This window comes from Lissotriton helveticus, chromosome 3_1, assembly GCF_964261635.1.
Source record: "Lissotriton helveticus chromosome 3_1, aLisHel1.1, whole genome shotgun sequence".
Taxonomy (NCBI): Eukaryota; Metazoa; Chordata; class Amphibia; order Caudata; family Salamandridae; genus Lissotriton; species Lissotriton helveticus.
Window position 1 is genome coordinate 1,018,657,576 of NC_136061.1, and position 72,089 is coordinate 1,018,729,664.

The 72,089-nt window shown below is 46.1% G+C and overlaps 1 protein-coding gene across 1 annotated transcript; it reads left to right on the forward strand.

Moving 5' to 3' along the window:
• The first annotated feature begins 29,997 nt into the window (after nucleotides 1–29,997).
• ATP5MC3 (ATP synthase membrane subunit c locus 3) lies at nucleotides 29,998–46,229 on the forward strand. Its single transcript, XM_078681530.1, has 5 exons — nucleotides 29,998–30,111; nucleotides 30,265–30,357; nucleotides 31,453–31,530; nucleotides 31,929–32,116; nucleotides 45,972–46,229. The coding sequence occupies exons 2-5, from the start codon at nucleotides 30,319–30,321 to the stop codon at nucleotides 46,084–46,086; spliced, it is 420 nt and encodes a 139-aa protein (XP_078537656.1). The 5' UTR covers nucleotides 29,998–30,111; nucleotides 30,265–30,318; the 3' UTR covers nucleotides 46,087–46,229.
• Nucleotides 46,230–72,089: the final 25,860 nt, after the last annotated feature.

Consider the following 72,089-nt stretch of genomic DNA (forward strand, 5'->3'; position numbering starts at 1 on the left):
AAGCACAATCCTCGCCTCCATGTCCTTAATAGAATTGAAAATTCTTGTCACAAATGTTTGTACATTTTTAATTCTCCTGCACAGGCCTATACACTAACACATAGTACAAACACTCAAAATTACTCTGTTGTGCATTTGTTTGAGGGGCCTACTAAGAGGGTGTTTCTGCAGCAATCAGTGTATACAGGGGAGAGGATGTGGCCTTAAAGCTAGAGCGGTCGACCTCTAAATGGGGAACCGGGTTCAATTCTTGGCAAGGACGCTCAACATCCTGTGATTCCGGGCAAATCACTTAATCTCCCCGTGCCTAAAAAAATGAATGTGTCCTCAGTAAGGAAATTGGTGCTCATGTGAAGCGCTCTTATACCTGATGTCTCGGGTCTAGTTTGCGCTATATAAAACTCTATAAAGAAATACAGGATCCTTAAGTTTACGGAATACCTGCACTTGTTGAGCACACATAGGTTGCCTGTGCATGATCTGTGGGCACTACTGCTTCAGCTTTAACCCCACACCTTACAATGGCTGAAGAAAAAGTTATAGTACAATAGAGGAAGAACATTTCTGCATCCAAGAATCAAGTGGTAGACATAAATAAAGAATAAATATAAAACATTGGAGGGATTCTTAAACCTCTAAAAGACTTCAATATAGAAAGAAAATCTTGAACAGAGTAGTGAACTGGTCATTTTGCTGTTTGAGTTAAAAGTCGACTACTGCGGCGACCTGTGTGTAGCAAGCAGATTTGTTTAAATCATAACAACCACACCTCAAATGTTCAGCATTGTGGAAAACTGGACTGCACAGTTGAATTAGGAACATCTAACATTATGAGGTAAGTACATTGACCTAGACCCTACCAACTGCAGAAAACAGTGCTGAAACCTTTCAGACAAATAAGTAGCCAGGGAATGAGACATGAAGTGAGCATGATCCATACAATGTTTGGAAACCATCCAGCATGCTTGCAGAGATTCAGAGATTGTGAAGTGGATTATGAAGCCAAGGGACAAGAAATATATATGTTAACACTTCTGATTTAGGGAGAAGACTCACGCTTTTGAAAGCTACACGTAAAACAATGTTGGCTTTGTTTAGGTAAAACTTCTTTTAATCCTAGGATTGAACAAACTAACTCTTACCCCATCCTACTCCACCAGGAGTATCTTTACATGTGCAGCACATTTCCATGTAGATGTGATTGATTTAGTTGCCTGCATTCTCTAGAGGTGAGAACGCCATCCTATGTGAAGTATGTTTACCCAGCCCTACCCACGACAAAATGCATCTGTAATGGGTAGCCTGAACTCATTTAAGAGATTGAGCAGAGCAAGAGAGAAAGGAAATCAATGATGACAACACAGAAATGGATGGAAAAAGAATGTGCAAGAATGAGATACGGTCAAAGCAAGCATAGGGTAGTAAAAGACAAAGGTAATGACAATCCTGATATTCAGCAAAGGGACTCTAAGAAAAGATTTTAGGGCTCGCATTTATATTTTTAAAAATTACGCACTCCGAACCACAAAAATAGTTATCACCTCCCCATTAGCAGCAGACATCTCTGATGTTCTTATTGTTGGCATTACTATATCTAACCCACCCCATACATTTCAATGTAAGAGTATCAGATCCACATCAAAATAAGTGTAAGATGCCCAGTGTCCAAGGATGAAAAGGAAATGGTGATAAAGGTAAATCTCAAGAAAAGGACACATGCAGTTACAATACCAACCAGCACTTTCAATAAAATGTTGGCCTTTGCAGGGAAATATTGCTAGTTTGCATAGCCAAACTACCCAAGTGTGGAGATGTAGGAACAGTGAGAGATACCACAAACAACGACCAGTAATCAGAATCTACATTAGACTACACTTGCTAATAGGAACTTTGCACACCCTTGAAATGTTACGCTGCCAACATAGTGTACTGAAGAAGGCCTATTTGTTTATATTAATGCTGAGCTGTGGGCTTGCCGTTTCACTGTAGCCTCATTCAGAGGGGATCAGCCCTATATAAGCTCACATGATCTTTTATCTTACCTTTCATCTTAAAAATAGCATAACTCTGAATTACATCAGCCTGACAGATCTAAGAGCATTTTAACTTGCAGGCTACCCTATATTATTGTGTAATGATACTGTGCATGGCAAACTCAGCAGCATCACTGCAGTAGGGAGGCGTGAGAATGGCATAGAATAAGACAAGCAATACCCTAGTAGGGTAACAACTTGGAATTTCTGTAGCAATAAAAAACAAATTGTCTTTCTTTCAAGGAAAACAGTTCATCAACATTTATTGATTGGACCTGCTAAACAGAGAACATAATTTCAAAAGCTTGGAAATCTTTTTTGTTGTAGTGTGACAGATTTAGATACTTCTGCACAAAACTTAAATATTTGGTTAATGGAGGAGCAAGCAGTATTATGCCAGACGGTCTTTATTTAAGGGGTAAAATGTAAATCTGCAGAATCAATGAGACAAGAAATGAGCACACAATTTCTACAAGTTCGCAAATAAATATGCATCAATCTATGGTACTGGCCCAATGTGAAACGATTGGTTGAAGTTGATAAGTGTAACATACATACATCAGTCAATAGAGCTTCATAAACACACAGCAATAGGAGCAAACTGAACAGGGGCTTAGCTTTGAGAGATAGGCAGATATCTATTTTGAGTAATTTAATAGATTATAACGGTGTTCCGTGTATAACAAGAATCTATGCCATATATATAGTGCACATAACAATTGACTTGAATGTGGCTTCTGCCTGTCACCCATGGTGCAACCTCAAGCACCATGAATGAAAGACATAGCATTAACATTTGATGTAAAACAGGAGAAATAAAGAGATACCCATTAAGTGGCTGAACTGAACAAAGTGAAAGCAAAAAACCTAGGATCAATCTTGGCTTCCTCACTTGACCATATGCTTATGAGACACTTGTTCCATGTTTTACTTGCCAAATATTTCCAATGATTGGATCATGCACAGGCTCTTAGAGCCAAGTCAGGCCCTTTGCTTAGCTCTGGTTCTCCCTGTTATTTTGTTGGCTCAGCCATATCTATGTGCAACAAATGTTGATCTTCGTTCTTCCTGGTGCGCTACATTCTGGGATAATCACAGGGTGGACATTTTTCAATGTTCTTCCTGCTGATTTCTTCCAAATTTCTGGAACTGGCCATGGTGGCAAGATTCACAGGGCTGAGTCAAGGCAGACTTGAAACTGTTTTCTATACTTGCTACTGCCCTGTGTGTGATCCTTACAGCAGTGATGGAATTGGAAACATTTTACTACGGGACAAGCTGTGTCAATGAAAAGGGGGTGGTGCCATGAACACTAGTCTAACTGTTAAATTAAACATTTCTGTTTTTTTTAAACTCTGCGAGATACAAATTGGCAACAAGGAAAAATGTGACAATAAATCTGTTCTGACTTAATTGGTTGCAAAGGCTGCATTTCAAATTATCTTATGGCAATAAGGCACCTGCAGAAGAGATCTTTGTGTGCCCAGTAAATTTCAGGGAATAATAACAGTAAAATAAATATAGTGGTTAATGCATTTTCTACAAAGATCTTTGTTTTGTAGAGTCAGAATTTTGACTCAAAGTAGCACAAAGGGTTACTTTGTCTCCAGGGAAGCATGTCATGTAACATGTAGATGACAGATTTTAATTTAAGTAGCTGGGTATGTGTGCTACTGCTTTTAACATAGAGAGAGGCTTTTGTTACTTGCCGTTCATAAATTATTATCTTTACAATCTAGCACAGTGAGCTATGAAGGACAATGTGTGACTCCTACTCCTTCTAATCCTCTTTAAGGGCCACTGGAATTATGTAATTGTGCAGCTGCTGCTTATTTTGCATAATTGTGACTTTACCACTTTTTGCCAAAAATCCATCATCTGTAATATTTGTGACACCCATGGTAGGCTCTCTGGATATACTATAAATTGGTCTAAATCTGTTATGTATATTCTCAAGGGCCCACGGCCGACTCTCTTAACGGACTGTCCGCTGCTGATTGCAGGCGACTCATTCAAATACTTAGGGATACATATCACTGCATCAACAACAGATTTCTTTTCCAAAAATGTAGCCCCCCCGCTAGATAGACTTAAGCGAGACGTGAAACACTGGCCGTCACTACCCCTCACACTTCCCGGAAGGGCAGCACTGTATAAAATGAAAGCTCTCCCCCGTTTTCTATACGTCTTAGAAAACGCGCCCGAAATGGTCCCACCCCGATATTTCAAGCAGGTGGCAGCGCTGGTCTCGATCCTTCTCTGGGGCAACCGCCCGGCGCGCATAGCCTAAACAAAATTGTATGGCAGCTGGTACGATGGCGGGATAGCACTCCCAAACCTCCAACTGTATTACTGGGCCGCGCAACTCAAAGTTATAAATCACTGGATTCACGCACCCCATGACGATCCAGCATACAGCGCAGACAGGGCCCAACTAGGAACTAATAATATATTAGCGGCGCTCTACAACAAAGGCATGGTGGCAAACTTAGTGGGTCCTAGCGAACACACGGCACTGATATGGCATGCAGCACACGCTAGGCTGGGATGGAAAGGAGTGAAAACAAAAATGACTCCACTCTGGGACGCAAAAAAACTGGGACAACTGCGAAGGTGTAAGGGCTTTACAAACTGGGACAATATAGGAATCTCCACAGTGGGGGATATGTGGGACAAGGTAGAGGTGGTCCCCTTTCTGCAGCTGCAACAACAATACGAGCTGGGTCAGACTGAAAAGTTTAGATATATGCAAATAAGACACGCATTACTAGCGGTGATTCCAGCGAACACTGAAATACCGGAGGCCTCCCCATTGGAGGACAGACTCCTGACGGACCACATGACACAAAAAGCCACCTCTCTCACGTACCGGAAGCTCCTCAATAACTTACCAGATCCTATGAGTAACGTGAAGGGGAAATGGATAGAGGAGGTGGGGGACATAGATGAGCCAGAATGGAGAGAAGCCCTAGCCTCCCCTAAGGAGGTGGGAATCTCAGCACGGCTGCGATTGGTACAGCTTAAAATTCTACATAGAATATACTATACTAGGGTAACACTACACAAAATACAGAGGGCACCACACTCGTACTGCCTGAGGGGCTGCGGGGAAGAGGGAACTTTTTTCCATACCATATGGGACTGCCCGATTATAAGGACCTATTGGAGACAGGTATTAAGCACCATTTCACAGACAACAGAAATTTCGCTAGTGCCGGAACCACGACGATGTCTGCTAAACATATGGGAGCCCAATGACCTCACACGAAACAGACTGATATGGGTCACACTAGGGCTATTAATTGCTAAAAGAGACATTGCACAGAAATGGGGGGCCGTAGAAGCGCCGACACTATCAGCCTGGTGCAGAAACATGGACCTAACAATGATTACGGAACGTACTGTGTATACCATAAGGAAATGCCCTCGAAAATGGAAAAAATATGGGCTCCCTGGAATGCCTTCAGGGGGGACATCTGCGAACCACTGGAGGAAGCGGACGGTGATAACTCAGATGAAGAGGCTGAGGAGATATAGATTGGGAACTGCGAGAAGGGCTTATAGACATAAAATGAAGTTACGTAACATATAATAATCCGATCATTTACAGATGGAATGTACTCGAAGCAATAATGTACTATGAGTGATTTCTGTAATTACTGCCAAGTTTACTGAAATTGCAATAAAAAAAATTTTTAAAAACAAATCCATCATCTGCTGCTTAATCTGCAGACTTCAACAAAAAATGTTTCTAGCTCAAACAGATCAAAAGTTACTTAAAGTACAGTGACACTGCCCTTTGCAAAGGTCGACTGTAACCTTTTGGTTGCTTATTTCTCTATTTAGGTGTCAAAGCGGTTGCTTATTTCTCAATTTGGGTGTCAAAGTGGTACTACTCAGGTGAACCCTATGCAAAGATAGCGCTAGCATGTGTAAAAATGCCAAAATAATGAAGTAATACTAACACTAAATATGCAGCATAGTTTGTCTTTTTTGCCTCATTATTTAGTCAACCTTGCTGCATAATTTGGTCCGGCCTAGTGCATAATTCCAGTGGCTCTGCCCTCGCTGATCTATGTAACACACCCTGTACATTGATTTCCACACTTGTATCATTTATTGTCAATGTATACTGTGTGCTTGTGATGTAAAGCACACTGACACCTTACAATGGGAAACGTAGCGCCATAAAAGTATTAGATTTTAAATAGCATGGTATTTAAATTGATGTTTGTATAAATAATCATACAGACTGATACATCTGACATTCTTACAATGCATGGATATCTCTTTTATACAGAAATTGAACAAAGTCAAAACTTGCTTCCAAATTGCAGTTTCTCCTAAGTACTTGTAAAGTGTTATCAAGCTGTGTGCCTTTGTTCCCCCTTCATTCCACTGGCATCTGGATGTGAAGCTCAAGATGGCTCCCAGGAAGGATGCTCTTCAACAAAAGGAGGGCTGATAGCCCCCAAAACCTGGCGTTTGTTTTGGGCCCACTCAAATTTAAAACACAAAAGCCCCCTCCACACCTGCGCATTAGCTGCTCACTCAGGAAAGCAGATAAAGTGCAGAATGTGTCCCGGTGTCGAAATATTACAGTGGGACAAGTTCAACATATTTCACTGGGGCTTAAGTTCGAGATAGAGGGGACGGCGTCCACCCTGTGAAAATAGTGGATGTATGCCGTCCACCTGCGTGTACCCCCGACTTGTGCCCTCCCCTATCCCCTCCTCGATACATACTACAGGACTAAAAACGAAAGGGAAAACATGACATATGAAATGATCTCTATACACCTTTGTGATTTGCTCCTTGTATGATTTGCCTCATGTGATTTGCTGCCATGTTATTTGCTCAATTGTTTTTTTACATCATGTGATTTCCTAAATTAATATTTTGCTTTGGCATGTTATTTGTTCCTTGTGATTTTCTCCATAGTGATTTTACTTCATGCGATTTGCTGCTCCATGTGACTTGCTACATTGCATTTTTCTCCATTGTGCTTTTGCTTTTCTACGTGGTTTACTTCATGTGATTTGCTGCACTGTATGATGTGCTCCACTGTAATTTACTCTATTATGATTTGCCCCCGTGGAGATTTGCTCCTTCATGCTATTTGACCCATTGCTATTTTCTCCTCCATTTCTGAATAAGACATTTTTGGCTTTAAAAATAGGGAGTTTCCCACCTGAATTGGTTCTGTTGGCATGTGTGACATTAATCCCCTATTGTATTTTATGATGTATTAAATCTGTAACTAAATCACACACTGAACTCTCCAGCAGGTGTAGTGACCACTACAGTTATCTCACTGTTATCGTGTCGTAGGAATTGCTAGGTATTGCTTGTTTGTGACCAATTAAGTAAGCCAGAACAGTTTACTGTTGTGTTTGTTCTGGCTGCTAATTTCTTTGAAGCAGAGTTTGAATAAAAAACTATGGGGGTCATTACGAAGGCGGACAGATTTGAGTCCGTCCGCCATCGTCATGGGAATTGTGACCGTCCGCCTATATGGCGGCAGTCCCGACCATGGAATTACAATGCGACCGCCACGGTGGCGGTCGCATTGGGCATGTTTACCATTGCGGCAGGTGCTGCAGGCTGCAGCACCTGCCGCAATGGTAAACATGAAGGTCTTGCATTTCCCTGCACTATGTTGCAGGCACCATGCGGTGCCTGCCACTTAGTGCATGAAAACCCAGTGCACCCACACCTCCCCGCAATACAAGGGAGGCCTGCAACGGACCCCCAAAGTCAATCTCTGCCAGCCTGTGAATGGAGGTTGGACCACCATCCACAGCTGGCGGAGATGAAACATCCTAATATGGCGGACGGTGCTTGCTAGGCACCGCCACCATTCTGGGAATGCTTTCCGGGTCCGCCAGGCAATCGGAACAATTGGCTGTGGCGGACCCATGGCAGATGGGATTACCTTCCACCAGCAAACCGCCTGCCATCATAATATGGCAGGCGGAGAATGGCTGCAATTTGGCAGTGAATCCGCCACTGGCAGGCTTCCGGTGGTGGATTCACTGCTATCGTAATGAGCCCCTATATTAGGTGATGGTACGATTCCTTTTCCCGTGACTCTACACCAGGGCACAAGTCAGGGCTGCATGCAAGTAAATGGCTTCTACCCACTATTTGCACAGGATGGACGCTGTCCACCCAGCTAAGACGTTGAGCCCCAGTGAAGTAAGCTGAATTTGTCCCAGCATAATTTTCTGACACTAGGACATATATTTAGCAGCGCCTTAACTGTTGATTGCTTTCCGCCCGAGCAACAACTTGCAGGCGGTGGGAAGCATTTTTTTATTTCCCCTCCAGCTTGACCCAAGACAAAGGGCAGATCAAAAGGCCATCAGCTCGCCTTTTGTGCAAGTAAGTCCTGTCAGGAAGCTAAGCAGTGGAGGAGAAACAAAGCCAAACAGATTATCACTTCATAAGCGATGTCACATGCAATGATGTTACTTGCATACTGTCTAACTTATTCACCCCACTTCTTTTTTTAGGGATTGTGCCCTGATGTACACCCTTTATGCTACCACATCTTGACCTGCTATTCACTTGTGGGATCCTGATGTGTTTTTCCCATTTCTACTACTCACAGACCTGCCAAGTGCCAACACCTGGCAAGACCATCTGCCTCCTGTTGTTACCGCCCCGCATCATGCCCCACAGCCCCATCGGCTGGCATCTGACTCTACCACTACTTCAGGGCGAGAGCCAAAGATAACTCGGCCATTCCAGGCATCCACGTGGGCTAGCCTCCACTTGAGTTCATCTTTGATCTCCTCCGAGAGGGCAACCTGGTCCGAATACAAAAGCCCCTTCTGCAGGTGCTGAATCTTTAGACGCTGAAGGGCACGGAAGTGTAAAGGGCCCGGAAAGATTGTTTGTATAGATGACGCCAGAAGCCCTACCAGGCAAGCAATAGCTCTCAAAGACATGACCTGCCTGGTCAATGTCGACCTCAACTCCTTCTTCAGTTCTCTCAGTTTGGATTTGAGCAACTAAAGTTGAGCTGTCTGAGAATTGATCACAAAACCCAAGAACTCTATCGATTTTGTCAGACACAGGAACGATTTGCTGTATTGATCACAAGATCTAGACTCTTCAAAAGATGCACCGTCATCTGAAGGTGTTGGATGCCAGGGAAAAGGTTGAGGCCATTATGGGTATGTCTTGATCAAATGGGAGAGGGAGAAATAATTTGGACTAGTTCACTTACCCTAGAAAATATGGTAAGTATCAATGGGAACTAGCTTATTTGTGGAAGCTATCCGTCCATGTCTGAAAGAAAAACCTTTAGTTTTTTACGGATTGATTGGCAATTGATTGGCATGCTTCATCATCGGGTCCTACCCAAGGAGCCAAGTGCACCTTGGGTGTGCTACGACGCCTGATTACAGCGGAGCCGGTTTTGTGTAGTGGGAGTGAAGTGATTTGAACGAGTGAGAATTAAAAACTGCATGTTGTGATTTAAGATTTATTTGACATCTGACAGCGATCTTCTGACCTGCAGTTTCACTCCTGCGTACGTACACGGATGGCCATACCCTCACCCCCTTCTTGAGAGCTCTGTTGAGCCTCATTTCCACACGATTGCCCAGCCCATAGAAACACGCTGGATGCCGAATTAGGTGCTCTCTACTTCCTTAGTCCTGATGAAGACCCCACCCTAAGGCTGGACTCACCTAGTTAAATATATAGGGGTCGAAACGTTGACTACAACCAGATCACAAGCCAGGACAACTGTAATTCATTGACAGTGTTCATGTACTGCTATGTCACAATTTTGGAACAACTGCCTTTGTTAAGGCCGGATCAGTATCATCATGTGAATGTGATGGAAATATGTCACACTACCCTGTCCTTGTCAACTACCCTCACGTCTCCACGTTTATCACAATCACTCCTCATTTCCCGTTTCCCAACCCTGAGCACCCATTATTGTAAATATTTTCATTATTAGAAGAGGATTGAGCAACTGTGTTGCCACAACTAAAATTCATAACTTGATTGTAAATAAATTGCATTACTTGCAAATTTGATGTTACGAGTTGGTACTGTGGATGCGACTTATTGTTTGTCTTTTCAATAAGTATTGTGTGCAACTTGACCATTTCTTTGCTGTAATGCAGGATGTTAGCAAGCAAATACAGGGAGAAACTGTCCCTTTCCAATTTCATCAGGTGTGAGGTGAGACAGGTGTCCTTATCCTAGGGCTGGAACTACACTATGTGACTGAGAAAGTCTGGTGGGGGAAGGAAGCTCCACTCTTGTCCTTTGCCTGTACACAGAAAGTTGCCTGAATACAAAATGCCTTTGAGAGGGAGTTGACCAGTGTGTAGCCCTATTATTTTAACATTCGTTTTCCATATTAAGCATTGACATTTAAAAAGACCTGCTTTGTGATCTGTTTAGCTTTATCACAGTGGTGATGGACCAGATGTTACGTCCTTGAAAAGGGGAACAGGGATTCCAGCTTGTTTTTGGTTTTCGAGATTACCATGTTTTGACTATGAAGGACTGTTTTAGTTTAACTGTCCCCTTAAATTTAACTGAAATATGTTCCTGGCATTACAGGTTCATTAAACTATAGCAATGGCCCTAAACATTAACTTATTGGTTATCAAAGTGCCACATATGTGTATAAGGTGATCCTGGCAGGAAACTGACCTTGCAAAACTACTTTAGGAGCATTGGGCAGTGTTTTAGGTCTCGTCTATGCAGCGCGCATACGCTGCTTAGGAGGAGACCTCATGTAATCGGTACAGTTTTTACCCTAAAAACGCGCACACGTAGCATTGCTTTGAATGGCAACGCGTGCACGTTTGGCGATTCCCTTGTGGGAGCGAGCGGCGCCATATGGTAGCAATTATTGCGCTCGCTCCCGCAAGGGTGAGCGGGGTGTCCCTGCTCTTTGCCGCACTACCCCCACTTGTTTTTTTGGTATTGGAGACTCTGGTTTGTTTAGGACTTGTGCCCAGGTCACAGCAGCTTGATTTTGCTTGCGAGAAAGTCACTCATTGATAGTGGTTGAAATGTCACTCATAAGTACACCGAAATTCTGAAATTGGCGCACATAAGCAGTCTGATGCCTTGGCCGCCATGTTCCGTTGCTTCAGCTTTCTGAGGAAAAACGGACACCGTGATATTGCAAAACAGAGCCAGGTCTTTAAATGTTTTTTTTAGAAATCCATGGACTTGAATGTGTGCGTGCCGAGCTTGCATTCGCTGGCCTCCACCCTGCTGACAGAAAGCATCTACCGGTACCCACTAATTCACCCCGACCCGCGGCACCAGGCATTTCTGTGAAAGGAGGAAACTTGCAAAAAACGAAATCTGAATGTCACCTTGAAGTGGAATCAAGTGGCAGAGTGTTGAGACTCAGCTGCATTTCAGTTGCCAGCTGCATTACTTCCAGACCCTGGCCTACCACAGAGAGTTGGTGAGAAATTCACCTTGCTGTGACTCTTCCCGGAAGTAGCGCCATTATTAAAAGTGTTATTTCAGAGAACCGTGACACGGCCGGAGCCCGCCAATGCCTGAATAATAGTGTCATGGAACTATAACATGCAGGGCCTCGCTGATATGGCAAGTGCATTTATCAACATTATATCCTGCTGGTTCAATCATGTAAATGATGTGAGCCCTCAGTACGCTTAACAATTTGTATTCCTTAATAAAGACAAAGCTTATTATACGGTGACGCACAGTAACACCTTTATTTAACAAGCTTCAGAGGATATTGTTTTCTGCCGCTGCCCATATTTTATTGTTATGTGCGCATGTGGCTTAGCGGCTAGATTGACTGATTTTGAAATAGGGGAACCAGGTTCGAGTCTGGGGGAGGCCCAAACATCTTGAGGTTCTGGGCAAATTACTTTATCTCCCCCTGCCTAAAAACAATGATACAAGTATACGTCAGACTGTATTGCAACTGGTGCTCATGTAAAGCGCTTTAATACCTTGTGGTCGAGTTTGTGCTATATAAAACTGCAAAAAAAGTTCAATGGCCATCTTTAAAAATTGAGGAATTATCGAAATTAGCACAAATCCCCTGCCAAAATGACCTGCTACTATGGATCCGTGTTCTTGTGCCTAAGAGATAGCACTCCTTTAAGGAAAGGGCACTAAGGCGGAGTGAAGATAGGAAAGATTAGAACCTGCAGAAATTCACTGGGGAGAATTTTACAGTTTTTGATGTAGTATAAGCATTTTTGTCATGCACTCACTATCCACCAAGTATTGATCTATTTTCCACATTTACATTTTTCTTTACGAGACCTAGTAGTTTAATAAGCATGTCATTATTTTTCATTTACATCTTATTGCTAAACAATATCCTAGCTCTTACCAGAAGAGCACACTGATATGTGCAAAAAGCTGTCCTTTACAGCCCACCTTAGAGCGCCATACCCTATGCAGTCAGGCTATGCTGCAATTGAAACATGATATGCTAGAGATAAGCAGCTAACGCGGAGCTTTTTAAAACGGAATTATAGCAACTTGATATATTTTAAAGTCACTTGCACTTTGCTGGGGTTACAGGGAGTGGTCACAGGCAGCTGCCTGAGCAGAGATACGCTTTGGGGGCATTTTAAATTGTGTTTCACAGTATACTTACCTGCCTTTTCGCTGCATCCCTGTCACTTCTCCCCGGTCCACGACAGCTTGAGGTGCTGTTTGTGTGGAGGGAGCGCAGAGTGACGGGTGCGGTCAGCTCTACTTCCGGTGGCACAGCCCACACCGCCATTTTTGTTTGCGCTCTAGTTCTGCCGCGGCTGCGATAAAAAGAGCAGATGGAGCCGACGCGCAGCCGATGCGCGCAGTGCGCGAGCCCGTCTGCGCCCGTCCGTGACCGGCCGGGTCCAGGGGCCAGAACCCCTGCTCAAGCATTAAGGAATGCACCTGAGACTTTATGGGCACTCAAGCCTGATAACTGTGGGCTTGAGGAGAATGTACGCTCAGTTCTCCAAGCGGAATCCCTGCTGGTGAACAGTCACTTGGAGAGGGAGGGGGAGGGGGTCCGGGGGACATTAAGGCAGCCCAAAGCCCCTTTAGGGAACGGTCTGAAGATAGCGGTCCTTAACACGCGCTCCTTGCAGAAACATCACCTTGAAGTGTTCTCCCTTCTACAAGAAGGTAACATCGATATCTTGGCTCTTACTGAGACGTGGTTGGGAGACACCTATACGCCGGATATGGTGGCAGCCTTGCCTGCTGACTGTGACGCGATCTGGCAAAATAGGCCTGGCGACTTCAGGGGAGGGGGAGTAGCAGTCTTGTTTTAAAAGAGTCTCACAGTGACCAAAATACTTGCGGATAACTGTGACAGCGCTGACATTTTGGCGGTAAAAATATTTTTGAAATCGTCTTGCTTTTTACTAACAGTAGCATATCGTCCCCCCCAGATACACCCCGGACTTTAATGAGGGCTTTCTGGAACTCTTGTCTGATGTATGCTCCAGATATAAACACCTCCTAGTAGTGAGGGACTTTAACTATCACTGGGAAAGGCCGCTAAAAGAACCGGCGGAATCTGTATTTGAGTCAAACATGAACTCTATGGAAATGGCGGAGTTAGTAAAGGGACCCACCCATATTAAAGGGCATACGTTAGACCTAATCTGGTCCTCTAAACCCTTGGCACGGATAACTGACATCAGTCCTTGTGCCTGGTCGGACCATTCACTGTTGAGATGCTGGGTCCCCATGGTCAGTCCACTTCTGCGACCACCACGTCTGTGGAGGAAAGTTAGACTATGGAAGAATGTCGAGGCAGATTCCTTAGTCACCTTACTCCACTCTATTCCCGTCCCTGTGCTAAGTGAGGATAATCTGGACCATAAATATGCAGCCTTATTCTCCCGATTAGTACAGGCCTTTGATTCCTTAGCACCTGAACGGAAAGAAAGGGTTAGAGATAAAGGGAAAGGAGCACCTTGGTATGACGAGTCCTTAAGGGGAAAAAACAAACCCTTTGTGAAGCCGAGAGGAGGTGGAGACTTAGGTATGATCCTTTAGATCTAATAAATTATAAAACCATCCTTGGCGCATATAAATCAGCTATCCTAGAGAAGAAGGCAGCATACTACGAAACTAGAATTACTTTGGCGGAAAACAAACAAAAAGAGATTTTTGCAATACTGAAAGAACTGAGCCAATTAGGAGACAGAAACGCCACAGGAGACTTGGCAACCTGCGATAGCTTTCAGGAGTTTTTCCTTCAGAAGGTTCGGGATATAGTCTCAGAAATCACTGCAAACCCCGTAGATCAGAGTCTCCTGGACCAGTATGCCCCACCACGCCCTCCCTGCCTGAGTAGCCAGTTGTCCAGCTTTCCAAAACTTGACCAGGTCACCTTGACCACCGTGGCAAAACAGATTAAATCAGGCTTGAGAATGGATCCCTGCCCGCCGGGCCTTTTTCAAATGGCCCTGCCGGGAGTGGAAAGGCAGGCCCTGGAACTACTTAATGAGTCCTTAGATCTGGGCTATTTACCAGTAATGCTGAAAGAAGCAAGGGTCACTCCCCTGTTGAAAAAACCCAGGGCGGATGCGTCAGCCTTAAAAAACTACAGACCCATCTCACAGCTCCCTTTCCTAGCCAAAATATTGGAACAACATGTCCTGAAATCCCTTTCAAAATATCTAATGACCACCATCTTCTCCACTCTAGACAAGCGGGTTTCAGGACACATCATAGCACTGAGCTGGTGATGGTGTCGGTTCTGGATGAGCTTAGATGCAGGGCCGACAACAAACATCTGAGTGCCCTGATTTTATTAGATCTGTCAGCGGCATTCGACACGGTCAGCTATGACATCTTGCTGTGCCAGTTGTCGAATCTGGGCATAAAAGGACAAGCACTCCAGTGGCTAAGATCCTTCCTGACCAATCGTACCCAGAGAGTCCAAATGGGGGATCAGGTGTAGACTGCGGGCTCCCTGACCTGTGGAGTCCCCCAGGGTTCTGCGTTGTCTCCACTCCTCTTTAACATCTATCTGCAGCCCTTGGTGGAGGCGCTCACAGGCAGGGACTGCCAGGTCTTTAACTACGCTGACGACATCCAACTCCTAGTCCGTCTTGACCATACCAGCCAGGCTCAAGAATCCGTGAGACATCTTCGCAGGTACGCTGTTAGCTGGATGGCAGCTAACTCGCTAAAAATCAAGCCGGATAAAACTGAGGTGCTTATTGTCCCAGTTCAAAATAGCCCTTGGTGCGAACTGTTCTGGCCCTCAGAGTTAGGTGGGGCACCAACCCCAGTACCAGTAGTAAAGAGCCTGGGTCTGAAGATCGACTCTGAACTGTCGATGTCTAGCCAGGTATCAACAGTGGTGGGTATATGTATGGGCCTACTCAGGCAACTACGGACACTTGTCCCTCTCCTTTCCACCTCTGTCCTACAATCAATTGTATCAGCTACGGTCATCTCCCGGCTAGACTATGGGAACGCCCTTTATTTAGGCATCCCACAGAAGCTACTACGGAGGCTGCAGGTTGTTCAAAATGACGCAGCTAGGTTAATCTTTAGCCTCCCTAGGCGCACGAGAGCCACCCCCTTGCTGCATAAGTTGCACTGGCTGCCCATAGAACAGCAGGTACACTTTAAGAGCCTGTGTATAGCCCACAAGGCCATACACGGAGATGCGCCAAAATATATAAAAGACAGAGTACAAAAGTGACTTACATGACTATCACACGCTGAAGTGTCTGTTGCTGCATTGCTTGCGGTTTTATCTATTTTTAAAATTACTTGCTCCACTGCGCTGCTCGCGCTGATGATCTTAGCGCTAGGTGCAATATTCTCTCTGCTTGGCACTGGGGGGCTACATTGAAGAATAGTTCTCACCTGCATTTTAATTGTGTCCTCACCCGCACTTCGCGGGAATTAGAGAGCTTCAGGGCATTTTGGGCTCTGGGGACATCGCGCCTCGGTGACTGTAGCCGCCATCTTAGGTGAGGGAACCAGGGAGTGCCGAATAGCAGGCGCCATCTTGGTTGGGGGGCTAGTTGATATTATTGCAGGACTCCCGCGTTTACGTCAATAAAAATGGCTGAACCCAAGGCGCGCAGCGCAGGCGCGCAGCGGGCGGGCCGGCGGATCGCCGGAGGTGCGCCAGAGGTAAGCCCGTTTGCGCCCGTTCGCGCACAGGTCGCGCCGGGGCGCCGGAAACGCTGCCACTCGGCACCAAGCCGTACTCTCCTATTCCCATGACAAACTGGTACGCTTTAACCCTGTCGCTTTCCCCAGCTGTAAGCAGAATTCCATCTGTAGACACCCAGATGTCCTGTCCTGTGGCTTGCTGAACGTGAGATCTCTCATTAAGCACTGTGAAGAAATTGCGCTGCTTATAGAGTCTCACGATCTGGATGTACTCTTTATGACAGAGACCTGGACCACAGTAACCAGCTCGGTGGAATTGGGGATAGCCTGTCCCCCTGGTTTTAAAATCATTCACAATCCTAGGGTGGGGTCTAGAGGGGGTGGAATCGGCCTTATTTTTAGGGAGATGTTAGATTTCTCTCAACTTTATATTAAGGACATTTCCGGTTGTGAATTGCTCGGCTTTTCCATTAAGGATCAGGGAGGTGTGTTATATACCGGGCTGTTATGCTACAGACCCCGCCAGCTCGCTATCGGCTGTGTCAGAGCTCATAGATTTAATCTACGACCTCTCTCACTCCCATGCAAAGCTGATGGTGCTAGGAGACTTTAACCTTTGGCCAGAGGGACCCACTAATTCAGCTTTTGTAGAGTTGGTCCAAGCCTGCTGTAACATTGGGTTGCACCAGCTCGTACTCACCCAAACTCACTCAAAAGGTCACATCTTGGATTTGCTCTTCGCTGACGTACATCTAACGCATCTGCAGGACATCTTACCCCAGTGTTAGACGGACCATGCGCTCGTCCTCTTCTCTCTTTCATGCTCAGCCGCTGCAGTTAAGAAGGGCAGTATGGGGGGTACCAGGATGGGTAGACAATGGTCTGGGCTCCTTAGACGATCTACCCTGCCTACTCTGCTTCCGGACGGTTTTACATTGGGAGTTAGTGTGGACGTGAGCTACGAGACTCTTCGCCAGCGAATCCTAACCTCTCTAGACTCCTTGGCTCCAATGCGTACAATTAGAGCTAGGACTCATGTTGCGATGCCATGGTACTCAGAAGAACTTCGGCAGCTTAAGCTGCAGTGCAAACAGGCTGAGCGGGCCTGGAGGAAACAGTACCTGGAATCACATAGAATCCTCTTTAAACAGGCTTTAGCGAACTATAAAGCCCAGATCAAGCTTGCCAAGGCCAGATTTCTGGATTGGACAATTTTCCTCTTCCATCATTCGAGGACTTCTGCGCCCTGGCTGATGGTGTGTCCTCTGGCTCTCCGTCTGATCCGCTTCCACCTAGATTCTGGAAATTGTTTCGGGAAGAGCTCTTTCCCCCACTTTTTTCAATTTGCTGCCAGTCCCTGAGATCAGCACGGGTGCCAGATTGCTTGAAATTGGCTGTGGTTTCTCCACTGCTGAAAAAAGAAAATCTGGACCCTACTTGTCCAGCTAACTATAGGCCGATTTCCCTGCTGCCTTTTCCAATCAAAATCTTGGAGAAACTGGCCACAAAACATCTTTCCAATTTTCTTGAATCCACCGATTGTTTGGATGTGGCCCAGTTTGGTTTTAGGTCAGCACATGGGACAGAGTCGGCTTTGGTGACTGTCCTTGAAGACCTTCGGACGCGTGTCGACTAGGGTCGATCAGCCTTTTTAGTGCTGCTCGACATGTCGGCCGCGTTTGATACGGTCAGCTACGCAATCTTGATCAGGAGATTGGCGGAGGTTGGAGTGTCTGGCATGGCCCTGAAGTGGCAGGTGTCGTACCTCGATCACAGGCACCAGATGGTGGCCCTGCCACCCTTTAAATCTGACATCAGAAGGGTTGGTCAGGGCGTACCACAGGGGTCGGCCATTAGTCCCATCTTATTTAATCTCTACCTCCGCCCCCTGATCTTGCTGATAAAAACTTTTGGCATAGCAGTTACCAACTATGCCGACGACAGCCAACTTATCTTCTCGTTTGAGGGTAAGGAGGCGGTGTCTCAGGAGGTTTTCCATCGTTGCAAGAGCACCACGGCAGAATGGCTAGGCAACAACTCCCTGCAATTCAACAGCTCGAAAACCGAGGTGCTGCATTGCTCGATGGATCGTACCCCTAGGCATGTCTCTTTAGATTTTTGGCCTCCTGATTTCCAAGGGACTGGTTCGCCTGTTGAATCGGTCCGGAATCTGGGTGTGATGTTCAGTTCCGGTCTGCAACTCGATGCATCAGTGAACAAAACGGTAGCCACTTGCATGGCACTGCTCTGCGCGCTGCGAAAGATCTTACCCTTGCTCCCGGTACAGGCTAGACCAGAGGTAGTGCGGAGCATAATTTTAAGTCGACTTGACTACTGCAACGCACTGCTCCTGGGGGCACCTGCCACCTTGCTGGGGAAATTGCAACGAGTGCAGAATTTTGCCGCCAAACTGGCACTGTCGCGCCGACGCCTGGACTCTTCTGCTAAGGCACTCAGGGACCTTCATTGGTTGCCAATCTCTCAGCGAATCGATTTTAAAGCTCTGTGCCTGGTATTTAGGGCTCTTCATGGACAAGGTCCATCCCCTCTGCAGGACCTTTTTTCCTGGTATACTCCGGGTAGACCACTTCGGTCAGCCTCGGCCTATTTGGCAGTAGTACCCAGGATCTTACGGTCCCGGATGGGAGGTCGGTCCTTCAGGTTCACCGCAGCGAGACTGTGGAACTCCCTTCCGTTGGGCCTGAGGGGTCTGGAAGACCTCCCTTCTTTTAAGAAAGCCTTGAAAACTTACCTGTTCCCTAGGATGCTGTAATTGGTTCGGATGCTGGTAACATCTTGTATGTGTCATAACAGTCTAATCGCCAGGATGCCCGTTGTGGTGACAGTAAATGTGCTATATAAGAACGCCTATACATACATACATACATACCTGCCGGGACAGACTCTGCGTTCTTCAGAGACCTGCAGATTAGCCTCTTCCAGATACAACCTCAAGACCAAAGGGGACAGAGCGTTTTCGATTCTCCTGCCACGGATCTGGAATGACTTACCAGAGTCCTTACGGAGGGAACCAGCCTTGCTCCCCTTTAGAAAGCTGCTAAAAACACATCTGTTCAGAGCAACACTGACATCTGTTTAGCCCGCCGCCCCGCTGTCTTGCAGTGCCCTGCTCCTTCTCTTAAGCGCTTAGGGGCACATGCATCATTGGTTTTTGCATTCGCAAACGGTGCGAATCACAAAATTTGGCCGTTTGCGAATGCAAATCCAATTTTTGAGATGCATCAAGTTTTTTTTTCCCGCAATTTAAGAAATCGCAATTTTTTTGTGATGTCTTAAATTGCGATTGCATTTAAGAAATCGCAATTTTGCAATTTCTTAAATGCAATGCATCATTTAAAAAAAATTGCGAATTCGCAAATTAGAAGTGGTAAATTACCATGAAGTCAACCTTCATGGTAATTTGCGAAAAGTTTCAAAAATGCACAAAAGTGCATTTTTTAAACTTTCATTTTAAACACACACATGCCCTTGGGGCATGTATGTGTGAAAAATGGACTTTATGTTACATTTCAGGGGTGCAGGGGGGTCCTTTGGACCCCCCCTGCACCCTTGAAATTGCATTCTCATTTTGCGATTCCTTAATTGCGAATCGCAAAATGAGAATGCCTTCCCATTGATTCCTATGGGCCTCTAGGCCTATAGGAATCAATGTAAAGGGATTCCTTATTTGCGATTCGCAAAATTGGGAATTGCAAATAAGGAAAAATAAGAAATCGCAAAAATATTTGCGAATTTTTAATGCATAGGTATTTGCGATTTCTAAATTGCGATTCCTTAATTTTTGCAATTTAGGAATCGCAAATACCAACAATGATGCATGTGGGCCTTAGAGACCAGTGGTAATTTGCGCTATATAAAAATAAAAAATAACATATGCAACATTGCTGCATTTATTTGTGCTTGCATATGCTTCGTACAGTAGCAGACACTAAAGCATATTTTAATACTCTTACAGTTAAGGGTGTCTGATGTTGGCTAACATGAGGCCTAGGGATGCCACTTTTCTAGGATTTCCACTATGTGAACCATTCTGTTATAGAATTCACTGTACATGTATCTCATGTGAATAGCCTAAAACTCCGGCGTGGCTCCGCCTTTTGCAGACCAACGGGGGACAGTCCAGGTGAGGGTGTGCGCATTCTCTTTATCATGTTTTTATAACTTCCAAAAGTTACGCTTTTCTATCATGAAATCCTAGGAAAAGTGACTGCAGAGTTTTTTAGAACCCATAGCCTAGACAGTCTAAGTTGAAACTGTTGAAGCAGAAGCTCCTTAATGGTTCTGAAGCATGTCCTACATTCGATTATACCTCCCCTGACTGCACATTCTGAGATTATGACCTCTCGCTGCACTCAGCACAGAGAGTGGCACTTGGGAATACTAAAATAACAATCTTGGCATTATCCATCATCCATAATCTAGGTGAAATCAGGATTAGGAAAAATAGATGAGACATCACAATAATCTAAATGCTCCAATCAAGAGAGGTAGCAGTCTCTCTTACTACAAAGGTTAAAAAACAGTAGATTAAACTTTTAACTAGATGTACTGTACCACCGCTGCCGGAGGGTATTGCCATTAGGTCTTTACTACACAAAGCATTCCTTCAGCCTCCCCCCAACACACCCCACTGCCCTACATCCGATAAACCAGTACCAAAAACCCCCGGCCTAACTGCACTTCAGCACCAAACGACTTTGAGAGCCGCCATTGCGACTCAAACAATACTCCTGAGTCGGGCAAGAAAACAACTCTTAGCCTATGCACCTCACAAAGGGCTGGGTGTTCTGGACAGTCCACAGCCAGCCGGCCAGTGGCCTCCTTGTCAGGGTGGGGTGTCTGTGCTCCAGAGGTATGGGGTGGAGCCAATATCCAAGCGCGGAGTCCTGTGCGGCGAGCAGGAACGAAAAGACCAGCCCGCCACGTCACAGCTCCTTTCAAGGGGCACGTACATCACCTGTGACCCTGTAAGCAATTAAGTGCTACCAGGGCATTGCCTAGGCGGCTAACTCTCGCCCAAGGGCAACCCCTGGCTCAGGGTGAGTGATGTGGCCTCACTCCTGTCCCCAGGCTCCCCGCCATAGTTAGGAGAGACTTGGTTAATTCGAACAATCGCTCTTGACATGCCCCCATTACACGTGCTCCCACCCATTCGCCTTGCAAGATTTTTTTTTTTCCTAAACCATGATTGTGACGATGGGCATACTGACTCTGATATCACTCCTTTCTTTCCCTGAGCGCCTTTATGTCAAACCTTTTTTCCGTGGTTCTCTTTATCCACGCAGGCACAGCAGCGGTGCATGACACCCTTCCCTTCAACATGAACAAGCATTGGCATAGCCAATAGGTCTCGCCTTTGGAGCCTTATAAGTATTTAGTTATGCAGCACTGTTAGACGGGGACCCTGAGGGTCGGCCGGATACTGGGGGAGAGATCCCCGAGTGGGACCGTCTCCGACGATCGTACAGACAAGTTACCTCCCTCCCCACAAACAGGCACCACACCAAGTCGAGTTCAATGCTTTATGTAAGGTTCTTAAGGCAAGGATATCAGCGTTACAGGATATCTCGGACCCGGGGGTCCTCTCACTTCTAGTCTCTGTAGGGAAAGGGGGTAGCGGGACAGTCTTGGTACCGGATCGGTACAGGTGGTGTTAAGAGGCGAGCTCACAATCCTCGAGCTGGAGTGTCTGTGGATCGGGCCGCGGCGGCGCCAGCAGGCCAAGACGATGGTTTCACGAGGCAGAGGGCCGCGGCAGCGCCAGCAGGCCAAGACGATGGTTTCACGAGGCAGAGGGCCGCGGCAGCGCCAGCAGGCCAAGACGATGGTTTCACGAGGCAGAGGGCCGCGGCAGCGCCAGCAGGCCAAGACGATGGTTTCACGAGGCAGAGGGCCGCGGCAGCGCCAGCAGGCCAAGACGATGGTTTCACGAGGCAGAGGGCCGCGGCAGCGCCAGCAGGCCAGTTACGGATGAGTTCTTCTCGGGTCTCTCGACGCCAGGATACAACTGCTGTCCTGGTCTGGCCCTGCCCCAGTTATAGGTCTGGTCCCCTTTGATGTCCGGACCCTCGCGCCTGGGGGGGCCGGGAGGTCCGGGATGAGGGAGTCCAGACACCCAGCAGGGGGGTGGAGCCAGCGCTCAGGGCGGCCGGGGGTGATCGACACCTGGCGGAGGAGAGCCGTTGACGATTCCTTCTCCCATTGACTCGCCAAGTGGTCACTCTGCCTCCTGGGGGCAGGTTGGTGCCTCGATGGCGGGGCCGGCCGGGCCCCGGGTTAGGGTTGAGTTGAGGCCACGCGGCCTCGCGCTGCAGCGCCCCAAGATGGCGGCCGGGTTGATGTCGTGGTGTGGATGATGACCCGGGCCAGCTGGGTCCGGCGCTGGTGTCTTGTAGTGGAGGGATTGCAGGGTACTTCGGGTGGTCGTTTGGGGACTCTGGTTGGGGGATTCCGGGAGAGCCAGGGTCCGGGTCCCATCGCGGGGAGGGGGGACAGCCCGACCATGCGGCCTGTCCAACATGCGTCCCCCCCAGCTGAAGGCGGGGGAGAGTCAGCCATCTTCCTGGGGACTCTCCTCGCTGAGGCGGAAAAAGCGTGACAGGCCGTCGGCGTTGGCGTGGTCCTGGCCTGGACGATGTTCCACCGTGAAGTCCATCCCCTGCAGGGAGATGGACCAGCGCAACAGCTTCGGGTTCTCCCCCCGCATTTGCATCAGCCATTGCAGGGGTCGGTGGTCTGTTTGCACCCGGAAGTGGGTGCCGAAGAGGTAGGGCCGGAGCTTCTTGAGGGCCCAGACTACGGCAAAGGCCTCTCTCTCAATGGTGCTCCAGCGCTGTTCTCGGGGCAAGAGGCGTCGGCTGATGAAGACCACCGGATGGTCGACCCCTTCGGCGTTGAGTTGGGAGAGGACGGCCCCCACACCATGATCGGAGGCGTCCGTCTGCACAATGAACTCCCGGCTGTAGTCGGGAGCCTGGAGCACGGGGGCCGTGCACATGGCGGTCTTTAGCTTTTCGAAGGCCGATTGGCAGGCCGGGGTCCAGTTGACGGTTTTGGGGCTCTTTTTGGAGGTGAGCTCTGTGAGGGGCCCCACGATGCTGCCATAGTCCTTCACGAACCGTCGGTAGTATCCGGTGAGCCCCAGGAAGGCTCGGACCTCCGTTTGGATCGTAGGGGGTTGCCAGGCCTGGATGGCAGCGATCTTGAGTTGGAGAGGGGCCACCAGCCCGCTTCCCACTTGGTGTCCTAGGTAGGTCACGGACCCTTGGCCAACCTGGCACTTGCTGGCTTTGATGGTGAGCCCGGCTTGCTGGAGGGCGTGTAGAACCTCCCGCAGGTGGCGGAGGTGGTCGGTCCACTGGTGGCTGTACACAGCAATGTCATCCAGGTAGGCGGCGCTGAAGTCTTCCAGGCCCGCCAGTACCTGGTTTACCAGCCGTTGGAACGTTGCCGGGGCGTTTTTCATGCCGAAGGGCATGACTTTAAAGTGGTAGTGCCCGTCTGGGGTAGAGAAGGCGGATCGTTCTTGGGCCCTAGGGGTGAGGCCGATCTGCCAGTAGCCCGCTGTTAGGTCGAAGATGCTCAGGTAGCGGGCGGCCCCCATCCGGTCAATTAGCTCGTCTGCCCGGGGGATGGGATGAGCGTCGGTCCGGGTAACTGCATTCAGCCCCCGATAGTCCACGCAGAACCGGAGCTCAGGGGCAACGCCCGGGGCAGCTGCCTTGGGAACCAGGACGACTGGGCTCGCCCAGGGACTGTCTGAGGGTTCGATCACTCCTAGGGTCAGCATTTTGGACACCTCGGTCTGGATGCAGGCTCGTACCCGGTCTGGTACGCGGTACGCTCGGTGTCGAATAGGAGGGCTGTCCCCGGTGTCCACATCGTGGAGGCACCAGGGGGTGACTCCGGGGGTGAGGGAGAACAGGGAGGCGAACTGCCTCAGGAGCGTTTGGCAGTCTTGGCGTTGCTCCGGGGACAGGGCCTCGGAGAGCTGGACCCCTTCCACTGAGCCATCCTGCTCGAGGGCCCTCAGTAAGTCCGGAAGGGGTTCGGAGTCTTCTTCTGTCCCAGTATCGGTAGCCATCAGGAGGCTGAGTTCGGATCGCACAAAATGGGGTTTGAGCCTGTTGGCATGGAGGACCCGTAGGGGGTTCCGGGCAGTCTCCATGTCGATTAAATAGGTGACGGGCCCCTTGCGTTCGATTACCTTGAAGGGCCCGGACCATCTGTCTTGGAGTGCACAGGGCTCAACCGGGGACATCACCCAGACCTGTTGTCCAGGTTCGAACTCAATGGAGGACGTGTGCTGATCGTACCACCTCTTCATGTCCTCCTGACTGGCCTCGAGGTTGGCTTTGGCGGCGTCTCGGAACCGCCGGGTCTGGTTGCGGAGAGCCAGGAGATACCTGTAGATGTCCGGGGGAGTTTTCTGGGGAGGCTGCTCCCAACCTTCCTTGACTAGGCTGAGGGGGCCCCGGACGGGGTGCCCGTACAGGAGTTCAAATGGGCTGAAGCCGAGGGACTTCTGCGGGACCTCCCGATAGGCAAACAGGAGGCATGGAAGTAGCACGTCCCACTGGCGTCGAAGGGGTTCTTCTAGGCCCCTAATCATCCCCTTGAGGGTGCGGTTGAATCTCTCGACCAGTCCGTTTCCTTGCGGGTGATAGGGGGTCGTGAACTTGTAGGTGACCCCGCATTGCTGCCAGAGGGACTTCATATATCTGGAGATAAAGTTCGTGCCCCTGTCACTGACGACCTCCCGGGGGAACCCCACCCGGGAGAAGATCCCCATCAGGGCCCGGCCCACCACGGGGGCCGTCACAGTCCGAAGAGGGATGGCCTCGGGATAGCGGGTGGCGTGGTCTACAAGGACCAGGATGAACCGATGTCCTTGGGCTGTTCGCGGGTCGAGGGGCCCCACAATGTCTATTCCCACTCGTTCAAACGGGGTGGTGACGACAGGAAAGGGTTGTAACGGTGCTTTGATTTTTCGGCCACTTTTTCCGCTGGCCTGGCAGGTGGGGCAGGCCTTGCAGTGGTTGGTGACATCCTTCCGCATGTTGGGCCAGAAAAAATGGGTCACCAGGCGGTCGTAGGTTTTATCCTGCCCCAGGTGTCCGGCAAGGGGGACATCGTGGGCTAAGTTCAGGAGGAAGTCTCGGAAGCGAAGGGGCACCACCAGCACCCGACCGGCCCCTAGTTCTGCAACTTTCTGCTCGCTGTAGAGCAGGTCTTGGTCCCAGTAGATCCAGTGGGCCCCCGAGGTATCCCCGGTGCTCTGGGCCAGGGCTTGCTGCCGGAGTCCTTCGAGAGAGGGACAAGTTTTCTGTTCGGCCCGGAATTGTTCCTGCGTGGGGCCTCCCTCCTGCCGCCAGTGTGCCAGGTTAGGGACGTCCCGAAGCTGGTCGGATCCTTCTTCGGTTTGGGTCAATGGACTGGCTTCTGGGGCGGCCTCCTCTGGGATGAGCGCGGGAGGAGGTTCTGGCCACTCGGGCTCTTCCGGGCTGGGGACCGCGCGGGCGGTCATGGACCGGGTCGTGACGCAGACCCATTCGGGGAGGCCAAGCATCCCCAGGTGCTCCCTCCGCTCGACAGCTGCCCAGGGAGAGCTTTCAAGATCGTTTCCTAGGAGGCAGTCCACGGGGGCATCATCGCGGACAGTTACTTTTAACATCCCTGTTACTCCCCCCCACTCGAAGGGGACGCAGGCCATGTGGCATAGGCTCTCAGAGTTGTCGGCTGATCGGACAGGGCAAAGAATGTTCGGCAAGATTTGGTCTGGAGTGACGAGGTGGCGTCGGACCGCCGTTACACTGGCCCCGGTGTCGCGGAGGGCTTCCGCCCGGCGGCCATTAATGTTGACCCATTGACCGTACTTCTGTGTGTTGGCGGGAAGGGGGGCCCGCGGAATCATGTCTCTCTCCCCTAAGCAGACCAGTGCCATGGCGGCGGGTGCCCATTCAGAGGGATCGGCCTCGTACTCTTCTTGGTCCTCCGGGATTAGTTCTTCCCCTAGGGCCGCCGCTGCAACTTGGCGGGGGGTAGTGTTCGGATTCTTTGGGCAGTTGGGATCACTGGCGTAGTGGCCGGGTCGCTGGCACCTGTGGCACGTAATGTTGGCCCGGAAACCGGCCCGAACGCCAGGGCTTCCTCGGCCAACCGGGGTCGAGGGGTTTCTGGGGGGTGACGAGGGGCCGGGGTCTCTCCCCCGACCCTGACTTCCTCCTCCCCCTCGGGGGCGATACGATCTGGATAATTCGCTGGGTGCGTTCCGGCCAACTCGGGTGCTTTCCCACCGGTCGGCTTCGACGGCGAGTTGTCGAGGGTCGGTTAGCTTACTGTCCAGGAGGTGTTGCCGGAGCTCCACGAAGCAGTTGTTCGACAGGTGTTCCCATATGATAAGGTCAAAGAGTTGTTCGTAGGTGGTTACCTTGTTGCCCTTGATCCACCCCTCGAAGGCTCGGCTAAAAAAGTTCACGTACTCCACCCAAGTTGTACCCGGAATCCGTTTGCAGTCGCGGAACCGTTGGCGGTACATCTCCGGTGTGAGCCCGTATCGAGTGAGGAGGGCGGCCTTCATGTGGTCGTAGGAGGTCATCAGCTGGTCCGGGAGTTGCAGCAGGGCGTCCCGCCCTTCGTTGACAAACCTCCCCCATAATCCGGCTCCCCAATCGCTTCGGGGAATCCGGTGGGAGGTCATTGCCACCTCATAGGCTTTAAACCACTGCTGTATATCATCGTTCTTGTGGTATTCCCGGATGACATCTTTGGGGATGTGAACCTTGGGTTCGGTCGAGGCAGACGGGGTCGGTCGTTCGGGGAGCCCGAGGTCTTTATCCTGTTTCTGGATCTCCAGTGCTTTGAGATTGCGCTCATGTTCGTACTCTAGTTTCTTTTCCTCTAGCTCCCTCTGTCTTTGCTTGTCTTCTCGCTCTTCCCTGAGCCGTAAGTGTTCCAGGGTTATTTTTTGTTCTGCCAGCTTGAGTTCTCCATCCAAGCGAAGTCGGGCTAGTTCTAATTCGTGGAGTCTGGTTTTTTCTCTTTCTCGGATCTCTTCCAGGGAGAGACCCGCTCTTTCTTTAGTTGGTGCGGGGCTCGTTTCGGTTGTTTGTGTTCGGGGTACGCCCGTACCCGTTTCCGCCCAGGCTTCTAGGGCTCGTTTGAAGTCTTCCTTCGTACTCAGACCCGTGGTTGGGAGACCAAGTTCCATGCAATATTGCTTCAGTTCTCGGTGGTTGTAGTCTTCCAATTTTTCCATCTGGAATTTCTCCGTTGTTCCGCTCTCTGTTGTCATGGTGGTCGTGTGTCGTGGGTCGGGTGACTTTCTGTACGATTATGCGTAGGTTCGGATCCCACCGCTGCCACCAATGTTAGACGGGGACCCTGAGGGTCGGCCGGATACTGGGGGAGAGATCCCCGAGTGGGACCGTCTCCGACGATCGTACAGACAAGTTACCTCCCTCCCCACAAACAGGCACCACACCAAGTCGAGTTCAATGCTTTATGTAAGGTTCTTAAGGCAAGGATATCAGCGTTACAGGATATCTCGGACCCGGGGGTCCTCTCACTTCTAGTCTCTGTAGGGAAAGGGGGTAGCGGGACAGTCTTGGTACCGGATCGGTACAGGTGGTGTTAAGAGGCGAGCTCACAATCCTCGAGCTGGAGTGTCTGTGGATCGGGCCGCGGCGGCGCCAGCAGGCCAAGACGATGGTTTCACGAGGCAGAGGGCCGCGGCAGCGCCAGCAGGCCAAGACGATGGTTTCACGAGGCAGAGGGCCGCGGCAGCGCCAGCAGGCCAAGACGATGGTTTCACGAGGCAGAGGGCCGCGGCAGCGCCAGCAGGCCAAGACGATGGTTTCACGAGGCAGAGGGCCGCGGCAGCGCCAGCAGGCCAGTTACGGATGAGTTCTTCTCGGGTCTCTCGACGCCAGGATACAACTGCTGTCCTGGTCTGGCCCTGCCCCAGTTATAGGTCTGGTCCCCTTTGATGTCCGGACCCTCGCGCCTGGGGGGGCCGGGAGGTCCGGGATGAGGGAGTCCAGACACCCAGCAGGGGGGTGGAGCCAGCGCTCAGGGCGGCCGGGGGTGATCGACACCTGGCGGAGGAGAGCCGTTGACGATTCCTTCTCCCATTGACTCGCCAAGTGGTCACTCTGCCTCCTGGGGGGAGGTTGGTGCCTCGATGGCGGGGCCGGCCGGGCCCCGGGTTAGGGTTGAGTTGAGGCCACGCGGCCTCGCGCTGCAGCGCCCCAAGATGGCGGCCGGGTTGATGTCGTGGTGTGGATGATGACCCGGGCCAGCTGGGTCCGGCGCTGGTGTCTTGTAGTGGAGGGATTGCAGGGTACTTCGGGTGGTCGTTTGGGGACTCTGGTTGGGGGATTCCGGGAGAGCCAGGGTCCGGGTCCCATCGCGGGGAGGGGGGACAGCCCGACCATGCGGCCTGTCCAACAAGCACAATATCCTTCCTGCAACATCAACTGTTGCATGGCTAAACAATTATACGGTCCCAAAGGCGAGACCTATTGGCTATGCCAATGCTTGTTTTTTAACACAATATGTTTATTTATTTATTTATTTATGCGATTTTATATAGCGCAAACTTTACCCGAAGGTGTCAGAGCGCTTTACATAGGACCCAGTTTCAAACATAAGGACTGACGGTACAAAAATAATTTGCAAATTGTTGACTTACATAAGAACCAGTTGAAACATACGGATTGAGGGTTACATGCGTTATAAAAAGATTTAGGATTACATGCGTTATAAAAAGGTACAGACAGAAAAAATTTCAAATGTACAAGAGATAGAGTCACACAAGGAGGAGATACAAATGGATAAAGTCTAGGCATATACCAGTGATATCTCTATCTACTTAGGGAGGGGATACACATGGATATACTCTAAGAGTCACATAGGAATGGTAGAAAGCACAGCGGACTCCTGCATAAACCAGTGATTAGAGTTATCTCTATATACATAGGTAATGGGAATTTGTTAAGTTTGTCTCACTACGGTTTAACTGTTGTTCTCTGTTCGGTATCACTCTAAGTGTCAAACATAAGACATTTAATAGCCACTAACCAGACAGAAACGATGGATATGCCAAACATAAATTGTCTCACAACTTGGCAGCTATTTAAATATACTGGTCTAGGTAGTACATGACCAGCCATGGGTGACACATTTCACAACCAAGAGCAGGCTACTGCCATTACTGTGAATTTACCAACGGATTAAGGGATGTCTTTGAAACAAGTAGCGGCAGGGGCGGACGAAAAGGACAAGTTCACTCGAACCCGTAGGACGTTTTTAATCATGATAATGGAAGAAGGACACTGCCGGGCTTCTGACAAGTAACTCGCTATAGTAACTTACTGACCCGCCTAGTAAAATGATTTAATGTACAGCTCCAACTTACATTAAAAATGATGAATATGTTTTTGAAAATTATGGGTAACTGGCTGTAATGTCTCTTACAGCGTTTGAATGTTGCCATGCGTAACAATAGCAGCTACGGGTCAAATAATATTATGCAATTTGCTTTGATTAAAATGATTTGAAAAAAACACTCAACGTGGTATTATTCAGGAACTACAAGTTATCGCAGTAAAGTTAAAAGTGTATCAAAAAGCGGAGTGATTCCAGCCTCCTAATAATCTAAGATGGCGGTCGTGTCTCGCAAGTTTATGGCCGATTTTCAACTGTGGTGAGTCCCCTGTCTATTTCCATTGTGCGAAAATGGCAGCACGGCGTTACAGAAACGCCCACTGACCTCGGCCTGATTTGAAGCTACGGAGCGTTGTTCTCCTCTAGAGTGACAATAAAGTTGCTACAAAGTGACCTTCAGCTGATTTTCCCCAGCCTGCACCCGGGTGCTACGTATAAGTGTTCAGTGCGCGTGCGCACTCGTCTCCAGTCACTTCGACCTCTGCAGCCGGTGAGTATCTGCAGGCTCCTGTCGCTTTCTTTATCCAGTGCCATCCTGCTCGAAACACCTTTTAGCGAGGAGCTCTCGTCACAGTGTACAGCCCACTGTGGTGCAGGCGGCCTCTAAGCCCGGTTCTCAGTCTGTGACCTTCCTCTTTTACAGAGCGGGTGACCCCGGTTTTTGACAGCAGCCCCTGTGGACCCCCGATAAATCACCATGTACGCCTGCGCCAAGCTCGTCTGCACCCCTACCTTGGTAAGGAGTATTGGGAGTGAAGGGTTGGAGCGGGGGTTTTAAGTCGCTAAGGAGGGGACATTGACATTGTCCTTCCGGGCTGGGCCTATGGGCGCATCTGAACCACGGGGCCTTCCCCGCACAACTCTGCGCGCGAACCGAATCCTCTTCTGCCGTGGGGCGTCACGGTTCTGTGTTCATGTCGCTCGTTCGGCCCATGTAAGCGGCCAAATAACCGTGACCTCTATTGGAGGATCAGCCAAGGACAAGCGCGGCCTGCAGCGAACGGCTCCGTCAATTGCCTTCGAAGCGTCCATTGCATGTCTTTTATTTTAATTAAATCGCCTTTCTGTGCTTTGGGTCCTCGTCAAACAACTGTAATGTTTCCGATTAAGTACGCTCATCTGTATATCTTTGTAGCAAGATCACATGCGCTGTTGGCGATAGATGAAACATCGCCAGTCAGTCAAAAAAAAGATATATATTGTTTGAAATGGAAAAATGTGCTGTTTATGAGCAGTGCCGGCACTCTCTAAATAAAAAGTGCTAGTACTCAGTACCGGCCCATTTAAGACACTGAATATAGTGTTTGTATGTGTGTGTGCGCTTTATATATGTTTAGTTTTTCAGACTAAAATCAAATGTCGGTGTAGAGAGTTTTCGTCAAGGTATTTGACCGGTCTGCTTGGGACAGTGTCAAAGAATACTTTGCATAGCATAGGTGAGCGAGCAGCTCAAAGTTTGGGTCCATGTATTGGTAGAAGGTGGTGCTTCCCTAGAAACCAACTGACGTCTCTAGCTGGTTGTGTTGCTGTCACGTTTGGCTTCGTGTGCCTTATAAACGAAGACGATGCGTTGCTGGCAGCCCCTCCTGTCGTTAATGTGACTGTACGAAATGCAGTTAAACTTGCCCCTAATCTGTTTAGTTGAATCCATGTTGCTCCTTAATTTCATACATTTTGTGTTCGTTTGTTTGCAGCGACAGTGATCGAGTTTATTGTAGCAATGACATTACTTAATGAGTGCTGATGCTGGAGACTAACAATAAGCTGGTGAGATGCTTGTGCTTTGATGTTGTATGTCTGTTGATACCCTTGCTGTTTATTTTTCGTGTAGGTCCGTGCTGGGTCCCGAGCTCTCTACAGACCAATTTCATCAACTATATTGTCTCGGCCAGAGGTCCGGACTGTAGAGGTAAATCATTACTACACCCCTGTGCCTAAGTTGAACCGGTCTATGTGACTGATACACCAACCTCTCGTTTAGTCTCAGTGTTCTGATATCACTGGAGGGTTTTTCTTTCTTTTGTGTATATTCTGATTACATGCCTTTCATTAACGTGCTTTCCCATGTTACTTGAGTTGCTTGGAATGCTAGGGCACACGTGCTCTTTACTTGCCCTGTTCACTGAACTCAAGGTTATTTGTAATCGGTTTCTGTTAAGTGTGTTCTTGATCAAGGTTATGTAACTGACATGAGCTCCTGTCCACTGATCTCTATTGTGCTACTGATTGTTCCATTCAAGATTACTGCTGTTATGTAACACTTGCACGGATTAGTTTCTTAAATTGATATTTATTTTTATGTTGCAGGGGAACACGGCGTTGGTTTGCGGGACTCCGAGCACCGTAGCACTCAGAGAATTCCAGACTAGTGCAATCAGCCGGGACATTGACACTGCTGCCAAATTTATTGGTGCTGGTGCTGCCACAGTTGGGGTGGCTGGTTCCGGGGCTGGCATTGGAACAGTTTTTGGCAGTTTAATTATTGGCTATGCCAGGTAAGCACTGGTGGAGGTCTCTTCTATTCAATTGCTTTAAACGACTGCAGCCACGAGGATGAGAACTGTGCTCAGATTTTTGGTACTCTATTTAGACTGACACTACATGCAGTTGCACCATGATTGATATTGGTATGTGAATGAATAGTGCTAAACAAAGCCCCAGTTTTATGCATTCTCTAGTGCCCTCAATCGGGTTATGTCCCAAATGAAAATTGACTGTTCACCCAATTTGAGATTTCTATTTCACACTAACCTCCTTTTTCCTCTGTGAATATCACTACATGCCCTGCAGTTTAGAGTGACGGTGGGGCAAGAGAACTTGCAGTTTTGTGCTGCATTGAAATTGTTTCCTCGCATTATCCTTCAGCCTGAGCTCTAAATTAGGAGTGTTCGAACTCCTTTTGGGGGGAGGGGGCAGAGCATGCAGGGGTTCCTAGGCCCAGCCAATATGGTTGAGGCAATTTACTCCTGATGTCCAAGACTGGACCTACTGTGGATCCTGAGCTTGTCCTCCACTCCTGGTCATAGGCAAATATGTTGCAGAGCTTTCCCTCCTCACACATCCAGTCTGGCTGCTTGGCAGAATACTATTTTTGAGGTCTCAACCACCCCATATGTTTCCAGACACCAAATGTGATTTACGATCCGGGTCTGAAGTTTTTATGTTGAGGTTCTGCTTCTTGTGACGTGTACCCTGCCTTTCCCTCTTTCTCTCGCAAGTCTCACAGTAGGAGAGATTCCAAAGTTGATAATCCTACAACACAGCCCATGAGTGACTAGAGATTAAACCTGGATATTCGCCTCAGTGATGTTTCTAAAGATTAATCCTGGGCCCCAACCAAACCTACACTGATTCCCTTATCAGCCCATCTCCTTCCTCCGGTATTCCTTGGGATCTCACTGAATCGGAGTATCCTTTTAAAGTGTCCAGGGGGAGCCTTACACTCCCTTTTCCAGTGTCCCATCCAGCTCACAGGAATGCAGCAGCAATACACATCTGACTGGTGAGTGGTGGGGTTGGGAGGTAGAATATTCCTGTTCTCATCATGTTTTCACCAGGGAAGCCTGGACTTCCTAAAATGAAACCCAGTGTCCTCCATGTAATGTATAATTTCAGGCACACTTGCACTCGGTGTATATACCCAGCACACAAACCCTGTCCAGTACTGTTACCTCCCTTTAGTGTGCCACCCCAGGCACACATTCAGCACACACAATCTCTGCGTGCACTACTAAACACTGGGGCCTTTCTATATTGTACAGTGGTATGCTACATACAAACACACACTGCTAGTACATGCATTTCCCATGTGTGCACTTCACAACGTTTCTCCCTTTATGTATTGTACTTCTTGCAAGCACACGCTGCACTACCTGGGTATCTCTGGTCTACATATACCCAGTACACACAGCAAAATGCATGCGTTGTTCCGTCCCTGTGCACTTCCTAGGTGCACCTACATCCAGCGCAGTCTCTACTCTTGCACAGCACGTCAATCCAACCAATGTAAGCTAAGCCATGAGTTAAGTACACAGCAGCGGGACCTTAAAGGCGAGGGAGCCAGTAGGCCTCACTCGATTGACACATTACCTTCCACGTTATGCTGCTACCACTGCGCTCGTACTGCCTTAACTTCTGGTGAAGGCAGTTGCCTTTGGGCACCCCTCCAAGTCGAACAAGACCAGTGTCTGTGACAGGCATGTCATGGCACACATGCATGATCCATGTTTGCGTGGGGCAACAAATCAGCATTCTGGATCTGTACAACAGTACAGTAGGGCAAGGGTACACATCCATTACCATGTAGAGAATTTTTTCATGCCAACAAGGAGTTAAAACCATGCAGTATTACAACAGCAAGGTATGAGCTGCATGTGCCTGGGGTGTCTCCACCCCCGCCCCATTCGTGTTTTTTTTTTTTTTTTTTAGGGGTTTATTTATTATTTATTTTTAGAGTTTTCTATAGCGCGAACTTGAACCGATTAGGTTATCAGAGCGCTTTACAGAGCACCAGTTTCGTTACATGTTAACACAGCAGTTTACATAGAATCAGTTACGTTGCACATTTCAGTAACTTGAACCGATTAGGTTATCAAAGCACTTTAAATAAGACAGCATTCGATGTCCAGTGCCCTCCTCCGCCGTGTAGCGGGGGACCACTTCCAGCCCTCCGAAGTCGTCGAGCTGTCGGGACTAGGCTCCTGGAATGTCCAGTGCCCTCCTCCGCCGTGTAGCGGGGGAACTCTTCCAGCCCTTCAAAATCGTCGAACTGTCGGGACTAGGCTCCTGGAATTTCAGCTGTCTCTTTACAACTACTTTGTTTGAAGTCATGACGGAGGTCTCAATCCCAGCAGCAACCAAGTGAGCTCTCTGTCTCCAAGTTTCTCTCCGCGCTTGATGATAGTCTAGTATTATGGATTTAGGTGGCTCGCACTGGTCATGTCACGTGACAAACTTCAGGAAACCTCGTTGTTTTGAAAGATTTTCTCAAGGCCATAAATTCCCCCAGCACAATTTTTCCATCTTAATTCTAATGCGTGGAAATAGCAGGATTGGTTAACCCTGTAAGTCCTGTGGAGGGAGGATGTGTGCTTTAATCCCCTCTATCTCCAAGGCAGATAGGGAATACAGAGATGTTTTTTCCGTGCGGTGACCCAACTTGGGCGCCATTTGGGGGTCAGGCAGAATGATGTTCGTCTGGGTCCGTGTTGGTTCGGCTGCTTTTCCCATTTCTGACCTCGTTCTGGTCTTGGTGCTGGGTCCAGGGCGATGCGGGGGCCTCCGCCGTCCTTAGTGGGGATCTCGTAGGGCCCTCAGCAGGAGATTTCGCGCTAAATGGCAAAAGTCCGTCCTGTCCCGGGCGCCGTCATCTTAGGGTCAGGCAGCTGGGGGGAAACAGATGTCGCTGGGTGGCCTCCGCCCGCCGGCATGCGATACCTCCTCACCGCTATCGTGAACGGGAGCAGCCGTCTTTCTTCCGGTCCCAGCGGCTGGGTTCCAGCTTCCCCAGTGCTGCCGCCAGCCTCGAAGGGTCCCCTTACTGCCTGACGCCAGCCTCGACAGTCGCGGGCGCCATCTTGTCGCCTGCAGATCTCACGAGCAGGGAGAGAGGTAAGAACCCCAATTTTCGGCCCTTCTAGGCTCCGTCGACCCTCTTAAAAGGGGCACCGGACCTTCATGCGCAGACTGTGGCGCTGGATTCCAGGATTGCTGGCCAGGATCGATGTTTATGGAGGGCGACCGCGGAGGAGCTCCGGGGCTCGCCTCCCTCTACATGCTTAGCCCCGCCAGAGCTTTGCTGCATACGCAAAGGTTAGTCTCAACATTTGTTCCTCTTGGGCCTCGTGGGTCCATAATCTTGCAGATAGATGAGCTGCAGGTTGTGTGTGAGTCGGCGGTATGCAGCTTGCCTATCATTTACCTGGGTTTGTCTTTGCACATTTAAAAAGTGAAAGCCATCTATGACCCGTAATGTTTGTATGATGTGATAGTCTTCTTTTGCTGAAGTGAGTCTCAATTTCTGGGATTTTCTTGCAGGCTGGCTAGTGAGGTGCCTGTCTCAGTCTTGAAAGTTCTAGTTCGTGGTTTGCTAACCAGGATCAGCAGCCATCTGGCCTTTGTTTTTTTTAGTTGCACTTAAAAGTTGGGTAAGAGGCTTTAGAAGGTATGGAATTGGGGTTGGCGGGGGCAGGGGCGTAGGTAGGCAGAAAGACTACCTATCTAGCTTTGTTAGACGGGTATCCTGGGATTGTTTGGACCGCTTTGAGGACAACTAGATAAATATACCAAAGCACTAAATGGAAGACCAATTATAGTCCGTCCATAAAGATGTATAAAATCTGGTTTATTAGTGACAAAAGACCAGTTAACTGTAGTCTTGTACATGCATGAGAATCACAGGCGACACGTTTCGTCACCCATTGACTTCAAGGCTGTGGATGTGTATGAACAGTCATTTAAATGTGCCCTCAAGACATATACAAATAGCCGACATGTAGATCAATCAATCGGGGGTTGGTTAAAGCGCGACTACTCACCCATAAGGGTCTCAAGGCGCTGGGGGGGGGGGGGGGTGCAGGTTCCATTCCATCAAGGAGGGGGTCTGTCAGAGCCAGGTTTTGAGGTTTCTTGCGAAGATGGGGAGCGATGTCTGTCTGAGGTGGAGCGGAAGGGCGTTCCATGCTTTGGCAGCGAGGAAGGAGAAGGAGCGGCCTCCCGATCTGGTCTTTCTGGTGCGGGGGACCACGGCGTAGGAGAGCTGGGCTGATCGTAGGGTCCTTTGGGGTGCGTGGAATTTGAGTCGGTTGTTCAGGTATGCTGGTCCGGTGCCGTGGAGGGCCTTGTGTGCGTGGGTGAGCATCTTAAAGGTGATTCTCGCCTCGACGGGGAGCCAGTGGAGTGTGCGCAGGTGCTGGGAGATGTGGCAGTGTTTTGGCAGGTTGAGGACCAGTCTTGCGGCGGCGTTCTGGATGTTCTGTAGCTTGCGGATGAGGTTTTTGTTTATTCCGGCCTAGAGTGCGTTGCTGTAGTCGAGTCTGCTGGTGACCAGGGCGTGAGTGACTGTCTTTCGGTGTTCGAGGGGGATCCATTTGAAGGTCTTACAAAGGAGGCGGAGGGTGTGGAAGCAGGAAGATGAGACAGAGTTGATCTGGCGGTCCATTTTGAGCTCAGAGTCCAGGATGATTCCCAGGTTGCGTGCGTGGTCTGTGGGGGTTGGCGGGTTTCTGAGGGCGGTGGGCCACCAGGTGTCGCTCCAGGCGTCGGGGGTTTGGGCCCATGATGAGTACTTCTGTTTTGTTGGTGTTTAGTTGTAGGCAGCTGTTTTTCATCCATTTGGCGACGGCTTCCATGCCTTCTCGAAAGTTGCGTCTGGCGGTGTTGGGCTCGTTGGATAGGGAGAGGATGAGCTGGGTGTCGTCTGCGTATGACACGATGTTGAGTTCGTAGGTTCTGACGATGGGGCCAAGTGGAGCCATGTAGACGTTGAAGAGTAGATCACAACTTTTTACTGATACGCTGGAAAGGGTGTAAGGGCTTGTGCTCCAAAGGATTAAAATAAGGCCCTTTTCTAGGTATAAAATGAGTAAAAACCTAATCAGAAATGTACAAAGATAGCGGAGAGAAATAGTGTCATTGATCGCCTAACGTAGCAAAAGCGTCAGGCTGGGAAATACTGGACTTGTGATCTCGGATATATAATGACCACGACAAAAAAAAACAAGTGCATTAGTAGAAGACTCCCAATATCGCACAGACAAAATTGGGATAACTGGAAGGTGCTGCACTAGATACGTAATATCCTGGCAATAAGTTTGACAAGAAGAAAATATTAGAAGATCCAAAATCTGGCTTTCAAAGTAAACCTGAAGCCTAATGAAATAGATTACTCCACGAGAGAAGCTCAGTTTAAAAGATAATTGTTCTTTCATTGAAACGTTAATAAAAACGTACAAAAGTAACAGCAGGGTCAGACGGAGAACCTTTAAGTTCCAACCTGTTGAATAAGTTCTGCCGTTAAATAGCCATTCCACTACTGTTATAGCTTCTTGAAAGAGTCCCAGTATATTGGAATGTAAAGATACTTAGTCAATAGACTATGCTAGCAAAATAAAGTCTTTCACGACTTACAAAATTCCTGTCAACATCATCTTTATGTAAAAAAGTGACATTTCTTCACTTCACTCAAACATCACATAATAGCTGGCTAAGATTGCATCTTTAGAATTAAAGTCCTGCCTTGACCTGTGAGATATGGAGAGAGTGCAGGTGACCTCGTAAGACCACTTGCTTGGTGCACATCTTTGAAAGTAAGTTATGCCGTGGCCTATGAGATGTTGAGTAAGTGCAAATAACGTGATGTGAAGTTTGCGCACCTCCGCATTTCATCTGTAAAACATTTATATGTGTAGTTAGCATAAATTAATTTAAGGCCCCCTGCACTCAAATTGGGGGTCTAATATCTGATATAAATTGGCAAGTTCAAAATAAAAAATTTGTAGTCCGTTACCTCCTATCAAGCATTCAGCAAGTATAATGTTGGCGTCCCGGAAGTATAATGTTGGCGTCCCGGAAGTAAGGAGCGGGCGTACAGGAGTGCGAATTATTTAAATTAATTTATAGTATTTGACTTGCCAGCGTGTGTACATTTGTTTTCCGGACCATGACTTTTTTTTTGGGGAGGGGTGGTAGAGAAGCAATACAGTTTTCCGAATTATGTTGCTTTTCCTATTGGTCGTCCGAGTGAGAAACTAAATGAGTATGTGGCAATCACAGGCGAAAGTGCACCGTGGTCATGCTGACCATCTTATAAAGATAGGTGATCAGATAATAGGAAACAGGTAAAGTTGTGTTCGGCTTTACACCTTAAGCAAAGTAAAAGGTACAACAACCCAGCAGTAGATGCAATGGCCCAAATTCTGCCATATAGCAGTAGCTCCTAGTATGTTGCATTTTATTACACTGCACCAAAACTGTAGGAAACAAATACATGTATTGATTGCAGAGTAGAAAGGTGGGCCTCGTCCCATACCCCCTAACAATTGTATCAATGGTCCTCACAGCGTTGTATACAAGATAATAGAAAGTTATTCAGTATTCCCTTGAGCCAATGTAATGGACAACATGAGTGAGATATTCTACATTGACCGTACCGCTAACAGATATATATATGATGTTATATGCTATATCAAACAATCACACGTTATTTCTTTTTTTCTGTGTGATTCCAATCAGTGTTGAGCCTCCCCCCCCCCCCCCCACCTCCCCTCCCCCCGAATTTCCAACACTTACGTTTTGGCCACCTCTTCTAATCTAAACTCCACAGTCGGGAGAGACAGACCTATGTTATGGTGCACATGTACGATCCGTGTTTGCTTATAACAAAAATCCGCATTGGTGATCTGGACAACAGTAGGGCAAGGGTACAGATTCATTACCATGTAGAATTTTTTTTTTTTTTTTTTTCTTTTTCTTCCCAGCAAGGAGTTAAAATAGCAAGGTGTGAGCTGTATGTGCCTGTGCCCCTTAAGAGCTTTGAACATTTGTTCCTCTTGGGCCTTGTGGGTCCATTATCTTGCAGATCAATGAGTTGCAGCTTGTGTGAGTTGACTGTCTGCAGGTTGTGGTTGGATGGGAGTTGGTGGTATGCAGGTTGCTTATCATTTACCTAGATTTGTCTTTGATGCACATTAAAAAGTGAGAGCCACCTGTAATGTTTGTACGGTGTGATTTTGCTTTCTTTTGACGAAGTCCATCACAGCTTCTGTGACTTTCTGGAAGGCTGGCTCTTGAGGTGACTGAGTCTGGAAAACGTTCTAGGTGGTTATTTGGATCATCAGTGTGTTCTTTCTGCTAAGGATGATCAACAGCCCTCTGGCTGTCTTGCCTTTGTTTTTCACAGTTTCACAAAAGTTGCGTTTGAGGCTTCAGAAGGCATGGAATTGGGGTTGTGGTTGGCAGGAAGGGGACCCATCTAGGTTTAAGTCCAGACTGGGATCCTTGTTTTGACACCATGGAGGACACATTGTTTTTTATTTCTTGTTTTAAAAGCTGATTTGTTACTGGCAGGAAGTATAAATCTGTGAATCTCTAAGATGTTTCTACTTAGAGCAGTACTCGTGGAATATTGATCTCAATGCTTATCTCGTTTGATCAGCCTATTATCTTGTATCTGGGGTGTGGGTGTTAGAGACCAAGCAGTGAAGGAATTTCAGCACCAGTAGGACTGCCCTCGGAGTACTGTGGGTTTAAAATGCACAAATCTATTTCGGCCCTATTTGACGACTGTCTTTTCCTCTGCGCATTTATGCACGGAGGGAAACCACATATTAGCATAGTGGTCCCTCTTAGGGGATGTATTCATAGTGTGCAGTTCCTCTAAAGTCACAAATAAAAATCAGGGTAAAGCAGTAAGTCTGGAGAGCCTGAGCAAGCAGATGAGGGTCTGGTGGCCTCATAAGCAAGAGCCCTCACATACCCATATCGGTGTTATGTTTCACCATCTGGCAATGTCGGGCTGCTGCTGTAATGTCCATGGGGCCCTTCGATGGGACTGCTAGCCAGAAGTCTTCTGAAAAGAAGACCCCATGATGGAATGTGTGGAAGTGCCGTGTGTAGGTTGATGTGGTATAAAAATAACCGAAATCCTTCAGAAGCTTTGAAACATAGGTCCTCTTGTTATAAGTAAAACCAAAGGGTACTGTGTTGGAAACAATGATACAGTACAGCTCAGAGTAGTAGAAATATGGGCCAACCTGTTTCTTGCTATAGATTGTTGCTGTGGATCTGGGCAATTCAGCAGGACCATGTGACCTCCAGGGTGACAGAAGGGTAGGTCTCGTCGTTCCTAGCCGCTAGCGAGGTCTCAGTTATCCCCTAAGGGGCCATTTGCTTACTCAAATGAGGTTGGATTTTAGATACTTTAAGGTATACCCTACTCCTTGAGGGTGTCATTTTTGTGATTGGGTACTTGTTAATCCTTACACCTACAACCCCAATGATTTGCAGGGGAGGGAGGGTAGTGGCGAATATACTCCAACCCCGACTACCAGAAAGAGTATGTAAGGGGAAAAATGGGGATGTAGTAGGGAACCGGTGGGGAAAGTCTATCATTGTCATCTGCCAGTGGGTAATCTGCATGAAACCAGCACAATCTATGACCAAATCGGCCATCTTTCAGTTGGATGCTATCCTTTATTGAACCATGTTGGTGATTTGAGTAATAACGTTTTGGTACTGAATTCCCTGGATAAGCAGTCATAGGCTTGCGTTGCCGTATCAGACACTGGCCCAATCTAGGTTTAGCACTACAGATGCCTGGGATCCATTTATTACATCTGCCCCCTCACGCTAAAATGGATGCTTTACTGGCTATATGGTGTATTTCAGCCTGGAGGGTGGAAACTGCCCTTAATTTCTGGCTGTTTTGTGTTCTACTCTCCCGATCCTGAATGTGTTTTGCATTCTAGTTTGTGCGTTCTTGCCATGCCCATTTCCCACAATTCTACAATCTTGGCGTTGTAACTACCTTGCTGGCCAATTGGAGAAATAGTCTTTACATTGTAATGCACTCTTTCCATTGTACTGCAGTAGTATGTCACTGTAGATCTTGAACTATGACCTAAAAACAAAAGGGGCTGATCGTGTAAACATAAGGGGAGGCAGGCCTATTTGGGGGTGATGGTGAAGGGGGTGGGGCGGGGGGGGGGGGGAGTTTGAGAAGCAGGCTCACTGTAAAATGAATTGAGCACATTCTCAAACCAGCCTGACTTGTAAAGCCAATCGGGGCATGCCAACACACAACCTAATTAGCAGCTGCAGTGGCTTGATCAGTATTGTACGAAGTTACCTACTAGTCTGGCCACAGTTGCCATCGCTTACTGAAAGCTTTTTCTAAACCAAGCTTGCCTATACAGGACTATAGAAATCCCTGTTCCTACTCACTGCCTATATTGCAGATGCTTTGGTTTCAGTCTACAGCTAAACTATTTGAGTTCAGGAATCAATCACTTGCAATGGCGTGTCAGGTTTTATTAGGCAAACTAGTTTTGGGGCCTACTGGTTCTTTTTGGCTAGAGAACTCGAGCTGACCTGCTCATTCAGAAAGTGAATGAGCAATAAAAATCTGCAGTTTCTACAGTGCGGCTAATCACCCATGATGGTATCAAGGTGGGGGCTGCTGATTCTTCTAGGCGCTGAGGTTCGGTCGAAGTCCAATGTTGAGGTCCTTCCTGAAGCGCGCTGCAACTGGGATTAGCTGAGGTGGAGAGGCAGTATGTGCCAGGTCTTGGGCAGTGAGGTAGGAGAAGGCACTTCCTCCGGTTCTGGTCATGTGAATCTGTGTGACGGTGGCCAGGGCAAGTTGGGAGTAGTGAAGTTTTGTGACTGGTATATGTAATCAGAGGGGGTGGTTCAGATATTCTGGTCCTGCGTCGTGGAGGGCTTTGTAGGCATGTGTAACAAGCTTGAAGGTGATTCTCTTGTTGCCTGGGAGCCAGTGGAGTTCAGGTGTTGTGTGAGGTGGCTGTGGTGGGGGATGTGGAGGACCAGTCTGGCTGCTGCGTTTTGAATGTTCTGTAATTTCATGAGTGGTTTCTGGGTGACGCTCGTGTAGTGTCGCTTTACTGGAGTTCGCTGGTGATGTGTGCATGGGTGACCCTCTTTCTGGATTGTGGGGATCCATCTGAATGTCTTTCGAAGCAGACTTAAGTGTGTGGAAACATTGATCTGGCAGTACATTGTGAGCAAGGAGTTCAGTATGATGCCGAGGTTGTATGCATGGTCTGTGGGGGTGGGAGGAGTTCCCCGTGCAGGGGGCCACCAGGCATTGTCCTAGGCTGAGGGTATGGGTCCGAGTTGATCTGTCATCCAGGTGGCCTTTGCCTTCATCCCGCTGTAAAGGTTGGTTCTGGTGTCTGGGTTGATTGGTGTCATCTGCGTGTGAGACTATGTTGAGCCTGTGGTTTCTGATGGTGGCTGCAAGGTGGGGCCATGTAGATGTTTAAGAGGGTGGTGCTCAAGGAGGGGCCCAGGGGCACTCCGCAGCCAATCTCTATTGGTTCTGGGAGGAACGGAGGTAGTCTGACTCACTATGTTCAGCCGGTAAGGAAAGAGTAGATCCAGTGCTGGGCCTTGTTATGGATGCTGGCATCGTGAAGTTTTGTGATTGGGGGGCAGTGGGAGACTGTATCACAGGTGGCCAAGAGGTTCAGTAGGATGAGAGCTGCAGTTTCACTGTGGTTGAGGAGGGACCTGATGGTGGTGGTTACTTCGGAATCTGGATTGAGATGTCCAGTGAGTGGTTCTCTTTGAACTCAGAGTTGGGCGTTGATGGCCTTCTCAATGGCCTTGGTTGGGAAGAGGAGGAGGGAGATGGTCTGAAGTTCTTGAGGTCCGTCTGGTCTGGGGATGACTTCTTCAGCAAGGGGTTGATCTCTGCTTGTTTCCAGTCATTGAGCGAGGTGGCAGTTTGATGGTGCGGCAAAGCTTTGGCGGTGGCCGCGGTATGGAAGATCTGAGCAGGGTAAGGGTCTGATGGATTTCCAGAGTGGATGGGCTTTAGTGTCTGGTAAGCTGAGTCCAGTTGAGCAGGATCTGCTGGGGTGCGGCGTGGTTGTGTGCAGTGGCAGGGTCTTGGGTGTTAAAACTGTCACAGATTTGCCTGATCTTGTGGTAGAAGGTGCCCAGTTTATTGCAGAGGTCTTGGGAGGGTGGGATATCTGTCTCGCCTTTGGCCCGGACTAACGTCTTGACTGTGGCGAAGAGTTCTTTGCTGTTTGTGATTTTGGTGTTTCGGTCTTGGGGGGGATGTTTTCTTTGGTATTGAGGAGGTGTGCGTTGGCGGCGGTTCTGAAGGTTGTGTAGGTTTCTAGAGTTTTTTTTCCTTCTTTTCGCAAGCTGCAGGTGCGCCTGGACTTGTGGGAGTGAACCAGCTGGCTTTCTTGGAGTGTTGCTTGCCTGGTGCCTTCTTGAGGGGTGCCAGTGTCTGCACAGTTGGATATCCATTGTGATGGTTGTGTGCTGCTTTGTTGGAGTCTGTCAGTGGTGTGGTAGTGCTGAGGAAGGAGAGATGTTCTTCGGTGTCCTTGTTCCAGCTACGATTGAGGGAGAGGGGCGGTGTGGGCAGTAGTGAATGGTGGAGATGGTGAAGGCGTGGTCTGAAGAAGGAGTTCGGTGGTGTGGCTGTAGGTTCGAGCTGGCGGAGAAGACTGGGTAAAGTGTGTCTGGCTGCGATGGGTGTTTGAAGGGTGGGCGGGGCCTGGAAGGCCTGTTGGCTAGGGTGTTTTGGGGGTTGGTCTGGAAATAGGTGCTCCATGGTTGTTGTTGGGTCGTTCAAGTGAGTGGTTAGAAGGATGGTTGTCTTGTGGATGGTGACGCTACCACCTCCTGGTCGGCTGGCATGATACTTGCAGGTTTTTTCTTTCTTTGTAGTCGGTGGAGAGCAGAGCAGGGGTTAGACCAGGTTTCTGTGAAGAAGGCTATGTCTGAAGAGGCGGCATTGTGGCGGTTCCAGATTTTTGTGGCATGTTTGTGGAGGGAGCGCATGTTGAGGATGAGTGGAGCCGGTCGAGTGCACTGTTGGTCGGCTGGGTGGCGGGTGTAGCTGGCAATTTGCCGCGGTTGCAGTTTCTTGGATGTCCTTTGGTCAGGTGATGTGGCATCCTATGTTGAGGGTGCTGGTGTCATATCAGTGGAAGGTCCAAGAACAAGGGTCCTGGTGCAGATGGGCACAGGAGGGCTTGCCTTTGGCGTGGCAGCCATAAGTAGTGTGCAGGGGGGCTGGGAGGTGGGAAACACTGGGAGTGGGAAGATAACTGGCGGAAGGGTGGGACCATGGGAGATCGCAGCGGCAAGGGTGGTAAAAGGCAAAAAGCTGAAAACGGGCAGAAGCAAAAGAAAGGCAAGAGGGTAGTCCAGCTGCAGGGCAGTTGCGCTCTACCACTAGACCACCAGGGATGAGGTGGAGGAGGGTCTCTAATTCCTGAACAGAGGGCATCAGCAGCTACCAGGTGGAGCTGTGCAGTGAAGGGAGCAGTCCACTAGAAATGTCATTGGCCTGCACTTTCACAGCGCAGCAACCATTAATTAGTATGCGTGGGGGATGGACCGCTGGGAGTTGGGGAAACTTGGGGAAGGGTCACTGAAAGGGCCAGGGCCATAGAGAACAGCGGGAAAGGCAGCTGAAAGTGCAAAAAGGAAAGAGGCAGAGAAAAGCAGATGGAGACAGAAGGGCTGTCCAGCAGCAGAGCAGTGATGCACTACCACTAGACCAACAAGAATGAGGTGCAGGCATGAGCCAGCAGGTGGAGGAGGGCCTCCAACTCCTGACCAGAGGGTCAGCAGCAGCAAAGGGGGCAGCAGTAGCTACCAGACAGTTCTGTGCAGTGATGGAAGCAGTCCACTAGAAAGATGCCTTTATATTTTGTTTATCTTGTTTCATTTTGCGTGCATTCAAAGACCGAGCAGTCGAATGTTAGCTTATGTGTTCTAACAAGCTGCTGCTTGTTTTTATCCTGGAGATTAGAGTTTACAAAATCCACTAACTTTGCATTCAAAGTAAAGTAAACTGACAGTTGTGCTGGCCCGCAACATTTAAATAGCTTGTAAATTAACTGTACAAGTATTTCAATTGAAACACTTTTTGCAATTCTGAAGTGAGATGGAAACATATTTTAATAGGATGAAAGCACGCACAGGTTGTTAATACTTGGTGATGTGCAAATGATACATATTTGAAAACAGATTTCTACACTGTAGAGTATGTAGTTTTATCAGTAAAACTGTGTGGGTTGGAAGGTTTGTTCCCATTTCAGTGGAAAATGTTGGTCTGTAAATGCTTGAGCGCTACAACATCATGCTCTAGTAATATCTTTGTTACGCGTGACATTATCATATGAACTGCGAAGCCTTCCTGCCCTGATATTCGTGAACTAAGGCATGTCAAGTGTCGTGTACCGTACATGGAGCTATTTTTTTTAATATACATGGAGCTTAAGTTTGGTCTAATAAATCAAACTATGTACAGCAGACATAATGAGCTCACATTTGAATGTGCTAGCGTATGTAATAATGATGGAAAGGTGACTCGTATAATTAAACATTTGCCTAGGATCACACTATTTGAGTCCAGTTTATTGAGTAGGTTAAGTAGATAATTCAAATCGCTAGACCTGCAGGGTTTGTAATATTTTCAGATTTTGAGGCCTGTGGATTGTCAAAACGTCTGCTGTGCAGGTCACTTTTTAAGGTCTGTCGCAATAGGTTGTATTTGCCCCATGTAACTATTCACTTCTCCAGTTTATTAATTTGAGTGCTTGCTGTTTTGCATGCTAACATTTTACTTTTTGTTTTTAGGAACCCTTCTCTGAAGCAACAGCTCTTCTCTTATGCTATCCTTGGATTTGCACTTTCTGAAGCCATGGGTCTGTTTTGTTTGATGGTTGCGTTCTTGATCCTGTTTGCCATGTAAATGTGATGCTCAAGATGTTGGCATTAGATGATACAGATGTGATTCTACATATTTTACTCTGGCTCCCAAGAGATGTGTTGTCATGGGAATGTACATTCTTTGCAAGGTCGTTTCATTAAAAATAGTGATAAAACTTGTACAAATGTGGTGGTGTCCATTCTTGTGGGAGAAAACGAATGTGCATGATTTACGTTTCATTTTTTGAATAATGTTTCATGGCCATCCTAGGTTAGCCAACATTAACTTACTGCTCCCAATTTCCACTTTGGCTTAATGCACTGGCTCAACTCAGCCCGTGTTCTGTGCCATCTTCAACGGAACTGTTGGTTCCCACAATGAGGGCAGTCCACTCCTCAACAGATGTTCATGTGGTGTTTTTTTTTTTTCTCACCTGTCATATTAGATCTGTTGAATTTGTCCATCGCATCACCACCTGGGCGACACGCCTGTTCATTTTTGCCTTTGTTGCACCATACATTTCACTGTTCATTACTTGGTTCTTTAACCAGCACCGCACACGTTCTAGTTGCCAGCATTTTATGTCAACGACAGCCTGCACTGTTTTTCTGCATTATTCATTCCTTATTTAGTTTCCACAAATTCTTCATTTGTCAAGGGGAGACAACTCAAACTTTGTCGTAGTCAAAGTCTTCAGCTTTGCGTGTATGCTTTAAAATAAAAAAAATAGTCTAGACCCTGGACTTCATCTGTCATTGAACATCTACAGTCTCATCTACAGTCTCATCGACCTCATCTGGTTTTTCCTCTATTTAGATTCTCATGCATTTGAACCACCATCTAGTCTGCTCCATGTCTGGCACCACTGCCCTTTGAACATTATGTTCGAGGCATGTTTGGCTGTAGCTGCACATGCTTTGCAAACTACTGCCATCGAGTGTTGGGCACGGATATTTGCCACTTTTTCTTTGAAGTCTTTCGAGACCTAACGCGGGTTAAGTGTTTCCTCCTTTTGGTAATGGAGAGCCTGAGCATAGTCTCCTCCATTGTTGGGCAGTGTTCTTACTGCCATCTGGTTCAGATGTGTATTGCAGCGCTCCCGTTTGAGACGGCTTCTGGGATCCTTTTGATGCGTAATCCACTACCCTCGTTGGTATTGTGTTCGAACGAGTTCATCGAAATTGGTAGACTCACTCATTGGAACACTCCGATTACGGCCTTCAGGCCTCAAACGTTCGGGCTACCTTGCATTCATTCAACTCCATCATTGAATCTCCGCTGATGAAGCTGGCTCCATTTTAATTTCTGCCCTGGTGCTGTTCCAAGTACCCATGGACTGACAATCACAAGGTCTACAATCTGTGCTTATCCCCAGTGTACAAAAAAAAGTGGGCCTGTCGGTCGTTTCTATCCAAAAAGACTTTGCGAGACTGTCTGGCTCGACGCTGAGCTGCAGAGACGTGATATCGACAAACACACCTGTCAAGATATCGAACCAGCCGAGGAAGATCTCAAAACGTCAACGCGCCATTTCGGTTCAAGAGTTGTCCTCTGACTTGGCGTCTCATGATCTTCCATCAGGTCGAGGTGCCGTAAGTACTTAAATCCCACACCAAACCTTTTGGTTCCTATAAAACAAAAGGCTTCCAATACCACTCCCATCTGGCCACGGTTGACTCTGAGATTCTGCTTCGGCTGCACCGCCCGCTGGCTCGGCACTGAAAGCTTACACGAAGTCTTCGTGCTGAGGGCACTTGAACTTCTAGTGTTCACTTTCTGAAAGTGAAACTAGTATTGGTTCTAAAACATTAGCGCCGAATAAGAAATCTGCTCCCACAACACTCCAGAAGCTAATTTAAATGTTGAAAGGCATGAAGTGCCATGCAGATATTTATTATGGCAAATTCACCAACTACAGTGGGCTCACCATCTCCTGATAAGGAATCCAAACTTATTGATACGTCAGGCAAACGAGTTAGTGCACGATCTGCCAATCATTGGCAAATTGCAACTACACGCTGTTGGCCAGGTATGACAGGGCACACTTGGGATGAGATGGAGAAACTCCTCCAATATTTCCCAGCGAAGCATAAAAAGAAGGGGCAACAATTGGTACAGGAAGAATGAATTTCCATCTCCTCCATTAGATGCGCACTGGACTCTGCTGACACCACCGCCAGAGGCATACCTGGATTTCAGCCAGAAGACCAGTAAACTTTATTAAATGTCCCTCTTGATAAGGAGCATCTCTTCAGGCCACAAGTAGACGAGTCTTTTAAAGAAAATGAAAAAAAACTGAAGTTGCCAAATCTATGGGAGCACTTCAAACACCTACTCCTAGAGACACCTTTCTTGCTCCTATTATAGAGCGGGTTCCATACCCACCTCTACAGATGCCTCCATCCTCCCACAGGTAACCAGCTTAATCCTCTATCTAGAGGATAATATAGAGGTAACCACGCCAAAGGGCTGGTGAAAGGTACACCCACCCACAATGCTGTGTCCAGCATCAAACAGTGACTCACTTATTCCCCCTCCCCCAATCATTGTACACCTGTCTGATTACAGCAGTTGCTTCCCACATCAGTCGGGTGGGTGTTGGACTTTATCCAACATGGTTATTGCCTGGAGCTCATCGGCAATCCTCCCAATATTCCACCTCCTATTCAGACATTCTCTGGAACATCAACTGCTCAAACAGTAAGTGCAGGCTATTAATCAAAGGCGCTATAGAGACGGTTCCTCTACAACCAACCGAACATTCATGCCTTTCCAGATCTAGACAACGGGCATTCATATTACCATAAACCTTCTGCATCAGCTGGGATTCAATATCAATACTCCAATCCCATCTTCAACCTTCAAAGCTGCAACCATTTCTAAGGGCCATGCTTAACACTCTAGCCTATCCGAATTCAGCCAGGATTACGTTTTTTTTTGTTCTTACAGTGCTACCACATTTCAAGCCAATCAATACTTAACAGTCAAAACGTTAATGGGTCTTTTGGGTGATTATGTCCTGCATTATGTCCTCATGCAAGACTACACATGCGTCCTCTAGAGGAATGTGTAGCTCTACAGTGGACTGGGTCTATTAGACGATCTGTTATAGTCGCAGTACTCGCACTCCACAATAGTGGAACTCACGAAACCTTGAAAAGGGTGTCTGTTAATCGACCCTGTGCCACAGGTTGTGCTAACCTGCCAGATCTAACCGTTCAAGATCTCTGGGACACCAAACACCAGAATCTCCACTTCAACTTCCTAGAGCTTTATTACTTACCAGTTTGAGCGGAAAATGTGTCCCATGCTTCGCGGTCCACCTACCTGGAGGTTAAATATGTAAAGCACGTAACAAACCTGCCAAAGATCTTTAAGGATTTTGATTTGATCCTGTTGTGAGGTCTGGAAAATGTTCACCCCAAGTGCACACATTTAAGAAATCTGCACTGTTCTTTTTGAGGCTTTACTTTGAGCAGGGAGTAAATGCAAGTGTTGTCTTTCAGAAATCAATACAACTGTAATGAATGTGAGCTCTGAGAAGGTGTAAATTATTAAAACAAACATACCTCTTGCACTTTAAATTGCTTAATCTTATTAATGCTTGCCAATATACAGGTTTGGTAATTAGATACAGTCCTCTCTCATGCATACATGAATTTATTTTCTAATAAGAAGCATGCCTGACTCAAAGATGAGGCCAAATATTGATTCTGTGAACGGACTGATATGGTCATGGTGGCCTGGATGCAGTTATTTAAGGAACTGCACTGCTTGCTGGATATTCTAGAATCAAAGTCCCGTCCTCTCCCTGAGATGGCTATAAACGGCCAATTTATACACCCAAACTTCATAACATGAGATGGGAGAACTAATGTGAGAATTCAGACGTATTCATGTTAGTTGAAAAGTATAAAGGCTTTCGGCTCTATGTAAAAGAATGCAGGAACTACAAGCATATTATCAGGATGTGTGATAGTTACATACATTATTGCACATTAATTAACACAAATACAGTGATCATTGCAAGCAAACACTAATTAATATGCCTGCCTCAACGAGAAAACGAAAAACAAATATAGGGGCTCCACAGAAACCTAAAAGAACAATGTATGACACCCTTGAATGAAAGTCTTCAGAGAATATTTGAATCCTAGGTACTCGCACATAAGCTGACTATGTCAGTATATGTGATTGCACATTGGCAAATGAACTAAGCAAGGCAATGACCTAATTTCTTAGTCAACTAAGTAGCACAGTGAAAAATTCAAACAAAATGGGGTACAAAAGCTGGCTGTACTGGAAACAGTTAAACACCTTTTTGTTGCTAAACATAGATTTGATTATTGGAGGAGAAAGTGAGGCAAGTCAACAAAATCGTGGAAGGAGTATGAGCGGTTGTAGAAGGTGCAATGATTGGTGAAGTCTGCAAAAGATGACTGAAGATTATCAAAGATGCTACCAGTTAACGGCGCTCCGATTCGGACGAGCAAATCCTCAATGTTGATGACCGAAGCAACATACCTTGTTTAGTATGAAGATCGCTGTGAGATACTTTGGTGGCCCATGAGGAAGAAGCAACGGTGCACAATAAAAAGCAGATGTGAGGATTCACATGTGTAAAGCGCCACAGCATAAATCATGACTAACCAGTGAGTGGGTGAGCTCCCACCGGCCCACAGAAAGCAAAGCTGGATGCTCCAGTGGAATGTTCAGAAGAGTGGTAAGGAAACGGGTGCAGTACTGGACGTGAGGACTTGCTGCTGGTGGTAGAAGCTTAGGAAAGATTAATGACCAGTACTAATTCAATATCAAGAGTGGCTCCACTCCCAACTAGAAAGCAATCACCTGACCAGAGTGTTACTGGGATGGGCAGATTGACCAGAAATAAGCACACCTATGAGAAATGGAACCATAGCAAAACCGCCAACCCAGTTCAAAATCAGTGATCCCAACAATACTGCCATGTCTGCAGTGTTATGGTTATGAAAACCGGTAGTAGTCTATTTTCTTGAAAATAATTATGCCTCCAGTGGTGTGGAGGACAGCAACACGCAGGGCAGCAAAGATAGTCAAAAATTAGGCATTTCAAAATGTTTCATCTTCGCTACAGAATGTGCTGTTTGAATGTCAAATGTATGTGCTGCCTACACTAATAACTTTTGTGTCTTAGTGCTTCTAAAAGTGTACTCATTTTGTGAAGGAGCACGGGAACCAAATTGACCCAAGTCGGCTAGCGCAGGATACAATGTCACCTCAACATTTTAGTATTTGGAAAGCAACTAGATAGACAGTCTTGAGATGACCCACCACATAAGACACTACTTTGAAAAGCTGAGCTACTATTGTCGAAGAGCATTCATTGTATGAGAGAATAAAAGATGCAGCAATTTACCATACAACCAAAGCTATGCTTCTAAAACACAACACATGTATTATATTTTCACATAATCGTGAATGCCCTAAAGGATTAATGCATAAAGATGTGCTAATGACATTTCCATCGATGTAAGATGTTGGAATGGCTTGGTATAAACCCATGTACGTGTCTTATTCACCCATACAAATGCGAAGTGATGATGGGCCAAGAAAATGTACCATGCATCAACCACTTAAATTAATTCAGATGTATTTAAGTGATGATGGAGGATAATTACACATTTTGATAGTGTTAAAAGACTATTGTCTGACTGAAAAAGTATCTTGTAGGACTTGTGTGTGTGTGTGTGTATATATATATATATATATATATATATATATATATATATATATATATACGGATAGCAGCTTATTGCTCACCATAAGTAGCACTCTCTTGTATTAAACTAACATTTACAATAGGACAAACACTTAAATTTGTTCATACAGGAACACGATCTGAAAGAAAATCAATCAAATTCATATCTTCATCATATATTTTTTCACAGATTTTAGGCCAGCCATATTTCAACAACCATTTTGGCATACCTTCCCAACTGTTCACTTGATAACTGCATCTGGTAAATATCTAGGATCAGGCCTACATACCAAAGGTAAGGTGTAGAGCTTTTCAACAATCCATATTTGCATACACTAGTCCGTATGCACTGGCAACAACGCTACTAAATTTGAAGCATATGAGGACATTAAATCACCAGATTCATTTATTTATTGGACAAAACTATTGTTACAAAGGCTTCCTTGAGTCCACGAGGTCAGCTGGGATGTGCCTTGGAATGGTACTGTGACCCGTGAAGACTTGGGCAGCATTTCAGCAACCCCAGGTGACTTTTTGTGAAGGATTTGTATGCTGCTTATACTTCTTGTATTTGAGTACCTTTTTTTTCAAGCCCATTTAAAATTCCTAATTTTTAAACTGCTAGGCTATTTAACTCCTCTCCACTCTACCCCACTCTAATCCATCATATCTACACCATTCCACTTCACTCCAATCTACCCTAATCCTCCCCACAACCAATCTATCCCACTGCAATCCACCCCAACCTACACTACTCCAATCTGCCCTAATTTCATCCACCAAATCTACTATACTCCACCCTAATCTAACCCACTCTCCCTCACTCTATTTTACTCCAATCTCTGTTCCACTCCAGTATATCCAAGTTGACTCCACCCCACTCCAATCTACCCACTCTATTCTGCCACAATCCTTTCCACTCCAACCAATCCATCCCACTCCGTTTACCACATGCCACTCGCATCTATCCCAACCCACTACTCCCCACTCAGCCCCATACTACCCACTCCAAACTATCCCATCAAAGCTACCCTACTCCAATCTACTTCACTATACCCCACCCTAACTCAATCTACCCAATCCCACCTACTTTACTCCAGTCTAACCGTCTCCACTGCAATCTTCCCCAGTCTACTCTGCTATACCCCAGGATAGCTCACTCAATCTCTAGCTTCTCCAACCTGCTCTAATCTACCCCACCCCAATCTACCCGGCTGCACTCCAATTTACCCTACCCGACTTCACCCCACTCCATTCCAATCTATCCTTCTCTAGTCCACCCAATGTACCCCACTCCACCCTAATCTACCCAGAACACTCCACTCCAATTTACCCCATTCCACTCTTTCCCAATCTATCCAAATCCCCCCCAATCCAGTCTATCCCAACCCAGCGAACTCTATTCTCCCCAACTCTACCTCCCCTCTACACCAATCTACCACACCATAGCCCACTCCACTAACGTTTAGCCATGCTGAACAGCAGCCAAGCTGGTGTACAAAATGGCACATTGCCAAAGCAAATAGCTCTTGCATAGGTGAGACCTAACTGGCTTTGCCAATGCTTGTTAATACTCTGACTTTGGGAGGTAGCCGGGTGTCAGTCCCTGCAAGGGGAGGGGCACAGGGAAGGCAGTAACGACTGGGCTATAGTTGTAGTGGTTGGGGTTCTTTCCCTCTGGGGTCTGTCTTAATATGGCTCGGCAAACTTGTCCGCAGGGTGAGCAAAGGTTTTTCAGGGAGATGGGGGTGGAATAAAGGGCTAAGAACTTTATAGTCTAATAACATACACTATTCATTGTCCAGCCAGTGCTTATAATTATTTTTGAAAAGTATTTTAAAGTAACATTAAAATGTGTACTACTGTATAGGACTTGATGTTTCTACTTCTGAGGATTAGCAAAGTGCCCCACCACCGGTTCCTATGGTGCCCTAAATCTCTGTGGTATCTACTAGGAATAAGAGGCCATGGGTATGAACCCAAGCATGTTAGGCAACCCCAATTAAATTTGCTTGAGCTCCAACAGGAAAAAAAAGGTTCACACTAACCATGTTATCTCTGCAATGGCAGCCTTATTTTTACAGTCCAAGTTGCTGTTTTCTGACTCCAGTTCCATGTTCTCTATTCATCAGAGAAGCAGCTTGGTGCATCGACGGAGGAAACGCTTGTCAGATTTGCACTGTCGTCCTGTCCAGGAGCAGCAGATGGCAGCCTCTTTTGGGCCTTTTGAACGGACAGTGCAGCTGGTGCTTGTCTTCGGATGTGGCCTTTAGGCTGGGGTTTCTTCTCTGTTATAGTATCAACGTTGATCACAGGGGCTGCAAAAGCATAAGTCCTTCCAAATCTGTTGCAATGGTGCTGGACAGCATAAGGATTGCCTGATTTGGGCTTTCCTTCATGCAGTTGCCAGATAAATTGTACAGGGAAACCAGGTGACCTTTCATGACAGTCAGCACTCGCAGCATTCCCAATGTCAATCTGCTAATTCTGGGTACTAAATACACCATGCAAACAGAATGTCACACAGTTTTGAATGGTATATCCAAGTGGAAAATTACATAAGTGTGTCTGGTTGGCCGCACTCTCTCCTAGAACAAGTAAACTCTGCTGAGGACTATTAATAACAAGCATTGGCATAGCCAATAGGTCTCGCATTTGGGACCTTATAAGTCTTTAGCCATGCAACACTTGATGTTGTTGCACCAAGGATATTGTGCTGGATAACTAAACACTGATAAGATCCCAAATGCGAGACCTATTGGCTATGCCAATTCTTGTTATTTTATGGTGTGAATATAAAGTGAGATAATGAACTATATATACACACAGGTATGTGTGTGTATATATTGATATATATGCTCCTCCTAATAATTATATTTCTATATTTAAGTAATTGTTTTATAGTTTCAATTTAATTGGAGTTGTGTACGTTCCCATTGCTCAATTGAAGATGTCTGTAACAATGTTTTTGTTTTTACAATTATTTAAACGATTGACATACTTCACTTTAACTTAAACAAGAGTTTCCGATGTGATTTGCATTACTAGGGCCAATTTCCCCTGCCTGCATTTGCGTGATGGGTAGTGCTTATGCAGGAGTTGTATTTGGAGACGGACTGCCTCACGTTCTAAATTACATATGTCAATCAGACAAACAATATGCAAATCGACTTAAATCGAATCGAGGCAGCGTGCATTCATATTTCTGTGGAGCAAAAAAAAAGATGTCAAACTAATGTATTAGCAATTGAACACGTGCATTATGTTCAATATATTCTTTATTTTGGCAAGCAAAGCCAACACGTATTGCCTTTCACAAATCTCAACAAAGCAATTGATACATCGCTACAAATTGCAGATAGTTTTGTGATTGATTTAGTTTTTTACGGTTCCTGCACTCCCGTGAATTTTTCAGGGCATTCAATTATTGAACTTTGATCTAGTCATTAAAATAGATATCTTCTAAAGATCTGTGGCAGGGGGCCATACACAGCAGTATCTACGGCATGCATATGTACACAAAACAAGCCACAAACAGTTGTAAGTGGAAGGGGCAGAGTTCACTAGTGCATCTTGCAGGCAGGGAAGCAATTCATCACTAGTGAGTGATTCATTGAAAACACTGTCATAAAATGATTTACACTGACCGCTGCATATGTGTTAAGTGAGGGAACGAGAAACAGACTCGAAATGCATATACTAGAAAGAGTAAACACACTGAAGTATGACATTGAAACCCCTACCTAAATTAAAATACTAACGCCACATTAGTGGCAGCATCTGACACTGCAGTCCTTCGGTTACTGGCTAGAACATAAACGACCATTGGCCGCGTGGCCGTGAAAGTGACGCGGCCGTCAAAGTGAAAGTGATCGAACATGCAAATAGAGTTTGAAATAATGAGCACAACTCTAAGCACAAGCAGGAAGGAGCAGGTATATGTGCGGGGAGCTGTGGGGGGCACAGCAGAAGGTCCCAGTGGAGGAAAGAGGAGCGGATAGTTAAGAATGCACAGAAACGGGCACACCAACTGGTGAAAGTGGAGACACAGAGGGTGAAAAAGCGGACAAAAGGCAAGAGTGAACGCGCGGCCATGAAAGTGATGCGCGAGGCAAAGAGAGAAGGACGCGGGACAGATGGAGAAAAGAAGAAACGGGTAAAACAAGACGGAGGGCATTGCTGTGGGGAGGGGGGGAGGAGAAATGCGACACGGTGGGCAGGGGAGGGGGCTGAGCGGGGAGAGCGGCATGAGGGTGTGAAGCAGCAGGGGCCTGAGACGCGGCCGCCTTTGATGTGGTAATGCCAGGCATAATAAACAAACAGTGAGCAACCCAATCAACCCTTGAGGGCTTGGGTAATTAGATAAGAGGGTAAATGAAATTAATTTGTCTCTGTACCTCTAAAACCTAAACATTCTTGAATGAACCCTACCTGTATATTATAGCTTTGACCATTGAATTTGATAAATTTCTTTTTCATTACACCTTTGTGTTCGTCCTTTGTGTTTCATGTGTTATATTTTTTGTTTAATTTAATGTTGATGATTTGAATTCACATGGGATATATTGGTTAATCCTACTAAGTAAGTTTTCAATTAACTAAATTATGCCTAAACAAATTCCCGTAATGCCAGGCAGGCAGGTGGCTGGTGGCATTGTGCACGCGCTTTTTAGGGCTTGCGCTTGCGCAATGACCTAAAAAGCACATGCACTGCAAGAAATCGCCAGTGGAATCGCCAGTTAGGTAAACTCTCGATAAGCCCCTATATATCTCGCTCCCGCTCAATGCGCATGTGCATTGAGATAGGTCGCTCGACCGTAAAAGGTACACTGCCAATCACTGCTTAATGTTAACCCAGGACATGGACAGTGGTCCCATGTCATAAAAGATAGCATGCCCCTACTGGTCAAAGAAATGGTTCTAGACTTGTGCTAAACCATATTCAGGCCTAGGCTTCGGCGCATACTCTACATTAGCAAGTTAACTAGGCCATCAAAAAGGCTGCGATATTCTCATACGGTTGGGTCGTACACAATGCGTGGGACATTTGCAGGCTCAATAGCCCATGCTTACTCTTGGAGGTTGGTGTGGGGTAGAACGTCTAATATGACATTTCATATTTTTAATTAACTGTTGAGTAACTTTAGGATGACATTGAGTTTCTTAGGATCTTTACAGGGGAAAAGAACTCTGTTACATAAAGGAGTGGATGAGGGACGAAAGGGGAAACAGGGTTACAATTCTATGCATTTTAACTTTAAATTGGCCAGGCGCTCAGCCTCCTGTTTAATGCTGCATTGATGTAGGTTCATATCTTACGGTCTGTTGTAAAAGTTTAAACCCCCAGATCTTGAAACTGCTCTACTTCCCATCTCATCCCTATATTCGGAAGAGTGTCTAGGGTAGTGAGTGGTCCAGAGGAAATGCCAGTTACTTTGCGCAAACTAGTCTCCCTTCCAAACATTTACAACCACTTAGTCATCAGCATTGGCCCGTGTGGATCACGTTTGTAAACCAGTGTATCAGCAGCATATATAGATACATGTGCTACACTCCAAGGTTTTAACCCCTACTCATGCAGCACCATCTGTAACGTAATGGTTAGTTGATCTAGTGCCAGCAGGGATGACGGTGGTGACCCCCGTTTAGTTTTGCGTTCCACATTCCAGGCAGCTGGCACTACGCTACCCATCTCACTCTAGTCATAGCCTGTGTGTAGAGGAGCTCTACTCTCCATCTGAAGATCGGGCCAAAATGCATACACCATAATACCTCAAGCATACAATCCCATCACAAGGGCACAATTGCCATCAATTTACCCAGTGGCACAAGGGCGAGTCTGTGAATATTGTGTAAGGTACTTATCCTAGGAATAAAACTATACTGGTCCTCGTGTACTAGCATGCCTATCACAAGGTGAAGTTATAAATCAATACCACCGCTATTAATTTGGTGTCAATTTTATCATGGAGAGGGTTCTATATGAACCCATCTCTGTGGGATCCTGGTCAGATTTAGGCACCATCACATGGTATTTGGGAGTTTCCTCACAACAGTGGCCTCACTGTTTATTTCTAGCAGCTTATCAGAGACCACGTGTGCAAATGTCCAACTCTGGAGGCAAACCGTCTACACCTGGTGGCATATTATTAGGCATATCTTTAAGAGACGCCAACAACTCCTTGTTCAGGAACTCCTTTTCCAGACTCTCCAGCTGCTCTCATCTGAGCCCTGCAAAATAATCTCTGAAGGGGGCTGCATGTTCCAAGGTATTGCCGTAGAGATGCTTTACTACCAGTCTGGCTGGAAACTTTGGTCCTGTCAGGCAACACGATAGGTAAACGTGTTGCATGGGTAGTACACAGAGCGCTATTACACTTGCAGATATTGCCAGATATTGCCATCCCCTTGAGGTTTCTGCCTATACTGCCTAAGTGTAAATCAGTCCACCATACCCTACGCCTCATTTAATGCTTTTTTTCCAGCTAGTACATATGTTTTAGCAGTATTATCCTACAGTTCTTTACAGTGTAGGCCAGACAGTACTTTTTTGAGGCCATCAACTAACCTTATGGAGCATGCTAAAACATTTGGAGCTTCAAACATCCCATGGTACCCGATATTTTACTAAATATTACTATGTTTGTGACAGCTGTAACTGTAGTTCTATGAGTCAACACGTATTACACACCTACATAGTTACAGAATATTTTGTTCCTTTCAACACATCCTATTGTAGTCAGGATCACAGTACCCATACATTTTTATTCACTTCAAATTCTGCTTCTAAGTTTGTACTATTTTGTTGGCCTTTCACCTTCAGATAAATACATATAATATATAATGTTTACACCTTAAATGAAAAAGAAATTGAAATTAATCAATGGGACTTTATGAAAGTTCAGTTACTTAATGGAATCGCAGAACTGAATCTTGGATGTCGCATTGGGGAATTATATTGCATTTGTACTTAAAATGCTACGAGGTTCAAACCTGTGATTGAATGCATTGTGAATATGCCAGCCATTATATGAAAAATGCATTGCATAAAGGATAAGATAGGTTGCCATAAAACATTAAGTGTTCCAAATCAAATAACTGCTTTAAAAATATGTATTTTAGTATTATGCAGTAAGACTGTACCTAAGACAAACGTTTTTAGAAGTTTCCATTAGAAGGAAGCACTCTCAAAGGGAATACATATTGGTCACAATGAAGTCCCAAATTACCCCACCAACTAAACTCATATGCTAGCTCTGAAGAAGCCATTAGCTTTTCGGATTAACCAATTGCCCATATTTACAGTTCTTTCAGGCACCCTGTTGAAAAGGCTTGTTTCTATTTTTTGCTGTCTGCCTATCGCTTTGCTTCACTGTACTGCAGAACACCTCCATTCGGTTTACGCTACAGGCACCTGAGGCTTGGCATTATTCATTCCAGAAAAGATTGTTTTTTAGTTTCTATTTTTCAAACAAAAAGTAGGGGAACTGGTTTTGTCAATTTAAGAAAAGAATGGGAAGATGGTTAACAATAGATCAAGCCCATGAGAAAAAGATTTCAAAGTAACAAGAAAATAACACTGGTTTTAATAAAATGTGCAGAATTAACGTCCAGCATTGATGAAAATATTGTTAAGAATGCATGAAACTAAAAGCTATCTTATTTACTTGTACTAGGCCTCCAATGACTAAAGCCACACTGCTTGAAAAACCTGCTTTAATAGAAAATGCTAAATACGCATAAAAAGTTTGATTCTTGACCTCTCCACAAACATGATTTTTTTCCATAATAGTTAATAAGTTACTTATATAATTTCGAGTATTTCCATAGACTTTTTCTACGTACACAAAGACCACTGTTTATGCAGAACTAATTGTTGTAGTTTAATGAGGTAATGAAGAGTTCATACATTGAAATGTAGTTTTAAAACGTGAGCTTGACTTTCTAAGCGATTTTGTTTTTTTCTCCATCAATAGTGATTTCTACAAAATGTTTTCTTTTTCATTAGCACAGATGTTTCAACTTTTACATAGACTTTTATTAGAACTTTGATATTGGAAGGTGAAAGATGTAGTGTATATGTGGGAATGTAGCCTGAATGAGGCAAACTCCATGTGAGCACATAATTGTTATAATTTAGTTGCAAACTTAACACTGCTGTCTTTGGACTATTGTATTTGTGTGAGAAGATGGGGAGTGATTCTGTTCCCAAGAGAGAATCAGATGCAGACGAGAAGAGCAACATGTTCAAAGCTTGGCAAAATGTGATGTCTATAAAAATGCTTATTCCTTTAGTAGGTTATCATACTTTTTGCCCGGTCTTTTTTCCCACTTGCTATAGAGACTTTGCAGACTCAGTCTTTGTCACATTGCTTTGAGACTTCACATGAGTTTCTTGAACCTCTCTTTAAAGGAAGTACTGTTTTCATGTTGATTTTTTTAACTGATTTAAATGCTAAAGCTTCATGCATTTTCTCTCACTATCGGACTAGAACTCTTTATGGATTCAGACTAAATCCATTTTCAGCTGCACCTTAAACAAAGGATTGTTTCCTTTATGGAATATGCTTTAATGTATTTCTTATTTGATTGAACCAATATTGATTTGATATTTCTGTCACATATTGAATCTAAATTTAACTAGTGATTTGCAAGAAAGAAGATCTACTAAAGGATTTTGATTAATATAACTCTTTAAACATATGTCAACTCTCTTTATTGACTAAAATTAGACTAATGATTGTGAAGATCGTTTATCTGATGCACTGTTCTCGTTGTCTCCAAAGGAATGACAAAGATACATATGACCAACATGCAGAGCCGGAATTAGTCCATTTGATGGTAAACCGAGATGCTTTAACAAATGTGAACTGATTCCCGCTCCAGCAAATATGGTAACAGGAGGACTGTTTACGTTATGAGAAGAGCTATAAATAATTACCCTGGATTAGAGTAATGTTCGAGACCTATAGCCCAACTCCCAGAATCTGAAGACTGACAAGGTGTGGTTTTGAAGGTGGTTGCTATATTGGAGGTGTGAGTATTAATAGGGTTATGTGTTGCAGTTATAATTGTTGTTGATATTGTCACGTATTGCAGTTGAATAAATTATTGTTTGTGCTTATTGTGAAGAAGTTGAAGAGGTTATCTGGCTGAACATAGCGTAAGATCTCGGGATATTTGGAAGTGTAGGATACAACTTATGTTTTTTGTCTGCTAGAGACTTGTGGTGTAGGTCATGAGGTACAGTCGACTATACAATTGAGATAGGATTTATAATGAACTGTTGTGATTGTACCAATATTGATTGGTGTTGACAGAGCCAATTGCGCAAAAGGTGACGCTACAATGATTAAGGTGATTTTCTGATGGTCGTGATTTCATTTTTGTGTACGTGTGTGTGAAACTCTTCACGTGCAAAGTCGGAGGGTGTAAACAGCTTAATATTCCGAATTGTCAATGACCTTTTGTTTTCTTTAGTGGAGCAAGAAACAATTGTTTGTGTCCGCTTAAAGTTGTAGAAATTGTGTGTACGAGAGAAATTGTAAAGGAGGGTGAGCTGCTGCAAGAAATGAGCAAATACGTCATAGTGTGGTGTGCTTTAATTGGTTGGTGTCCTCTCGCTCTGTTATTGGTTGATGATGACACATGGTGTCGAGCTGCTAATTGTTGTGTAGGTGACGTATTGAGAATGGCAGTGGGGCTTCAACTGAGAAAGTTTTTGTGAAGTTGAATTTTGTTGGTAAATTGTTGAATAATCTGAAATCATAAAATGTTTTAAGAGTCTTGTGAGAGGTGATATAACAATTCCAGTATGGGAAGGTGAAGAGGCGCCTCCCAAATATACACCAGCACGTTATATGACAATGTGGAGTTACATACATGTTTGTGGCTTTGTCAATGGTACAAGGTTACTGAAAAAGAAGGTCCTTTGAGCTTCTCCAAAATATGGTGCATATGAACTGAGAGTAATAGAAAGGTTGAGAGAAAAGTTATGAGATGAAGCCATCACCTAGACCCACAAAATACAAAGTATTAAATATTTGGGAGAAAACAACACATACTAAAGAGAAAGAGCGGAATTATAGAGACACTCGATGGAATGAAGAACAACAGATGGAGAAAAGCTATACTCTAAAAGACTAGGCTGTATCTGAACAAGCCTGAGAAGCTGAAAAAGAATAAGACACAGGTAAAAGATGAGGCAGCAGCAAAGAAATCAGGTTCTGAAAGGAATTCTGGGATGAGATTTTGGATGCATTATTAGCTGCGCGTCTACTGCCTTTTGTGGTCCTTGTAACAAACTCTGAGGGTACTTCGACATCTAATGTAACAGTGGCTATAGCGCCTGTTGACACAAATACAATTCAAATTGAAAGACAATTAGAGATGACACAGCCTGTTATATCAAATGTTGTGCCTGTACGAATTCTGAACGTTTCTACAGTAATGCCTCCAAGTGTTACTGTGTCAGCTGTAACTGTACCAGCACCCCTTACTAGGGTTGTGACAACACAGACAGAGATTTGCACAATGCTTGCTCCAATTAATATTGTTCCAAATACAGTAGCTTACGAAGCTGTTGACTGAGCACCTGTGACCGGGTTTTTCCCCGACATTACAGCATTTAATTTTACCACTGCATAGTTCAATCATAAAGAGAAGAGAGAAGAATTGTTTTTACAACATCTACAATACAGGGCGAGACTACACTATTTGAGGATGGGATTTCCTCCCCAGGGTTTGAAGAAATGGGCACGAATAAAAAGATAGAAAGTCAGGTTCCCACTACATGGCACTCAGAGAAGGAGAGACCAATAAATGTCCAGCGATTAAAATAAGAATTAGAAGAAATTATCAGAGGATGTTTAGATACTGAGCATGTGAACCAGAACCAAGAGAAGGAGCTGATATATTTGTGTAAAGAAATTACCAGATGTGCAGCAGCTACTCATGATAAATTTACAGAATAAGCCCAAATATTTGAAGTGGATATTTAAAAAAGAGTCCAATTTCAGAAAAGTTTTGGGTGCAATTGGAGGATGAAGCTTGATCCAGCGCCCCTATAGAAATTCTGTCTCCGCATCGCTATTCAACACCAGATACTCACCATTAATCACTCACAAGGCCCATTAACCAACGAGACAGATTTTGGGCAACTGAATCATGTGACCTAATTAATCAGAACCTATTCACAACTATTTACACATTTATATACATCACCATGGTTTTGCGCATAAAACATTTCATTGTCACTAAGGTAAATGGATCAACTAATGGTAACAAGACCATGAATAAACAAGACCAGCTTGTTGTTTCAGAATCTTATTTTATTAACTTTAATCAAGTAAGCGCATTTTATTGAATTCTTTATTAGCAATTTTAGCAGCTTTTAATGAGGAATAGCACATTAGACTGAAGATTTAAAGTAAAATCAATTAGCATGATTTAAGTAAAATAAACAATTTCCATCACCTAAGTTCCCTGTCTAACACTCACTTAACCTAAAGAAATAGTCATTAACCCTATTGATCCTTCAGCACGACACGCCCTTCAGGAATCGGAAAGCGAGAAGCGCCCTCCCTCCCAAGGGGTCAGTTTTTATACCTTTTCTGACTAGCTAAAGTATCTTTATCACACATTTTTTCTGAAAATCCGAACTTCTAATTGGCTGAGCCATGTCAGTCCACCATAAGGTCCTATTCTCCTGACCAAGTCCGGGGCCTCATCATAGCCCTTATTGTTCTTAGTTTCTCCATCCTTTTTGCTTCCTCAAAAATGATACATTCTCCCGAGCACAAAACTTTACTTCTTAATCTTGGCAGGCCTTGCCGCATCCTGTCCTTGGAAATGACACCAAGAACACTTTCAACTCGACCATGATTGCTTCTGCATTAAACGTTGTCAGTTCAGCAAAATGCTCTTTCGTCTGCACATGAGTGAAGGCTTCACTCTAGTCAAGTTTCATATTCTGCAGCACTGCCAGCCATTTTCTTAGGCCCATTCGCAAAACTAATGTATAAACAAACACAAGACATCAATTAATGAAAGAATTAGAATTCGTTCTGTTACCCACCCTCCTTTGCTAATTATTAACCCATTAATAAATATTACCTAGCCAAAGCATTTTAGTAACAAACAGGATTCTTTCTCTAACTTGCACCACATAAAGACAAAAAGACATAACATAAGCACACACAAATAAGCACATGCCATTAATAAAACAGCCAATAAACAACTAAGGGTTGGCTCTAATCAGTATGGCTGAGCCTTCATAGAACATAACAAAAGAGAAATTGCCAGTACTGATAACACCACAGTAACATAAATTCAAACACAGTACTTGAGAAAATATTCAAGACTGAATGCTAGTTAATAGCTTTTATTCTTATTTATGATTTCATCAAAAGATACTTTTTCATTTTGTGAGAACAAACATGTAAAAAAACAATTTACTGACCAAAATCACAACTGGGGATGAACATTCATCATATCACTCATATCACAACCATACGATAAACAATCATTCAAGGGGAGAAGGGGAGCACTGAATAAGAGAGCTACAACATTTATCAAAACATACAATATTTACAATATAATACACTACCATACAAAAACCAGAAAAGCCAGTGTCTGCAAAACACTTAGAAAATACTTTCTTCTGATACACAATCAATTTATAACGTACATTCCTCTAGTTAAGTATAAAAAAATACTTCTTGGATCTTTTTAGAAAAAGGATAATGTACAAAAATTAGTGATAAGCAACAATTATCATAACATTCAGGCTTATCACTAAAGCAGACAGTAAAATGGCTGGGGCCTACGCGTTTCGAATCCCAATGACTTGTGGGGATTCTCTTCAGGGCCTTTAGAATTTTCTACAAGATTGAAAAGAGAAAAAGAAAGGGGAAAAAAATTAGAAACAACTCAGACAGGTAAGGTTAATTATAGTCACAAGATCAACATCAGTCACCTACACTCAGTGTCCACCCAGAATTCCTCAGACAAGGCTGTACACTAACAGCTGACTAATGCAAGGTGTTTTAAAGAGTCTTAAAAATTCCGCAAGCGGAGTATTACTCACATTCTGTATTTTGGAGAATGAATAATCTCAAGGTGGGGATTGGTTGACACCGTTAAATGGTGGTTGACCTATAAGCGAAATTGAAATTTATTAAGGAAAGGGCGGGATTGTATATTAAATTTATCAAGCGTTAGCATGATCACAAAACATGGTCGAAAAACAACAGATATCACTCATTACCAAAAAGCGTTGTTCTACGAAGAGATAAAGTAGCACTTGTTCGCGGAAACCGTCTGAAAACAGGAAGGCTTTCAACGCGTTGCTTATCTAAAAAAACAGTGAATACCATTAACCGCCAGCACACTTGCTCCGTGAGGGAGTAAATTAAAGCGGGGGCGGCAGCTTACCGGCACAACAAGTCAGCTACGTGTGGCCACGATAGGTACGGCACACGGTTGTTTTGAGTTCAGGACGCCTGCGGGCTAGAGTAAAAAAAGAGGCGTGTAGGAGTCAATTACACTAACAGAGCCGCAGTAGACAAATGCGTGGAACGCGTTAGTTAATTTGTGCTCAGACATAGCGTGGCATAAGGGATTAATACAACTCAGGGCTTACCGGCACATCTTTATTCAACGCGGTCAGCAGTAGATTTTGAACTAGGGAAAAATAAGTAAAAGCCAGAGTAAGAAACCCATTTTAACTGTCTACACAGAGCGTGACTTAGCGGGTTTACCAGTTTAGAGTACTTACTAATTTTAAACGAGTCGAGTTTTCCAAAAGGCAGCGTCCAAGACAGCACTATCCCGCGTCTCCTGCGCAGTAGCAGGCTCTGGTTAAACTGCTCTGCCTATATACCTGGCTGATGAGCATAGGAGCCGCCCATTCGGTGGCCAGGGTTACATGAAAATACTGGGCTGGATCCGAAAAGAACTACGGATCAGAATTTCAAAAATAAGCGAACAACACAAGTGTTTGCCTTAATAAATTTCGTCACAGGACTGGAGGATGGGTTAAATGTAGGACTTTTACAATTTGAAGATTTCACTCAATTCATTAAGTCCAGATACTGCTGTATCGAACTTCACGATAAGGAAAGCTTCACGTTTTGATAATGTCAAATTTAAATCGCCACCTCTGGGATTTCGCTCTATCTTTGAGATTACTGTCCACTTGAGGTCACTCACAGAATGCTGCAATCGCGTCCAATGTTGCACCAAGGGGGCATTTTCAACTTTCCTGTTGATCCTTGATTTATGTTGCGAGATCCGGTGACGGATCTCTTGATTAGTTTTGCCAATATATAGCAATTGACATGGGCATATAATGCCATATACCACATATTTGCTCTTACAGTTACTCATCGTGTCATGTTTCCATGACACTCCGTTATGCTGGAACAAAGAACCTTCAATGGTTGATTCACAGCATAAACAGTTTCCACATTTGTGGTGTCCAAGAATGGGTGGCATCCCCATCATTTGGCGTAACGTTTGTGGTTTGGCAATGGGCATGGCAGCTCGAACAATATGGTTTGCAATATTATTTTCTTTCTTGAAGGCAAATAGTGGTTCATTTGCTAGACTAGCATCGAGATTCTTGACCAAGTGCCAGTTCTGTTTGATCACCCTTTTTAGACGGTTGGCGTTGGGGCAGTAGGTTGTGACACATACTTGCTTTTCTAAGGTAGGTTTGGATTTACGCTCCAGAAGTGTTTCACGTGGGGTCCATTGGGCTCTTTTCTTGCAATTTTTGACAAGTTTCTTGGGGTAACCCCTCTCGCATAACTTAGATGTGAGGTTTTCTGAATGTTGTTCGAAATCTTTTTTAAAAGTACAGTTTCTGCGGACTCGCAGAAACTGCCCATACGGGAGATTTTCTCTTAGATTTCTAGGGTGGTTGCTGTTGAACATAAGAGACTTGTTGCGGTCCGTAGGTTTAGTGTACAGAGTAGTTGCTAGCTTGCCTTCGGAAGGAAAGACTTCCACATCTAAGAATGCGATCCTGCTGGTGGATTCAGAAATGCTGAATTTTATGTCAGCTGTTCTATCATTAAGCCATTGGTAAAACTGGTTTAGAGTGTCACCATCGCCTTTCCATGTCAAAAAAATATCATCAATAAAACGGAACCATGTTCCGATGTATTGAGAAAAAGGGTTGTTGTTATAGATGTATGCATTCTCATACATGGCCATAAACAGGACTGCTAATTCTGGAGCAAAGGGGCAGCCCATCGCCACCCCCTTGACTTGGTAATAAAATTCACCATTGAAGCAGAAATAGTTCTTTTTTAAGGCGAAGGTTGCCAAGTCCACTATGAACTTAGTGGGCACCCGCGTCGGTCTTGGCCTAGAGTCAAGAAAGTAAGTAAGTACTGCTATAGCCTCGTCTTGAGGGATCTGAGTGTATAATGCAGTAACGTCTAGGGTGACAAGCCTGTCACCGCCTTCATTGAAATCTATATTTTCAAGTTTTTTAATGAAGTCAGTGGTATCCTGAAGATAGGATCTGACCTCAACCATGAATTCTTTCAAAAAGCAATCCACATATTTTGCCGCTGGTTCTAGTACCGAACCGCACCCTGCCACAATAGGTCTGCCCGGTGGATGGTCAGGGTCTTTGTGTATTTTTGGCAACACATAAAACATGGGGACTTTAGTGTAGGAGAGTAGGGTCTGCAATCCTATGATCACCCAGATTTTTGCTTTTTGCTGCACTGGTTTACGACTTTCCCTGGCTGTGGGCCTGCTAATCAGACCCACAGCCTAGCTGTTCTCTCTATCCAAATTGTACTCAGGTACTGAATTGGCCCTGGGCCCTCTCCAAGTCCCTGTACCCAGGGCTGAGGTGCACCCAGAAGTCTCCCAGGGGCTGAAGCATGTATTATGCCACCCCTGGATTGACTAACTAAAACTGACACAACTGGCTGCACGACAGCTGGGGCAAGGTGGTGTACTCACCCTTTGCTTTAGATATAGTATACCTATATCTAACCCTAAAATGGACACACAGATCTCCTATCAGTCACTCCTATGGCAGGCCTTAACAATCCTGAAGGCAGAGTGCTTGGAATCGTGTGAGATGGTGCTCTGGCATGAGCTGAGCCTGTCTGCGGCTTTCGGGATCCATCCCTTAGCCGTTTCCATGATATCGCATACCATATACTCTTAAGTGCATTATAATCCTCGCGGTTATGTGCCAACTCTGGTATCGCTTTATCAAAACATGTCGAGTAAGGTGTCATACGAATTGGAATACTAACCCCTCGCCAATTCTGGCGACGGGGTTAGCATTCCACCCTTCTAGAGGGACACGACATGCATGTAACCTATAACCCGGTTAAAAGTCAGACAGAGCCTTCGCATCCACAAAATGGATGCTGCCACCGAGACACAAGTCTGCCCTCCTGCTGCTGGGAGTCCTCCCAGAGCAGGAGATAAGGACAAAGGGGTTCCTGCCAGGGGCGGTGCCAGCACCGTCCCAGACAGGGTTTTGTGTATTGTAGGTAGGCAGGGCTTTAGAGGAAGGTGACTGCACGTGGCACCCCGGTGCTCACTGTGCATAGGCTGGCTGGAACCAGTTCCAGGGTCACTCCAGACCCTGTGCTGGGGAAAAGCCCGCCAAGGAAGTGGGTGTAACCACCCCCCTCCTAGTCCCACCCATAGGGCAGGACTTAGTCGCGTGCCAGCCCCTTTTTACAGGATAAAGGTAGAGACTGGCCCCCTTCCAAATCAGATCATCTTTGAATCCTGAAACTACTTTCTGCGAAAGGAACTCAAGACTTCTTCCTAAGATTTCTCCCTTGTGACTAAGGAGTAGTCACCCTGCACCCGCAGGCACCATCTAAGAACACTGCGGTCTGCTGCAAGTCCTTCCTCCGGAATCCGACTGCCCAGCTCGACGAGAACCGGCTTCCCTGGCACCTCTGACCTCTACCTGCATCATCAGTCACGCTGAGATTCGTGGGTGTGACGAGACCTCGAGGGACCGGCCATCTTCAAGACTGCACGACTTCTTTCCAGCAAGCCCGCCGAGTGAATTCCTGGTGAGTGCTTTGGGGTCCGAGAAGCCCCCACCCTGAGCAGCTCCAGCACCGAAGAGCAGCCCCCCAGCATCTCCACGATCTGCGTGGGGCCCTTCTGCTTTTTACTGCTCACCGCGTTGTTTGGCTACTAGCCCGCTGGCTTGTGGCCTTCCTGACGACGCCCGACGACATTTCTGCTGCTGGTCTGGTTGCTCCAGACTGGCCCTTGCTTCCCTCCATCGGAGAAGTACCCTGGACCCTCCTGGTCCGCCCAAGACGCCATTTTAGGTCCACCGCGTGGGCCTTGCATTTGCCAAGACTTGTTGCCCAATCCTGGGTCCAGCGACGTCGACAGCAAGAACCTTCGTGGGACAGCTCGCACCTCCATCCTGGTCGCCGACAACGCCTCCTGGTCCGAGAGACTGCAGAGCCCAGCAGTGCCCACTCACCTGACTGCGGTGACTTCGCCCGGTGCCATCCTGGTGCCCACTTAATCACTGGCTAGTGATTCAAGAACTTGGTCCCCTCTGCTTTCAGGTTTTCTTCTTCCTTGATCCAGGCTTGGATCCATCGAACTTTCCTTCACTGGTCGCCTGCCAGCAACTTCTTCCTTCCAGGCTCCTGGTCCGGCAACGAGATCCCCGACGTCTTTTCAGACCTATGCAGCTGCAGCCCCTGGGCTAGGTAACTTCGGCACTTCGGTGTCCCAGCATAGCCTCACTATCCTAGGGTCAGGATCCACTGTCGTTTTCTTCCTACCAGGTCGGGTTCGCCCGTGAACACTAACTTTGCCTTTACTAGCCTCCATAGACTTTGTCCCGCATCCCGCGTGAGAGTGCACACTCTGCACCCGAGTCCCCTAGGTCTCCTAGTAGTAATCTAACGATTCCCTAGTCAAGTCCTAGCGATTCCAAAGCCTATTAGTACTGTACTTACCTGCTAGTAATTTCGCATTCCACTTTTAGAATATATGGTTTTTCGTGCCCCTCGGGCATTTGTGTATAACGTGCTAACTTAAGTATTTTCATAAGAGTTTTGTTGTGTGCTTAGCACCCTGTCCTCATAAAGAGTACAGGGTTGTTGTGATTCTAATAAATACATTGTTTATTTTCATAACACTTGTGTGGTGTCCTTTCACTGGGTGTTCAAGGGGTAATGTGATGGTAAAACAGCTGGCTTAACACGCCCTCTAGAGTCTTAGCCTTAGACTGCTCGTATCCATGCTACTAGGATAGCTGGTCTATAAGGTTGACTTACAACCAATCATCAATAAGGGTTGTTTGGACTGATATATAGTGATCACTAGAATAGTGAACACTGCACATCAGGCCAACTTCTCACATTTAGGATGTTTATTTTTCAAATATTCGGCTTCTTTCGGGCCAACGAAACCTGAATCAAAACCCTCTTGCACAATAGCAAAGAGCTCATTCTGTAGTTCCATAGTAGGATCTTTGTTTATCCTACGGTAACAGGCAGTGTCTTGTAGCTGTTTCAATACTTCAGCAGTGTAGTCTTGGGTATCCCACACCACGATTGCCCCGCCCTTATCTGCTTGCTTGATTATAACCGTGTTATCAGTTTTAAGGTTATTTAAAGCCGTCATTTCTTTTTTAGTGGTATTGAACTTGATGTATTTTTTCTCCTGTTCCATAGCCGATATGGCAGATAGTACACTTTTCTCAAAAGTTAAAAGGTTTTTTGGGACTTTGTTGGCTGGGGGGCAGAAAGTAGACTTATTTCTGAGGCCAGTGACCTCTACGGATTGGGTAGTTGGATTATCACTAAAAAACACAGTCAGCAGTAGATTTTGAACTAGGGAAAAATAAGTAAAAGCCAGAGTAAGAAACCCATTTTAACTGTCTACACAGAGCGTGACTTAGCGGGTTTACCAGTTTAGAGTACTTACTAATTTTAAACGAGTCGAGTTTTCCAAAAGGCAGCGTCCAAGACAGCACTATCCCGCGTCTCCTGCGCAGTAGCAGGCTCTGGTTAAACTGCTCTGCCTATATACCTGGCTGATGAGCATAGGAGCCGCCCATTCGGTGGCCAGGGTTACATGAAAATACTGGGCTGGATCCGAAAAGAACTACGGATCAGAATTTCAAAAATAAGCGAACAACACAAGTGTTTGCCTTAATAAATTTCGTCACAGGACTGGAGGATGGGTTAAATGTAGGACTTTTACAATTTGAAGATTTCACTCAATTCATTAAGTCCAGATACTGCTGTATCGAACTTCACGATAAGGAAAGCTTCACGTTTTGATAATGTCAAATTTAAATCGCCACCTCTGGGATTTCGCTCTATCTTTGAGATTACTGTCCACTTGAGGTCACTCACAGAATGCTGCAATCGCGTCCAATGTTGCACCAAGGGGGCATTTTCAACTTTCCTGTTGATCCTTGATTTATGTTGCGAGATCCGGTGACGGATCTCTTGATTAGTTTTGCCAATATATAGCAATTGACATGGGCATATAATGCCATATACCACATATTTGCTCTTACAGTTACTCATCGTGTCATGTTTCCATGACACTCCGTTATGCTGGAACAAAGAACCTTCAATGGTTGATTCACAGCATAAACAGGCTGATTTTTATTCCAAAGCGGAATCTAGACGTTTCCTTCAAGGAAACCAGGGCAGATCGCGAAGACAATTTATTTCTTTTTCTGATACCTCCTCCTCTGGAACGGATAGTGACGCCACAAGCTCATACAATCGTTCCAACAAAAATAGAAATTGGAACACTAACCAGCAGCAACAGCAGAACCAGTCGTCGAATTTTTTAGGGAGAGGCCAAACACTCCCGAGAGGCCGAGCGAGAAGCAACGTCCAGTGGGAGATGAAAACGCGACGACAACACTACAAAAACTAAACGCGTCGCCAATTTTCAACCTTTCAAAAAAAGTGTTGACACCGGATGAGGTAAGTGTTTTGGCTAAAGAGTTGTCATTCGTACCCTCCAAAAGAACCGACTTCGTTAAAATGAAGTCTGAGTTTATAGAGTTCTGCAGAAAACTACGCCTGACTGTGTTTTTTAGTGATAATCCAACTACCCAATCCGTAGAGGTCACTGGCCTCAGAAATAAGTCTACTTTCTGCCCCCCAGCCAACAAAGTCCCAAAAAACCTTATAACTTTTGAGAAAAGTGTACTATCTGCCATATCGGCTATGGAACAGGAGAAAAAATACATCAAGTTCAATACCACTAAAAAAGAAATGACGGCTTTAAATAACCTTAAAACTGATAACAC

Excerpts from the sequence above, each read along its gene's own strand:
- ATP5MC3 (XM_078681530.1), top strand. The coding sequence starts at position 30,319 with ATGTACGCCTGCGCCAAGCTCGTCTGCACCCCTACCTTG. Across the intron at positions 30,358-31,452 it reads TCGTCTGCACCCCTACCTTG|GTCCGTGCTGGGTCCCGAGC; the intron begins GTAAGGAGTATT and ends TTTTTCGTGTAG. Across the intron at positions 31,531-31,928 it reads CAGAGGTCCGGACTGTAGAG|GGGAACACGGCGTTGGTTTG; the intron begins GTAAATCATTAC and ends TTTATGTTGCAG.